General features: G+C 41.2%; 6 protein-coding genes across 6 annotated transcripts; 2 read left to right on the forward strand and 4 right to left on the reverse strand.

Moving 5' to 3' along the window:
- Window positions 1-18,965: 18,965 nt before the first annotated feature.
- Window positions 18,966-26,932, reverse strand: LOC136766895 (eukaryotic translation initiation factor 4E-1A). The gene is made up of 7 exons (XM_066720765.1): window positions 26,842-26,932; window positions 23,813-23,916; window positions 22,823-22,918; window positions 21,687-21,750; window positions 21,314-21,427; window positions 20,643-20,782; window positions 18,966-19,946 (listed from the first exon to the last, which is right to left on the reverse strand). Exons 1-7 carry the CDS (start codon window positions 26,857-26,859, stop codon window positions 19,832-19,834), a joined length of 651 nt encoding a protein of 216 aa, XP_066576862.1. The 5' UTR covers window positions 26,860-26,932; the 3' UTR covers window positions 18,966-19,831.
- A 1,592-nt stretch (window positions 26,933-28,524) lies between these two features.
- metap1 (methionyl aminopeptidase 1) lies at window positions 28,525-40,210 on the forward strand. The gene is made up of 11 exons (XM_066720766.1): window positions 28,525-28,682; window positions 32,086-32,137; window positions 33,083-33,192; window positions 33,750-33,810; window positions 36,272-36,363; window positions 36,682-36,765; window positions 36,861-36,999; window positions 37,818-37,949; window positions 38,164-38,307; window positions 38,617-38,682; window positions 38,816-40,210. Exons 1-11 carry the CDS (start codon window positions 28,569-28,571, stop codon window positions 38,980-38,982), a joined length of 1,161 nt encoding a protein of 386 aa, XP_066576863.1. The 5' UTR covers window positions 28,525-28,568; the 3' UTR covers window positions 38,983-40,210.
- A 1,542-nt stretch (window positions 40,211-41,752) lies between these two features.
- LOC136766897 (alcohol dehydrogenase class-3) lies at window positions 41,753-46,449 on the reverse strand. Its single transcript, XM_066720767.1, has 9 exons — window positions 46,362-46,449; window positions 45,085-45,186; window positions 44,738-44,879; window positions 44,362-44,449; window positions 43,790-44,009; window positions 43,428-43,688; window positions 42,713-42,848; window positions 42,254-42,392; window positions 41,753-42,002 (listed from the first exon to the last, which is right to left on the reverse strand). The coding sequence occupies exons 1-9, from the start codon at window positions 46,377-46,379 to the stop codon at window positions 41,978-41,980; spliced, it is 1,131 nt and encodes a 376-aa protein (XP_066576864.1). The 5' UTR covers window positions 46,380-46,449; the 3' UTR covers window positions 41,753-41,977.
- Window positions 46,450-47,911: 1,462 nt separating this feature from the next.
- On the reverse strand, window positions 47,912-55,314 carry LOC136766898 (alcohol dehydrogenase 1). Its single transcript, XM_066720768.1, has 9 exons — window positions 55,213-55,314; window positions 51,205-51,306; window positions 50,348-50,489; window positions 50,043-50,130; window positions 49,493-49,712; window positions 49,062-49,322; window positions 48,823-48,955; window positions 48,384-48,522; window positions 47,912-48,103 (listed from the first exon to the last, which is right to left on the reverse strand). The coding sequence occupies exons 1-9, from the start codon at window positions 55,228-55,230 to the stop codon at window positions 48,079-48,081; spliced, it is 1,128 nt and encodes a 375-aa protein (XP_066576865.1). The 5' UTR covers window positions 55,231-55,314; the 3' UTR covers window positions 47,912-48,078.
- Window positions 55,315-57,214: 1,900 nt separating this feature from the next.
- LOC136766899 (alcohol dehydrogenase class-3) lies at window positions 57,215-63,842 on the reverse strand. Its single transcript, XM_066720770.1, has 9 exons — window positions 63,767-63,842; window positions 62,973-63,074; window positions 62,432-62,570; window positions 61,862-61,949; window positions 61,512-61,731; window positions 60,703-60,963; window positions 60,236-60,368; window positions 59,688-59,826; window positions 57,215-57,347 (listed from the first exon to the last, which is right to left on the reverse strand). Exons 1-9 carry the CDS (start codon window positions 63,782-63,784, stop codon window positions 57,317-57,319), a joined length of 1,131 nt encoding a protein of 376 aa, XP_066576867.1. The 5' UTR covers window positions 63,785-63,842; the 3' UTR covers window positions 57,215-57,316.
- A 1,558-nt stretch (window positions 63,843-65,400) lies between these two features.
- LOC136766900 (kelch-like protein 10) lies at window positions 65,401-69,298 on the forward strand. The gene is made up of 5 exons (XM_066720771.1): window positions 65,401-65,576; window positions 66,250-66,739; window positions 67,344-67,961; window positions 68,481-68,630; window positions 68,872-69,298. The coding sequence occupies exons 1-5, from the start codon at window positions 65,452-65,454 to the stop codon at window positions 69,217-69,219; spliced, it is 1,731 nt and encodes a 576-aa protein (XP_066576868.1). The 5' UTR covers window positions 65,401-65,451; the 3' UTR covers window positions 69,220-69,298.
- The last annotated feature ends 1,688 nt before the right edge of the window (window positions 69,299-70,986 follow it).

Here is a 70,986-nt window from a genome sequence, read left to right on the forward strand (position 1 = left end):
TATTCCTTTGATACAATAGGCAGAGGGGACACTATAAAAGCTCTCTGTCACATTATGCTGGGGGAAGCATGTCTTCAGAACCTTTTCCTGGGACACCTTAATTTTTCAAAAGAACAATGCATTGTAACTGACATGCCAACTCTGACATTGCGTCACATCTGAGCCAGGTTCCAGCGGCTGCGCCCATGTGGGGGTCAAGCCTGTGCAGACCTTCAGAGCTCAAAGATTTGAAGAATTTAAATATGTCTGAGATGGCCTCTAGATCATGTAAAAATCTTAACATTTTCTGTCTCTCCTAGGGCCGGATTAAATCAAAACTTTGACCCACCTGCTAATAGCAAACCACAAACCTGTACATCATAGCGGTTACATTTATGATTAGAGGAAAGTGTCATCTTACTGAAAATGAAGCCGCAACTGAGTACAGTTCTGTAGTTTAGGTGGGTCAAAGTTTTGATTTAATCCGACCGCTAGTCTGTACACCGTTCTCCTACGAGGTAGACTCATATTTTTCTCTCACACTCAGCATTGCGTTGTGTACAGTTTAACTTTAGATGCAAAATAAATATAAAGGCCTGATTATAATTGATTGATTGATTAAACATATGTTGTTGATTTGCTTGCTTGCACTATTTTGAAAGTGTGCTACATATATGCTTATTTTTAGGCAATTAAAAAATATTTTAAGATCTGTGCGTAACATTTTATTATTATTTATTTATTATTATGTATTTCTTGGCCCATATCCAAGGAGACTTACAGGTTACATGAGCAATTAAAAAGTGCAATAATACAATACAAACTTCAAATCAAGCATACAGTTTTAAAATTACAGAAGTGCAGAAGTTCAGAAGAAGAAATGTAGATTATATATACAGTTAATATAAAATACAAAAATCCTAGTTCAAATATCTTAATATAAAGGTTCTGCTTAGTGATGTGCTATACATGTTTTAAAGATTTGTACTAATTAAGTTATCTATTAAAAATGTAATATACACTTTCAAATAAATTGGACATGACAAAGTAAAATATCTTTTAAAAAGAGTGAAACGTGAAAGGGATATTACTTAATTTTAATTATACATCTTTATGGCTTTATGAACACCTTATAACCACTTATTTAAGCATCTATAAGTAGTTAATAAAACGTCAGTAAGACAGCAGCACCTTCATATAAGTGTTACTGGTTTCATAACAGTCAAGGTGGCTGAGGTGCTAAATAGTCACTCCTTACAAAACAAATCAAAATGCTTTCGTTTTTTTGGATTTGTAGCAGCTCATTTTTTCCCTTTGGCTGTATTTCAGCTTGTTTATATATTCATTACTCAAAGAGATTTAAATTGAACAGAGCTTTCCTTTGAAGCCATTTGATTTCTCATCTGTTTAGAATCGCATTATTTATCTTCTGGAACGCCGTCTATTTTAGATCCTGTCGTCTCCCTTATTGTCAAGTGTGAGCATGGATGCAACAACAGCTGAAGAGGGGGGGAAGTATTATGGTGAGGTATCCACAATGCATAACTTAAAGATATATCTTTTCAGTGCTTCCAGGAAAACATTGTAAAATGCGGAAATGATCTCTCTGTTTTCACTTTGTGTGGATTGTGCCTTCGCCCCTTGGCCTCTGTGCACGGCTCCTCTCCCTTTGGGGGATGCCTTGCTGTCTGGGAGGCTATGCTGTCACTGACTCTCGTCAATCTGATGTTCAAACCCAGTGGGAGATTTTTTTTTTTTACAGTAGATGTTTTTGTCAAAATGTGACCTAAGTAAGTCAAGGCCTCCCAAACCTCCCAAGGCCTCTCAAACCCCAGTGTCTTTCTGGTTATTTGTGTATTAAAAGATATGCTTTCAACAGAGCAATCAATTCATGGATCGCTTCACTGTGCTATTGTTATTGTTCTCAACTCATTATAGATAAAGTCGGAAAATGATAAAATCCACAATGTTTTATAATCTGAAAATGTACACACGGATGATAACAATAGTTACATGTCTGGTTTATTTTTTTAAATAATACAGATATTGTATTTTGCTAAAAAATTAAAGCACATAGTTTTTTGCACAATTTTAAGTAATCAATTAGAGAACAAGTGAATACTATAAATTTAAGCCATATTAAATGGCAAGAGCATGCAATTGCATGCCTCAGATATGACTGGAAATACTTTTTTTTTAATCAGCTCTGGTTGGTTGGCAATTCATATGGTCTAGCAGCTTCAGGGTGACTTGACTTGAACGATTGAGTCATAAGGAACCTGAGAATTAGAAGCGCTAGTCTTTGCCCTTTCTACAATTGACTTTGTGCTACATTATCGGTCATAGAATTGTAGGGACCACATCTTGTGAAAAAAATAAAGCTGCATTACTACTTCACGGCAAAAGGGTTTATCCAGGTCCTCTCAAACTCACCTGAAAGTGCATTTTTCGAAGGGCTCCCCGCAGAGAGGAGTTTTAACACTCCTAGCAGAAATCCCCAAACCTGTGAAAAGTTCTAATAAAAGTAAGCTTTAGTGGATCCCGATGGGGCATCGAATGATCTGTTTGTTTCCCTTATTTCTCAAGAAATGACTGATATAAAACAAAAAAGAAACATATGCTTCAACTATTTAAATAGATAAAAGGCTCTACTTTTGGGCATTCATGAAACATAATAAATGTGTAGGTCCCCCCAAGCCAAATGTTTGAAAGTTTTCCAATTCGATGACATTGAAATGTCATTTTAGTTTTCATTATATGGCACAGAATATGCCATAATAGTCTTTGTTCTTTGCAGGGCTTTTGACTACAAAGGTAAGCAAGTTGACTGTGGGGGCTTTGATGAAGTACAGATAGAATCTGAGTATCTTTGTCTAAATTGCTGCTGGAGCTGATGAGATTACACGACACGAATAGCAAACACTATTTCCTGCACAGGCGGCTACTGTGGGACGAGAAATAATATAACATTTACTTTGTGGACACGAAGAATAGCAGTCGATTTCAGAAGTGTAAAATAAGCAGCGATATTCAAAGCCAGGAGCTTGTTTTTCAGCGGGGATACTTCTAGTTTCTCCCGCTGCCAAGACACTTGACGTTTCAGCATGGGGTTGTTCATGGGGTTGTTTTGGTACTCTCTCATCTAGTCTCAGTTTAGATACCCTGTATAATGAAACAATTGTTTGTAATCTGTTGTTTATTAATAGTGTAACAGTCAGTGGAAAAGATGTGGAACATTTTGGTTGATGACAGTCATCCTCTGGGAATCCTCTCCGGAAGGATGGGTGGCTCCCAGTGACAGTCTGATAATTTAGCATTAAAATAACTGCTACTCTTGGCAATTGCTCCCAATGATTATTTGCCACCATGACAAATCCTCATAGTAACAATTGTCCTACAAAACAACTAAGTACCATGAAAAAACATACAACTGCAACTGTACCGTATTGAGATGGCACTTTTGTCTCTGAACCAGGTCTTGACAACTTGTGATCAATGAAGATCCCTTCGGGATGATTTACATTAGTAGAAGTACTAACCTTTGCTAAATTCAAGCTTTTGTATTTGCGTACTTTTATTCCCTTAATATTGTTGCCTTGACTTCGGTTAAAAAATAATGTTCAGTGATTGCTTTGGGATCCTTTTTGCTATTTAAATGCAAATTATTAAGATTATTATTATTATTTGAGAAGTATTATTCCAGAATTTCAAAAGAACACCTACAAAATAAACTATTTTCTTCCAAATCATAATGGTTATATGAAGGGCTTGGAGATGTAAGCTTATTTTAAAGGAAAATGAAATCTTTGTATCAAGTAGAAAAGGAAAACATCTAATATTGTTCTGTTTTTTTATGCCAAAACAGTTTTATAAGGGCGGCATCCCTCAATGAAAGGTTATTTTCAAAGTCTTATAGATTGCTACTACAAAATATCAGCCGCATCTCAAGGTGAACGGCACCGGTTAGCAGTCATTCAGTTCATCACAACTGTAAAGGTGCCAACCTTGACAATGGAAAGCTGCGTCCTTAAAGACATCTGTGAAAACAAAAGAGGAAATGCATGTGATGTCTTGTTTCATGACAAAATGTCGTTTGGCATTCAACCTAACAAAATTGTTCCTTACAGGCATGACAGGGGAAGACTGAAAATATCTCTATATCTCCGTTTGTAAAGATCTCTGTCAGCGCTTCTAAAATCCTCGTTTTATAGGAGGAAAAATATATATTTCCTACTCGGTAGATAATAATATTAATGCTTGATAAAGGTTCTTAAAAAGATCTCTTTGAAATCCACGCAACTCAAAAACCATTGTAAGTTTTAAAGTAGTTTTAAAGTTTAAATAATTTGTCAGTATGAAGATATTTAGATTTACAACCTTGATAAAAAAAAATAAAAAAAATCAAACTAATTTGGTTTTGTTCAGTTCAGTTCTATATGAGTGGTATCATCCATAACAAAATACTTAGGAAAAAACAATAACACACAAAGACATGCACAAAAATGAAGTTTTAAACAAACAGTGACTGTTTCAGCAGCATAGCACCAGAGAAACCAAATGGGTAAGTTGTTTTCCATTTCCCTACCCAAACGAAATAGTAAATAAATGTCTCCCTGGTGCATCATTATCTATGTCTGCATACAAGTTACACAGAGCTTTATACTCAGGCCAGCTGTCTGACTGGGGTTCAGGAAACAGTTCTCTCTGCCTGACAGCTATGTCTCCCTGCACAGCTTTAAAGTCAGTAGAGACAAACTGCCCCAACTAAACAAACAAATAAGCATTAATACAAAACACATGTATATTAAACAGCAGTAGTATTTACACCCTTGACTGTTACTGGTTAGTTGTTTAGTTTAATAAATATTGTTTATTAAATCAGATCTATTTACCAATTTGCAGAGTGTGTGTTAACGCCCTTAGCCTCTCAATAGATTGACTATGCCACCCCTTTTACTTACGTGGGGGGGACCCTCACATCTAACTAAGGCTTCCCCCAAGAGGTTATCGGCAAGTTTATTATTTCATCTCCCGATCTTTTATGTTGTCTTTTGCAGGTCTTTTTTCATCTCTTGGGATCCACTTGATGGCTTCCTTTGCAGGCATGACATTGAAAAGGGAAGCTGTAGATCAAAGCAGGTGGAAACATCTTGGGGAGGCCTTCATCCAGCATTGGATCAATATGTATAAGTAGATATATACATATATATCTCTTTATGTATATAAATAAATAAACAGGTGTTTGCGCTACCTAGCTGGATTCACCGGTTACCAAAAACGCTCCTGCCATTCACTAAAAAAAGCATTTGATGGTTTGGAATCAATAATACACTATAAATAGCAATAAATAATTCATTTGGTTTTAGATGACAGCAAAACAAAAAGCCAAGGTTAAAACAACATCAACCGGCTACCTCATTGCAGTAGAAAGTGTCACTATTGTGGTTATTGAAAGCTACACAACGGAAAGATCATCTGCATCAAGGGGTTGGAGTATCCTATACTGAATATCATATCACCCTGAAAAGGTTATTGCCACTCCTTCATCCATTTGGAATAACACAATATAAATATATCAGGAATATGCAACTGATCCAATCAAAGATACAGATATTTCTGTATTTCAGAGAAGTGAAGAAAATGAATCTCCTTGTGTATGAAACGTAGCGGATAATTACAAAATCTGACAACTGTGAGCAGTGACAGATAGTACATCCTGTCTGCTGAATCTCAAAAGATCTGCTCTGTCCAAGCAAGCCACATATTTGCACTACTTTAATGGAGATAAATTAGCATCATGCTTATGTAGTGGTCTTTTTAACTTCCAGGAACAGCTACATGTTGAGTTACAACACTATAATTAAGGATGCTTAATCGTGGTGAACCCATCAAGGATTTATCTGGAGTTCTGTATTTCTTTTAGCAGAAATGTTTATAATACCAGATCAAATACAGGCTTAAACTCAAGTACTACATCAGATTCAACAGAGGCTGAATATATAACTACTGGGGAAAAAAAGATAATGCCTTCAAAAAAATGTAAGTGACATGTAATAGAAAAATAAGACATATCCCGCACGACACACAATATGAAAAAAGTGACCTTTTAAAAAATATCTTAGGGGCATATCATGATTCAAGCTGCAGCATCGGTGTAGTCAAAGGGTTAAGTATTCCCCGCCTGCCTAAGCTTTACAAAATGAATACACCGCAGAGTTGCATTCTTATATACACGTTATCCTGCATTTGAAACAATGGTATTTGTGAATTCACTTGAAGACACATGGATTTAATTGCACTTATTTATCACTTCTTAGGCAGTGCCATTACAGATAATGTTTATTCACTTTTTAACATGAATTTATTATTGGTACGAAAGCTAATATAAAAGGAGTACTGAATACATCACCTGGCTGTGTGGAAAGTGAAGTTTCTTGCAAATTAAAGTCCTATAGATATTGTATGTTCTCATATGAGTGGATGGAGCTGTCTATATTGATGGCAGTCCCTTGGTAGTGCTGCTGCCAAGATTGATGTTATTGGGCTTTTGTGACAATGAACAGTGCAATGATACATTCTGAAACCATCACAATCTGCGAAGCACTGCTGTGAAAGCAGGGCTGACGACATATTAAAAGCAATGCTAAGGATTAGCAGAAGGTGAAACTCCACCCTTGAGGAAATATTTCAGACTGAGGTGTTCCTTTGGGGGGGAAGACTGCAGAAATTGTAACAGAGAGTGAAAAGATAATGATTGATATTGTTCTTGCAACCGGGAATGTGACTTGCCTGGATCGAGGGTTTTCATGGCAAGATTAGGTGATTGTTTCTGAACATTATATTTATTTTCAGTCAATTTTCTGCAGTACCAAATGGCAGGGATTGGGGAGTAGTATTCTACAAAGTTCAGGAGGTTAGGTGATACATTTCTTCCAAAAAAAGGTCAAGGGACGGCAAAACGATGTCTTGGAAGTGATGCCGACATCAAGGTAAAAGCTGTTTCTGTGCCTTTTTTTAACAGGATATTTAAGTATCCTCAAATATTCCAGTGTTTACAACAGCCCAGAATTGGAGGCCCATACAACAGTCGGATGTAAGGAGGTTGTTGTGTTAAAATGATTTCTCAGGCTGTGCTAGACTAAAGACACAAGACTAAATAAACATCCTGAGGGATTATACGCACTGCAGGATCAGTAGACTCCATTCAGAGATTTATATTCTTAGAAAATAAATAATCATCATTACACAGTTTGCATAATCCACACACATTCCAAGGTGGTTGATCATTTGTCCTGGATTAAGCTTCAGTGGGCCAAGTGCTAAGGCAATGTCTATAGTAGAAGTTTATAGTTGTATGTCATCAAGTGCCTGAGAGATATATTACAAAGATATTGTGAAATATATTGCTTTCAACCCACACCTAGCGGGTTTACTCTGTTTAACATCTGAAATAAATACACTTGGTGCGATAGGGATTGAACCTGTATTGGCTCCAGCCTTTAACCTTGTACCTTTGCCTACAGGGGTAGTAAATATATGGTGTATCCAGACTCTACCGAACACACAGATAGCAGACCACTCTCAGAGATGCTATTTTATAACCTGCTGAGATCCCTTTCTACACAAGATAAGCCCGATAGACAGATAAACGGTTATAACACATAATCACATGTAGCCAAGATGATAACCAAACGCTCGTCCTTCTGTCGCTGATCACTCGTCTACTATTGCCAACCTATTTGTTTAAATGTCGAATAAGGATTCTAAATTTTCAGATAATGAATAGTCTGAGTGGTTACCGGTGACTTGACTAGCGCCTGGAAACATGAGGGGTGAAAGCGATGAACATTTATTCCTACGAAAACTTGAAAGGTCTCTTGTGCCAACACAATCAAAATCAATGAACAGCAAGACTGACTTCAAAGACTCTCTTAACTCTGCAAATGACAAAAAGAAAATGTGTGTAGGGATAAAAACCTCCTTAAAGTGAGTGCAGAAGTCACTAAAGACAATATTAGATTTATGTTTTTTGCCATCATCATCCATAATTCAATTTAGCAACTGTTTTACAATGCTAATTACAACTTTTCAGGTGAGTAGGGAGTTCTGAATCAACGCAAGCCCGTGGTCCTTTCATATGGAATATCTTCCCAAACGTGTGAGTCATCGCTATTTCAGATGTTCATTTTCTTTATTTCAACAATGTTAAAATAGACAAATGACAGATAACTAACATGTACGTAAATGTATGTGATCAATGTGATATCAGCAACAAAAATGTTAATATTAGATATTCTTCTCTCTAACAAAAACAAGCTCAATAAAAGAGTGCGCTCGAAGACGTGTTTTAAATGTTTGATCTTTGTAATGTGCCTCCTTAGCCAGAATGGAAAAAAAAGATGCTGAGAACTTTTTTTTATTTAAAACTACCTTTTTTCTTTACTAGTTTTCATGTCTATAAAGAAAAAAGGGTTTTAATCAGCTTCCAGGGTGTAATTTGCAGTCCTTTATCTAAGAGGATCAAAGAGCTGTGTTTTTTCAAGTAATATTTCTCTACCTTAGGACAGTTGATGAGATGGGTAACCCTTTGCAATCCAGCATGCTGCCTGTTTTAGTCAGAATTAAAAACTGCACTCACATTTTTTTCTCTTGCCTCCCAGCAGCATTCGATCCATGAAAGGTACCTCTAAACTAAATCAAAGACCGGTTGGTGCACTGAACATCTCAAGTCATTTTAGTTTTATTTTGGCCGCATGCAATTTCCATTAAAGCCTGTGTGGTTTCAGCTGTAACAGGGCTCAGTGTGTGCTCAAGTGATGTCACTCTCCCAGACATGGAAGAGGCATTGCAGGTTTGTTTTTTATTGGGGATTGTGCAGGGCGGGGGGGTGCCTGAGACTGTGGCTTCAATTCAAACATGCTGAAATGAGAGAATCCCCACCTTGGGCCACATACCATTCTCACCCAGGTATGTTAACAAGCTGTTTCTTCTCTGTGTCCTCTGCTTTCCCCTGCGTCTGTTAAATACCCCGTGCACTAGATTGTGGATCTGAATCTGAAATGAAGATGCTCCCAACATCAAAGACACGTCTCTGTTAGACCCCGTGTTCACAGAACTGTCTTCTGACTGCGCGAGGTCTCATGTGTCTTGTAAACACGAAACAGGCAAATAAATGATCTAATTTTCATACAGAACTACAGCTTACTGAACTTTAAACACATATTGTGAGGCAGAGAGTCAAATACTCTCCAGCTTTATTGATTACTTTCTGTATATATATTAAAAAACAAACAAACATAAAAATAAGGGCCTAATCAGGATTCTGAGGAGATGTTTTTTTATTTTTCAATTTGCTTTTTTACTCGAGGTCAATATAAATAATTTCAGCGACTTAACAATGACTTTCTACTTCTGTGAACGTATTAACTTATCTCTAGTCGTGAATTACCCCTCCAGCCCTTCTGTCTCAGACTCACCTTGCTGGCCTTCTCAGAGGGACCGATCAGTGATGTGTCTTCCCAGACATTTGCATTTCAACATTTTTAATATTTCTTTCTTCTCTGACATCTAGTTTGGGGATGTAATACTGTCTCCTCAGCTGGCCTTGTCATTGAATCATTTTTGGTATTGCATATAAAGAACATTTATTTCCCATTCACTTCAGACTACTTTTCAACTTTTTCAGAGGTACAATGTTGGTGAAAATTGTCTGACTCGCTCCACATGACTGCTTGATACTAAGGAAGAGGCACAAATTATATGTGTTGAGAGACTAAAATGGGCCGATAAACCCACTGCAGGTTTTTTGTTGTTGTTTTCTTTAGATGTGTTACCTTTACATGCAGTACAGTTAGGGTTTTCCATCTCAATGCCGTCTTAAAACTCAGCAGGAGTTAATTTGGAATCGGAAGACGTGAAGCAAAATTTGCATTGGTATGGAAATCTTTGAAAGGTTCTTACATCTGTGCCTATTAGTTTATACTGCCTAGGGCTTTAGGGTTTCCTCCTGTATCTTGCCTCAAGCTGCAGAGCTGTTACGAGGGTTAGTCTAGGTACAGAAGAGGGTGAAGTAAATCTGGAAGACCAGGATTCCAGGAAGTCACCAAGACTGGCACAAGACGCACAAAATCTGCAGCACTTTGTAAATTGTGAAGAGGAGCGTATGCATTTTGCAAAGTAAAAACGTTGATAAATGTTTTATTTAGTAGTCTCTGTTTGGTGCAACATCATTCATACAGACTTTGTACTCTGTTTAGGGAACAATAGTATATATTTTTCACTGCCCTGAAATATATACAGTATATTTGCTTATTTCAGAGTGCAGTTCATACAGTGTAGTGTGCAAATGCCACTTCTAATGCAGTCCATTCTTTGTAAATGCAGTGAGAAGTGTAATGTTTAAACTCCTCTGGATACAGAAGATGTTTAATAATAATAATAATAATAATAATAATAATAATAATAATAATATTGTCTCTTACCACGTCTCAGAGCCAGCGCCACTAGCTCACACACACAGTACGCAGCCGCCCAATATATTTGTCCTGGCATGGAGCTCCTCGCAGTTGGCAGGGCTACTGTGGATCTGCTGACCTGCCGCCGAGTCCCTCTCCATTATTATGAAGGGAGCAGCAGTGCTGGTGACATCATCTTACACAACTGGGGCAGAGATTCCTGTGGGCAAACCATGCATCAACTGCCCATAAATTGCCCATCTAATTCATTAACTATGGAGCGGGCAGTTTGCCCACAGCTAGCCCACAGGGAAGGTAATGACCCGTGAGGAGATGCTGATGCCGAGGCACGTATGCCCATATTTTCAGATCATTCATAATTGAGCTCCAAAATGTGAAAAGGTAAGCAAACGATGTGGGAACAAGTCACCACACGACTAGAAAGCAGGTGATCCTATTATAGTGACTAGACAACTACAGTATACATTCATTCTTACATAGACCTTGTTTTCAAAGAGTACATGCAACAATTTAAAGTGAAAATGTGTGTGTAGCCAGCAGAGGGAGAGGTCGGGAAGTCGTTGGGCTAGGAGCCTTGGACAAATAGTCAAATAGAAGTGGTGAGAGAAAGTAAGACAGTGTGCTAAAGTAAGTACGTGACCAAAGGTTTTGTTACAATATTTATATTTTGAAGGGTATATAAATAAAACCTGCAACTGATCAAACTGTGATGCTCTCAAGAGTGGGGTGCAAGAAAGGAGCATCTTTTTAACGGCACCTTTAAACATCCCTGTGCATAAGAGCCCCATTTAAGTAAGTGGTGTGACTAATGAGGTGTTTAGTAGTCCAAGGGTTGTCTCCTGCATAAATATTTTAAAAAGGAAATGTACTTACACAGGGCAAGATAAAAGGATTTGTACGGCTGTGTAAGTACAGAAGACGAGTAGAAAAACGATCAATAATTAATTTACTTTCAGCTGTTTGAACAATTAGCATGCATTCTCTCATTAGGAACCTAAAAGGCCCGGTGCCACGCATTCTCTACGTGTTTGTTGACCGTTGTCGCTGTTTGTGATCAGAAAATAATAATACAAAAATAAAAAATAATAATATTAAGAAACAATTCCCTAAGAACCCCAAATAAAAATAAAAATGTATAGATTTTACTTGCTGGAGCATCACAGTAAAGTCAGAAGAGACCTTTTTAATATTAACTTTCCACAAAGGCAATAAACAAAGAAATGATGTACACAAGAAGGTGAAGAATTAAAAGAGAAGGTATTGCAGCCACATGACTTAAATCCATCAGCAACTGGAAATTGTTTCAGTTTGAACAGTTTCCAGAGATTTTACTTTATGCTTTATCTTGTAGACAGTGACACACATATTTTAGTTTTGAAATATCCATTTAGATTGGGTTTACCACTTATAAAGCATATACGTGTTTGTGTTCACACATATGTATTTGTTTTAAGTTGAGGGAAAAGGGTTTTGGTGAAGGGTCATGATTGTCACAACTCACCTAGGGCTTACTCTATCTCATGATAATACAAATCATGTCATGTATCATTGTTTAAATATGTGTGTGTGTGTGTTCAATGCAAGAGCATTAATTGCAAGAAAAGGCAATTACATCCGAGCACAGTATTAGACCACGGGTTAATTAACATCTTCCAAGTAGGTAAACATACACGGTGCCTATGAAGTCTTCCAGTCTTCTGCAACGAATATCTGTAACCGTGCATCCAATTAACTTGAAACAAAGTACATGTATGGGATGGTTGGCACGTGAATGAAATGGTAGCGTAGTTGAAAGCCACTCAATGAATTTGAAGTAAATAGTAAACGGTTACAGGGGTGACTGTGAGACTGTATAACCCCCACATGCTTATCCTCTCTCAGTCTGGGCCTTTACTTTTAGGAGACCTCCTATATTTTACAGTTCTTCACTGACTTCCACTAATGTCCCATGCTTTTGTGTGTGATTGCCAGGGATATCCGAGCATAAGACAAAAAAAACAGAATTCAAGTTACAAATCAGAAGAGCCCGTTTGACCCGTCTTGCTCCATTACTTTAATGATCCAAGAATCTCATGTTTGAAGGATCTCAGTGATTGGAATCCAACAATGCAGTGTTTATATCAGATCCACAACAACTCCCTGTGTGAAGGAGTGTCTCCTTTCAGGTATCTGTCCGAGGTACAGGTCCACATCTCAGCATGTATTACTCTGCTAAGAAGACTTTGTATGCTTCAAACCCTTTAATCTCCAAACCCTCAGGTAGCGACTCCTGTGTAATACTCCATTAAGTAGGGTAGTAAATTGACTTGCCTTGATTCCTCCTTTGGTTGGGATCACCTGCTTACCACGTTTTACTCTCCCATTTTTTACTTGCAAACTCAACAGTTTTACAATATTTTCATTAAAATAAAGGAAACCAATACCATGAAGAAGAAAAACACCACCTGAATGGAAAGTTATACTATTGATTACCTATGGCATGAAGATTAAAACTGCTTTTACATCAACGACACTTCTAACTATAGTAACCCCCTCTGATACTACTCTGACTCATGATGATCTCTGTAATGACGTGAATATTTTTTATTTTTTCCTGTCCCTCAGTGTGCAACGTATGATTTTTGGTGCAGTAACCTGACAGACGCCTCAGGCATTTAAATTTTTAAACTCTTCGGAACATCTGCTATTTACAGATATTCTTAAAGATGTGAGGAGCCACAGAAGTTTAGATTTTTTTTTAATCTGCACACTGATCAAAGTTAACAGAACTTGACTATGCAGTGAAAATGAAATAAATAAACCTTAGCTCATTTTCTGCTGAAAGGTGGGCTTTCACTGCCACCTAGTGGAAGCCTAATATATATATGCAGCTACCAACTGCGTTAAAGAACACTAACAATTGTGTGCAATTCATCAATTCGTGTAAGTCACACTATAAACATTAAGGAAAAGGCTGCAGATATCCATTTGCAACACATTTTAAAAGGTTAGATATGTGTTGTTTTATAAGATGCTTAAAAGGGGGACAACTTGAAACAATATAAGGCAGTCAAGCTATACCTTGCAGAGCCCCAGGCCATCAATACAGGCTGTATATTTAATTGAATAGGTCAACTGAGTCCAGTGTGGAAAGCACTATTTATCCAATTAATACCGATGCAATTGTGGCTGCTGGTTGTGCATGGATTTGTCTGCTAAGAAATAAATAATAATAATAATAATAATAATCATCATAATATTATTATTATTATTATTATTATTAATAATAATAATAATAATAATAATAATAATAATAATAATAATAATGGATTTACAAGACCTACTTGTATCATGTGTGTAAACATTCGTATTGACGTGCGCAGTGGTTGAAAACCTGCAGTATCCATCATGATTTTTCATTGAATGTTACAAAAGAATCTTTGCACTACAATCAGCTACAATGGGTTGTGATTACATCATATAATGGAAATGCCCTAATACTCCGCTGCAGTGCTAGAACTGAGCGTCATGTGATTCCTGACCAGTTTGGTCCGTTACAGTCGGGACAGAACTGGCGTCTAGAGAAGATGCTCAGGCTAGTTCTATAGCAACCAGTTCACACTTCAGTTTGCACCTCCTGCACTAAATTCACACGTCCGTTGACCTAGACCCTTGTTCTTTTCCACAGCTTTCGGTTTTCTCTGACTGTTTCAGAGCTGCACTATATTTAACTGGTTACATGAAATGATTTCCAGTAGCTTGAGGAAATAAAATAAAAACTAATCAGAATATGTGTTTGTTACTTTCTAGTATAACAGATCATAACAATGAAAGCATGTTTTCATAAAACACTGTCCACCCTGCCACATTTATCACCTTTCTTAAGCACACAATAGCACACTTATTCGTTGTAAACATTGGTTATATATATATACAGTGAACTCACTGTCATGTTCAAGAAACCAATTTGAAATGATTCGACCTTTGTGACATGGTGCATTATCCTGCTGGAAGTAGCCATCAGAGGATGGGTACATGGTGGTCACAAAGGGATGGACATGGTCAGAAACAATGCTCAGGTAGGCCGTGGCATTTAAACGATGCCCAATTGGCACTAAGGGGCCTAAAGTGTGCCAAGAAAACATCCCCCACACCATTACACCACCACCACCAGCCTGCACAGTGGTAACAAGGCATGATGGATCCATGTTCTCATTCTGTTTACGCCAAATTCTGACTGAAATCAAGACTCATCAGACCAGGCAACATTTTTCCAGTCTTCAACTGTCCAATTTTGTTGAGCTTGTGCAAATTGTAGCCTCTTTTTCCTATTTGTAGTGGAGATGAGTGGTACCAGGTGGGGTTTTCTGCTGTTGTAGCCCATCCGCCTCAAGGTTGTACGTGTTGTGGCTTCACAAATGCTTTGCTGCATACCTCGGTTGTAACGAGTGGTTATTTCAGTCAAAGTTGCTCTTCTATCAGCTTGAATCAGTCGGCCCATTCTCCTCTGACCTCTAGCATCAACAAGGCATTTTCGCCCACAGGACTGCCGCATACTGGATGTTTTTCCCTTTTCACACCATTCTTTGTAAACCCTAGACATGGTTGTGCGTGAAAATCCCAGTAACTGAGCAGATTGTGAAATACTCAGACCGGCCCGTCTGGCACCAACAACCATGCCACGCTCAGAATTGCTTAAATCACCTTTCTTTCCCATTCAGACATTCAGTTTGGAGTTCAGGAGATTGTCTTGACCAGGACCACACCCCTAAATGCATTGAAGCAACTGCCATGTGATTGGTTGGTTAGATAATTGCATTAATGAGAAATTGAACAGGTGTTCCTAATAATCCTTTAGGTGAGTGTATATATATATAATTAACAGAGACCTATCTACTGCATTTCAGTGGGATTTATTCAGTAATTTGATTATTTAAATGAGGGAAAACTGTAACACAATATATGTAATTAGAAAAGCAAACTTACAGATTTATGAAGTATTTGCAGATTTTAAAATAAAGGCCATGCATATATTCTAGATTTTAACCTAGAACCTAAAGCGAGTTTATATTATTATATTTTCTACATTATACCATCAAGAATATATTAATTTAAATGTATTTCTTATACATTTCTTATACATATACTGTGTATAAACAGTTATCTACTTAAAGAGGATCAATAATTATTTCCATTTGATATTTAAACTCCATTTTCAGGAGGTTATGCTCTTTGTATGACTGTCTGACATTTCAGATGTCAGGGAAACCCAAAGTAAAAGATCAATACATGTCATTCTCCAGCTTTTATTCATCCAGCCTTTACGAAGTCAGAATTCAAAAATCCATTCTCCATTCCTGAGGGCAGATCGCCAGTGAAAACCATAATCCTGTCTGGTTTAAAAATGTATTTGAAAATCATAAAACGTTTGCCAGAGGTAAGTATTTTGTGTAACGGAATGAGTCCAACTTTCAAAAACAATTTTATATAGTTTGACAAAGTTATACTGTATAACTGCTGTGTGTCCATTGCTTACTGACAGCTTCTCAAATATTTCCTTTAAAATAGCTCGCAAAACTGTGATTGTATGTGCCAAAGGGTTATACAGCACATCTCATCTGGGAGACATTTTCTTGGGTGTCAACAAGTGTAAAATCAATGTGATGAATATTCACAATGGCTATTTTATCAGCACAATGTTTGCTTATAGCCTCCCTCTCTACATTACACAACAAGATATGAAACAGCCACTTGACTCTTCAAAGTCGCTGCTCTAGAGGCAGTTCAGAGGAGAGCAACCAGACTTATTCCAGGTCTGAAGGGAAAGTCCTACTGAGAGACTGAGGACCTGAACCTTTTCACCCTGGAACAGAGGAGACTACGTGGGGACTTGATCCAAGTCTTCAAAATCATGAAAGGCATCGACCACATCAAACCAGAGGAGCTTTTCCAGATCAGCAGGGACACACGCACCCAGGGACACAAATGGAAATTGGGCTTCAAGGCATTCAAGACAGAAAACAGGAGACACTTCTTCACACAGAGAGGCGTCACAATCTGAACAAACTCCCCAGCGATGTGGCTGAAGAGACAATTTGGGAACATTCAAAAACAGACTGGATAGGATCCTTGATCACTCGGTTATTAATGGACACCAAACGAGCACGATGGGGCGAATGGGTTCCTCAGGATTGGACACTTTCTTATGCTCTTATGAGTGTTACACTGAATTAAATTTTAAAAATCAGATTGATTTTCCATCCAGAGAAATAAGGGACGTTTTTTTTTCCTATTGGTGTTTTCAAAGGATCAGAATGAGTCTATAGAGTTAATTCAGCAGAAAATAGTCTAGTTGTGTCACAAGAAAGCATGTGCTTTACTTCACTATTTTCAATATCTTCTCTGGAGATTCCATTATCAAAATGTTGTTTTATCACCACACTGTCGCAGCAGTTAATTCAGAGAAGAGGAACCAACTCAAACACTGAAGGGTATGTCATTCATAGGCAGGGCACAAAAAGTACACATCAAAGACAGCTTCTAATGAGGACTTCAAAATCCAGCACGAAATGCATGATAAAAAGAATGAATGAAGACATTGCAAATTGTGGAGTGCAATCAGACAAAAACACCAGTGCTGTTGAAAATGATTTACTGGAATCATCCAATAAACTTGGTGTGGGTTTAGATCTACAGGCCACTAACACACACATGGAAAAAAATGGGACAAACAGAAATGCTTTGGCCTGTGAAACTACCCTGTTGTGTCCCTGGGAGCCTTAATAGTCTATTTAATTGTGACGAATTAGACTGATTAAACAAGACACTTCAACACTAGCAACACTGGACCCAGAGCTATTTTTAAAAAGGGGTGGGGAGTTAAGAAATATCAAATAACTTTTATAGATCTGTACTCTCTCACTCCCAACAGCTAACAGTTTGAATCATGGAAACAACAGCCCTGCATTACAGGATTCAGTAAGAGCTTACTTACTAGACACACGGTCATCATATTTATGCAGATAAAGCAGTTTGAAGGAAATGGAGGTTCTTCCTGTCAAACATCTCTGTTCTGGTTTCCTCTGGTGATGTAGAGCATTATGAGACAGAGCTGGAAAATAGGAGTTGCAGAACTGTGTTCGTTTTATACAGCTAACCAACTCAAGACGCACCTCTTTCCTTCCAGTGCAAGGTGCCGATTCTATTAACGCCCACTGGGGTGTTGATTTTGGACATTTATTTAGTCATGCAACTCTTTATTACGGACAGGACTTATTACATATTTTTTCTAAGAATGAGAACATAAATCATTGAAATGTCTAAACTGACACGTGTTCCTACAAGTACGGTGAAGTAAACATTTAGATATATTTACAGTCTTAATATTGACTATGATTAGAGAATTAGTAATAAAGCAATGCAAGACTAAATAAATATCCGTAGCTGCAGCCACTTAATTCCTTCAGATTAAAGGAATCAGGAGTTTGTTAATCAAGGAGTGGTTTACTTTAGTAGCCTATTATGAGCATCTTGGCCTGGGAGGAATGCAGCACAGCCTAGGACAGTTGGTTTCTAAATCGCATGGCCCTAACTGTGAGATTAAGGAATGGAGGATCAATTTCTTTCCACTGCTGGTCACGAGATGATCAATCCAAAAATCCAGACTTCTGGGACTCCAAGAGCAGTCTTTAGGCCAGGGAGCCGCGACTGACCAGCCCTCCGGGTAAGTTCACTGTAAGCTTCTGCTAACACAAATACTGAATTGGTCGAGGACATCAGCATACTGACTGCACTAAAAAATGCTGCACTGCAGTGGACAGGAAGGACTGGTCATTGGGAATCATTACTTTGAGAAACAAAACTGCATGCAGCTCAGAATTGTGAAGCAGAGCAGAGCCCATAAAACAACTGAATTGCAATGGACTTTAAGGTAGGACTTAAATGTACTTGAATTTGGAAAAGTGTAACCTTTCTATTGAAGAACAGCCAATTTAATTTGAATTGATAGACTTCTGTGGGACATTACTTGCCATTTTAAAATGAGCAACCCCAAATACTCAGCTGCCCAGTTACTCCAGTGTCTGTGGTCTGCAATACAAACATCAGCGTTGTGCGTGACATAGATCGAACGTCATACATGACTTGCAAGGCCAAGCTCTCCAGAAAGACGTGCATCTGCTTCTTCTCATGCTAGACATTAGGTTTTGCCACTGGCACATTATACACCTCTCTCATTTACAACTATGAAGAGACGGGTCATTTTAATACGGCAAAGTGAAAATAAGTATTGCAATTAAAAACCTAGCATTTGATTGGTTTTAAAATGTTTTCAATTGGCAATACATGATTCCCACAAGCTGATAAAGCATACACATCCAGAGAGCTGTTCCTCACCATGAGAGGCTACATCAACACATTAAGCACCTTCTTAAATCCAGGCCATCGTTTCATGCAGCTGCGCGAACAGTCTCTGCAATTAGATTTCCTGGGATTGCAAACTGAACTTGGTCAATAAGAGCTGCACTGCCTAAATAAAGATAATTCACTGTACACATTTATTTACAGTTTGTATTCTTTACACTGTATTGATATGAAAAGGGGCTGTGTTCTACTTGAGGCATCAATCAAAGCAAAGTATATCTTAAGGAATACAGGTCTTAAAATACAGCATAACATAAAACAAAAGGCATTTGTTATATCTTACTATTCTAGCAAGGAATGTAAAAATTACAGGTTACATAATAAAAAATAAAAATCACAAAAAACATAAAAAACTTTCTATTGAACCTCAAAAAACAAACGTTTAATTGTTAATACTTCAAGAAAATTAAAGAGAAAGCAAATCACAAACGTTTGATTTCACCCATTTTAAGTCCCAGCCCTTCTTAAAAAAAAAAAAATAAAGAACAAAAAAAGGAGCCGAGTTATAGAATTAAGAAAGCTATAACTCTTGGGGGAGAATAAATGAAATAAATTAAATGATAATATTACTAGGGATTACAGCAAGAGCACTCAGTTGTACATAAACAAAAGCACAAAGCAATATGAAAAGCTTGGACACGCTTCCTCCCAGGCCAACTCAAGCAGCACACAAAGCTTTAAAATATGAACACAGTTCTTCGATCTAATGTTTTGAACAGCAACATTTCTGAAGTAAAGGTGAAACTGCGCAGCCACGGGACTCTGGAGGTCCGATACAACCAAAAACTTGTTTATTTTTGCTTTTCTTTTCGTGATTTTCTTTTTAAATCAGTCAATAATGGAAGAGCCTCTGACCAATCTAAATCAATGTATTTATTGAAATCGATAGACTGCAGTCCATTCTTCTCAGAAGAAGCTTTGTTTTAACCCCGATCTCGATCGCTTGACGGCGCCTTCTCAGAGAGGGAATCAAATTCTTAAACAATAAACTTATTCTTGGTGGTGGAACCACTTTTGGTGGCAGTGTCAGCATGAGACTGGTATCCAATTACCACTTTTGCTGGGACTCCTAATCTTTCCTTGTAAACCCTCCTGTGGGAGAAAAAAAACATTTAAAAAAAAATTAAGATACAAAACAAGAAAACAAAATGATTGTTTCTCTGCTCAGAAATCCACAGTACTGATGTCTATTGCAATACAAATATCACAGATGAAAGGAACTTCTATGAAGAGAGTTAAATAACAAGCTGCTGAACTATTAAAGCACATTTTACAGCACAAGTCTACTAATAAAAGCAAGTTTAAAAAACACACCCACCCTGCAGACCCTCGCTAGTGTGTAAGTGTTTCACAAAGTAAATTAAGCATTTACACACAAATGTATGGCATGCAACTTGAACACATCACTCAAGCAATAGTAAGCATTTGGACAGTACTGGTCCAGTCACTGCTGAACCGGGCAGCAGAATCAAACCTCTGCAACATCCATATCACATCAAACAACAGCTCGTGTTATTTCACTCGGAGCCTCTCACATGTTGTGAAGTGGACTTGCTGCCAAAGTACTTCAGCTGTGTTTAATGATACTTTCACTAATTATTAGACAAAGTAAGCCGTGTTCCTGTTGGGGGGAAAAGAAGCTGGAAAAGAATCTGAATTGTGCATATATTGCTCATCAACATTTTGGGCTTCCACTGTGCATTTTGTGCTGCAGGCCTGTCTAGCAGACCACTGGGTTCTTCAAAAACAAACTAAATTAAATGAAGATATGGGGGAAAGACGACTCACCCTATATGTGTAACAGCGTCCTTGTTTTCATAATCAGCTGTCCATATTGCTATTTTATCCCCTTTTGTTCTGATATTAACTACTGCGCCACAGACTTCATCGCTGTAGTCATCAAACGCTTCTCCTATGAGGCACAGGAGCTGCAATGCATTCAGGACAGTAGTCAGCATACAAGAGCCATCTGTACAGGGCAGACTACATTTCTACTTGATGATAAAACTAGATCTTGGGAATTTGGACACATATGGGATTCTACTATTATGAAAATGTACTGGGGCTAATCAACTCTACTAGGTTAACCTTTTTCCCTACTGCATGTGCCAGTCGCAGGGAAACACAAATACACAGATCCGGCCTTCCAGGTGCTTTTATTCATTTACAAGCAGACATTTTGATGGAGAGCTTATCTCATCAGAGGCACAAATCCCAGTATCTTCTGCAGAAAGTCAATATTTCATTTGTTTATGAACACTCCTGCCTTGCAAGCAACTCATCTTCCTCGCTATACTTCTTTCTACAAAATAACACATTCAAATATTTTGAGAAACTACAACTGTTTCTAAGCTGTAGAAGTTTTTGCCGTCACACCAAAACATTCAACATTAGCACGGTTAAACGTTTGATGCACCCCGTCCAGCTCAAGTGGACATGGCGCTGGTTGCGATACTCACAGTTTCTAGCCAGAACCGATCCAAGTCACTTCTCCGCTGCTGTTTTGACAGAGTGATCAACCATCTTCCTCCCTTCTTGTTTCTCTCATCCTCCCACATGGGCTCAATGCCATCCTACACAACAACCAGTCTGTGCATTATTGCAGGAATAGGCTTGAAGCCCAAAGAACAGCAATAGAAAAACAAAACAACCTAGTGTTAAGAGAAAACTGCACAAAGACTACAAATGAAGCTGCCATGAATGTACACAAGAGGAAGACAGGGGTGAGACCCCAAAGAGACCCCAGCGAGACGACCAAACATGACTAAACTACTGTGGTCTATATCATGTCAATGCAAAGCCATCGCTTCATTGTAAAGAACAGGTTCCTACCTTGAAAAGCGAATAGTCGCAGCCCGACATCAAATTGCTTGACAGCTGAATATGATTATAAAGACTGTAAATACACAGAAATAATATTAGATTAAAGGTGTAGACGATCATTGCCCCTGACTGGTACTGATAAGTGTAGTTCAGAAAGAGGAACGTTTTGTTTTAATCCTACAAGTTCATTACATCTGTTCTTATGTAGTTTGTAGTAAAGGGATGAATAAAATACTGGCATCATAATTATTACTACTGACAGCACTTACTGTATAAACCTCTTTTTACTGTAATATTAAACAGGCTGTAAAAATCTATGTTCACAGATAGTTTCCTTCATATCCAACAAACAATATGATGGGGAAACCTACCCGAGAGACCAGATTTCCATCTGCTACATGGCAAAGTGCACCGCAAGTTAATTTGTAACTCTAATGGAAGCTGATTACAGCGGAGCGGCAGACAAACCACCGTTAAAGAGGCAGTGACAACAATGAGATGTCGAAAACAGGACACCGTTTGAAGACTGATGAGACACAGGTCTTAATTCAATTTCTCCTTCCTTTCAAGCAAAATGAACAGTTTTGTTTATGGAAGAGAAGGCCGGAAATAAATTTTTATTCTGAACGCCTTAACACACATTAGGAGTAATTACAGTTTTTTTCATAATTTCCCAATAAAGCAGACCTCAACATATTTATTTTATATTTTCTAATTATTTGAAGTTAGAGACTGCAAAGACTGAAGATAAGTTACAAAAAGCAATATTTTTAATGAACATTACATTTTCAATAATAAAACAGCAGCAGATTTTAAAGGTCCTGTATAATAGTTATCGGTTTTAAATTTGTACATTTTAAATTCGTCAGCTCATTAATTACTTCAAATAGTGTATTGCAAACCCCAAATACGTCTGAGGACTAGATCTTAAAAACACGGCCATAAGAAGAATTCAGATTCTTAAATTTCCTTCTAAAAAGGGAAGTTTTTTTGCTGCTGCATAAGTAATTTAAAATCCAACAAGCCTCCAATTTTCAAATAGAAATATGGTCTCTATGGATTCTATGCATCTAAATACTTTAATTCCATTTAGTTACATTTAAAACAAATATTGAAAAGCAACATATGAATAATAAATTACTTACGCCCAGAAATCTTCAACTGTATCAAATTTGGAGATGAGACGTAAGTTTGCTTGCCAAGTTTTGCTTTTGTCATTTTTAAAGAACCAAAGAGCCCATCTGCAATAATGGAAAACACACACAATAAATACAGTACACCCATCTGCCTTTAATAAAGTTCACAGGAATTCACAGAGCATGAAACATCTGTGATAAATCAAGTTTGTTGAAAGTAGTTACCAATTGCTAATGGAAAACATATTAGAATACAAAATTTATACCACTTTGACATTAAGTTGCTTTTTTTTTTTTTTTTCCCTCTTTGCATACTTACTTTGGCAAATCTACATGTGATGTAAAGGAAAGCATTGACAATGTCTTGGACAGAAGACCGGATTCAGCAGATTTAGAGGCTGTATATTTGTAAGTGGCTCAGTTTAAATATTTACAGAAGGGTGTCATTTCATGCAGGTTTATGATAAGTAGTAAACTGTCACCTCGGGACACTTTACAGAGTTACCAAGACAACAAAAACAAACCGTGATAAAAGCGGAAATTTATACTATGGATAAAAAAGTATATGTTGAAAATAGCAAGACAATTCCAACATTTTGGTGTTACTTATTTAAATTGTCTGTCCCTCATACACGTTTCCTCAAGACAGTATGGAAAATGGGCTTCAAGGCATTCAAGACAGAAAACAGGAGACGCTTCTTCACACAGAGAGGCGTCACAATCTGAACAAACTCCCCAGCGATGTGGCTGAAGAGACAATTTGGGAACATTCAGAAACAGACTGGATAGGATCCTTGATCACTTAGTTATTAATGGACACCAAACGAGCACGATGGGGTGAATGGGCTCCTCTTGATTATTTGGAAATGTTCTTAAAAACCTGTCACTTGCACATAGTGTGATCATTCATTAAGGGTGTAATCATGTTAAAATATAGGTTTCAGTAATACATATGGAAATAAAAAAAGGGGGAAGAAATAACACAAAAGGTAAATCTACCTGTTCTGTAGTGGATGTTTAATGTAGTGTTCAGGACTCACGACCTCCTGTCCCGTTACTTCTGTTTTTTCTTCTTCGGAATTTGCAGGATTTGAAGTGGTTTCCTGAAAAAAAAAACAAGTGTGAAATAGGCCTACATGTTTGAGAAATGTATCCTGCATACATGTAAAGATATAATGATGTTTACTATATAATACATTGTTCTAACAAACTGCAAACTCAATACAAGCATGCCCAACAAAGAGTTATGTTTACTTTGTTTAGCATTCCCCAGACCCCATTTTGTATGTTCACCTGCTCCCCTACACTAAGATAAGGGTCTACACCCTCAAACATTACAAAGATCCTGAAACTAAACTACAAATACCTGGTTTCTGGAGGCCAGGCTGTAGCTATAAAGGGTTTCACTTCTTTGGGAGCTCTGTGACAGCCATTCAAATCTGGCATCAGACATGTGCTCAACTAGCCTAACAAACAGATTAAATGTCAAGATACATTTATGATGGTATACCAATGTAATACTTGTAGTACTTAGCAGTACAGCGTTAATATTCTAAAACAGAGGTTCAAGAATAAGTTTTAGGCTAAATACAGTCACAGCATGCAGAAGACTCAAAACCAGGTAAAAACTAGCCTGCTTACTAGTTTTAACTTGTCTGAACACAGACATTACATGATATGATAAGCCCAGGATGTAAACAGAAACAATGCATGTCTACATATATGGAAAAAAATCTAAACAATTTCATATGGCAACACAAAAGATCTCTGCCAGTTATTTTTAAAGTAACCGAGTAGCAGGTATGCAGCACTGTTAGACACTGCAGTTCATTTATCACAAGCTCTGACACAAAACTCATACAGGACTACAACAGCAACTGAGATCAGCGGTGACGGATTCTACACGGCACAGCACAGGCTTGTGTGCATTTTACATGTAGCGTAAATCTTAATATGATGTTCGATTACACCAGTGTGCAGCTAACAAATGCTTATACAGATCAGTTTTTGAAAATGACCGTAGACCACATAACAACTTTTACCTACTTGTGAATGGAAAATTTACAAAACTGTACCCAATTGCATTTTTATTTTGAATTGTTCTTATCTACTTTATGAAGTGGCCCCTGAGCATGAAATAAACTGTGATTGGGTAAAATTAAACCGGTCATTCATAATAAACTGCATTATAACTCATATAACATAACATAAGGGGAAAAGTACTCAATTAGAACATGTGCATCTTGTGCATAATTGAAAAAACGTTTGGTTAATGGAAGAACAAATACAGAACTAAATTATTAGAACAGCATTAGGCTTACATAGTGAAATAGTGATAGTGAGACAATCTGGCAGAAGCTGAAAACTGCAGGCTTGGCAGGACGTCTGGCAACACAATTGCACTGTCAGCAGCAACAGGCTGTGTTGGGCAGAGTTAGGGACTGAGACTCCTACACCGAGTAGGAGTCTATGTACCTAAATCCATACTGTGTGGGCCATGTACAATAAGGAACATATAAAAAGCTATAATATTGTGAATAGGTTTGCTTTTTCCTTCATACATGGTTTCTGTTGTAGTTTTGTCTTCAGAATAGTAGTGACCAATAAAAACAACAAAAGGTTCAATAGCGTGTGGGAGTTGTCACTGTGCCCCAAAACATTGTGATGTTGTAAAAGCTAAAAAAGAAACTCACTCCTTCAAAATAATTCTGCTCTTTTAAAACGTCTTCGTGGCTTAAGCAGGTACTTTAAGACACCTTATCAAATACCATCACTAGCATTGCTGATCTAATTCAAAACACATTTGAGGTTGCATATGTCTGTCTAATTTCAGGGTTTAAAAAACGTCAACATAAATTGTTGGAGTTGTGGGTGTAATACAGGATTAGATTTGTTCTCTTGCTTCACTGGTACACTTTTGCAGTGTCCATAACTGGAAATGGGTCAAACCATGGGATTCCCGTTTTCATTAATGTTAAAACAACTTGTTGCAACATACACATTGTATGTGCAACACCTACATTTACTCAAACATAATACAAATGGATGAACTGGATACCTTCCCAGAGCTATGGAGACGTACAAAAGCCAGAATAACTTGTTTTATTTGGCTCACAACCTGGCACACTACAACGTCGGCTCAATCTACACGTGTGTTGGCACTCATTGGCACAAAGATCAACAGCTTGAGTAATGGAATATTACAACTGAAGGGTTCTATATTACATTCTAAATTCTATATTCTAATAGAAAACGCCGAGGCATGTATGTTTGTATTATACACCTGGCGAGGAGTATTCTGAATGAAAAACACATACAATAGAAATTAGCTCTGAAGTTTAATTTAAAATAAATATTTTGACATTCTAATGCCAGGTTCTGCAGTGTTGGTTGGTACTAGTGGGGTAAAAAGGTGCAGTCAATAGATGATTATCTCGTATGTAAACACATCGACAACATGTATGTGCAGAGAAGGGAGATAAGCGTTCCTGCAACTGTCATGAAGCGGAGAGGTGTCTACATTGCGTGCCCAAGACAACTCCTCCAGACCAGATCAATCGAGCCCCGCAGACGTGCGGAGTCAGCCCGGCGCCAGGACGCGACCAGCGGGCTTCACCTCGGTCCACCTGACAGGACGCGAGAGCCGAGCGGACGAGAAGGCCTTGGCCTTGACACAGACAGGCACAGGGGTGGTGGTGGTAATTGTAATGGTGGTGACGGTGGTGGTGGTGGTGGTGACGGTGGTGGTGGTGGTAGTAGTAGTGGTGGTAGTGGTGGTGGTGGTGGTGGTAGTAGTAGTACAGTGCGCGGTGACTCACGCCGTGCTGTTGGCGCCGCGGCTCAGCGCACAACACACTCTCCCGCCACCGCCGCCGGGCTCAGACCCGACCCGTCTACACCTTCAGCCGCTCGTCCGCCATCTTTATCGATTTATTGCGTCTTAATTAGACTCTGAGTGTCTATGGGCGCCACTGCTTCCCGACCCCGGGCCACAAAAACAAACGTTTCGGCGCAATGCACTCACTCACCGGTTCCGCGGTCGCCATCTTACTCGGTCTGATGCTCGGGCTGCGGAGACATAAGAGCCGATTGGCTCAGCTGTGTCACATGACGCCGCCAAGTAGCCTCTGGCAGCTGCGCATGCGCCTTTCAGAAAGCGCCTAGGAGGATTGTGGGGTATGTAGTCTCCCGTAAAATCTACCTATTTGCAAAGGTAACACCGCAATGCAAATCAGCTTTGGCATTGCCACACCCTCCTTGGACATGTGAATAAATGAACGTTTGCCATTTAACTACTTAAATATTGTGGTGTTATTATTATTGTTTTTGTTGTATACAATTACATTCTTTCCACTCAGGCCCTCTTAAACCAAGTAGTAATGAATGTAAAAGTAACCTGTTTCCAGTTTTAAGTTATAACCTAACCTGCATGACAATAACAGGACTGACGTCTTTATATGGATGAATGTGGACGGGCTTTAAAAGAGTATATCAATCTATGAAAGATTCGATAAATGTTGCACGAACCCCGAATAGACTGCTTTCTTTTATTGTTTTGTAAAGAAAGCATCGAGTTAAGTAAGCTTGTAATCAGAAGGAAATAATAGTTGGTGTGGTTCCCTAAGATCACTGCGTCCCACTGTGTTTTTTTTCTTGCAGAGTTTCAGTGGAGAAACATGAGACGCTACAATGCATTACAGCATTATATTAAATAGCCATTGTGTTCTTGCCTATTAACCCCTGGACCAGTTACAATCCCTTTTTGTTACCATGATTAAAGTAACTTCATCCAAATCAGGTTAGGAATAATAATATGCATCAGTGACAGTGTGTGATAGTACAGCACTGCACTACACTACATTACAAAACACTATAACCTAACGCAATGTAGTGTACAGATAGTGTTAGCTACATGCATACTGCTATATTATCCCTGCTTCTGCCATCCACAAACTGTCGAGGATACAAACACATATCTGTTTTTATACTACCATAAGCACCGCTGTCACATCCTGTATCACTTAATTATGCATAACTCTTTCTACTAGTAACCTACTCCACACTATCACTGATAGCAGCCTGCAAACCTGGAACATTGGAAGAGAACGCACACCCAAACGTGATGAATTCATTTGACCAGTGTTGTTAAATAAGCTTAAAATAATTATTAATGCATGGAAACCGCCGTACAAAACAATACATCACTAATACCAGTGTCAAAACTAGTCATATGTAGTAATTTCAGACACTTTAAATTTAAATGGAGTCTCATTTGAAATATAAACTCTTGATACATTGTCTCGTACTTCTCGATTCTTTTCTGAATAAGTTATATCCCTTCTTTGTTGGATAAAAGCCAAAGCATTACGTCCAATATCTAACCACCATGCTTTATAAAAGTCTCCAGATTTATTGGTCAGGCAGTCCACTGGCGCCCCCTGTAAAACGACTGCCACCACATCTATATTGATTATTTTGCTCGCCAGTGGTTGTTAGTTTAGTTGTTTTTGTTTTGTTTTGTGTTTTGCGTTGTAACTGAGGAAATCCAGTATTAGCACATTGGGGGGGAAAGATGAATGAAAGCCAGCCGAAACAGTGTCGGGGGAAATCAGGCAGTGCTGTAGACGGCCGCACGCATCCCCGCTCCTCCCTATTCGGGGTCCTCCGCGACGCTCCAAGCCCCGCCCTCCCTGCGCCGTGACGCTGCCGGCCACGCCCCTCTCCCCGCTGCTCTCTCCTGCATCCGAGCGGCAGCATGGCGGCTCCAGAAACCAGGGAGTGCGAGACGGAGGGCTGTGTCAGCGAGGCCAAGCTGCAGTGTCCAACCTGCATCAAGCTGGGGATCCAGGGCTCCTACTTCTGCTCGCAGGTAACTGGTTCTTGCTCTGCTGCCCTGCCGCCGGTGTGAAACACATGTGGCTCACAGGGCAAGCACTACAGCCTGGGCGCTCACTTCAGGTGCTCCTCACACCTGATTTCAATAAAAAGTGCCTCTGGAAACATCCGAAACGTCATTCTTCTCACACTGGGAGATTTCCCGATTATCCGACAAGTTGCCCCATTCATTGCTGGCGTTTCTCTGTAGTCTACTGAGGTCTGTGGATGTCGCTTTAGTCTAGGCCTGTTGTTGTGCACAACTTTCGTGTCCCTGTAAACTAGGACTCATTTTTATAGGCTGGGAATTACGATGTGCGTTTTGCAAGACTGCTCACGTCTGCGTATTTAATAACTCGTCTGCGAGTCCTGTGTGTGGACGGCGGTGGACGTGGCCGCTGTGCTCGCTCGTCAGTCATTCATTGAGCCGAGGAGCTGCAAGGGTCGCCCAAAGCCCTTCATCTGCACAGCCCTGGCCCCGCACAGCCCTGCTCCCGCACAGCCCTGGCCCCGCACAGCCCTTCATCTGCACAGCTCTGGCCCCGCACAGCCCTGGCCCCGCACAGCCCTGGCCCCGCACAGCCCTTCATCTGCACAGCTCTGGCCCCGCACAGCCCTGGCCCCGCACAGCCCTGGCCCCGCACAGCCCTTCATCTGCACAGCTCTGGCCCCGCACAGCCCTGGCCCCGCACAGCCCTTCATCTGCACAGCTCTGGCCCCGCACAGCCCTGCTCCCGCACATGCATGCAGATGTGGGTGTTTTCACTACAGCATGGCTGTGGAAACTGTCCTTCTGGATCATCCACTGCCGTCCAGCCAACTACTCCAGCTCGATTCGTTTTCCTGACAGGTAGATTGCGATGAAGTGCACCAGTTGTAGAGATACTGTGCTACAATTGAAGCATGGACTAATAACTACTGGCACCTGTTTTAAAACGTGTTCAAAACAAAACTGAACTGCAAATTAATCTTCATCTCTGAAGAAATGAGAGGCATGTAAGCAGGCAGATTTATCGTGATGATTCCATTGAAATAATAACCACGTTATTAATGTGTAACAGTTAAGGTAACAATTTTGATGTTATCATAAAGAGACCAAACCAATAATTACCAATACAATCCCTTTATTAAACGAGTATAAATCACATACAAGATTTATTATGCGTTATGTAACGTATGATTTGTGTAAACAAATGACTGCACTTTTAATTTGTTCTCTAACAGTAGTGCTGTTTAAACTATTAGGATTTTTTTCATTTGACATTATATTCAGTTTCCTTATTTCTTTTTTAATGATGAATGCCTGTTTATAACTGACAGTGGCAGTCAATGAATGGGCTTTGATCTCCTCATCTGCTCCTGTCCTGCAAAGAGCCAGCAGGATTGAGACTCATCCTGCATTGTACTGGATGCGATTTTGCCCGTCATCTTACAATATAAAACCAAGAACGCCTGTTTTTATTAAGTGGAAGAATCCAAACAAATGATGCAAATGCAATCCCTGTATCGCCACACAAGTTCTTTAAAATGTTAGGCTCGTGTGATGTCGCTCAGTAGCTGATCGATTTCACAAAATGCTCCCTGAGCGCCTTGATCTGGAGCTGTTGACCTAAGAAGAATTTAATGCCTGTTCTTGCTTAAGCAACCCACTTGACTACATGTATGGTGGCACTGTCCTAATGTAGTCTGACATTGCTTTCCCTCACCCTCACCATAGCTGTGATAGTGTGTGGCATGGACTCCAGTACATGGTTTTGAAGGATGCACATTTTTAAGCCATTTGCTGTAGATGGGGAGGAGAAGTTTCTGATGATGAAACCATTAGAGTTTTTCTTGTTGCTCCAAACTCCAGATTGAGTTTAATGGGCTATGAAAAGATGCCTGGAGTTTTACGTAAGCCTAGAGAAACGATTCATACACATTTCTGAATAGGCAATATTGTCTTGCAGCATTGCCACTACAGATGAAGTATCAGTGTTATTGGATTGATTGTTTGCAAAAAAGCTTAATAAACCACATACCCTGTTCACCGTTGTAGTGGATTCTCTGGGGTAAACCAAAAGAGTATCGTTGCCAAACATAATTTTAGGGTAAAGCCACAGGCTGTCAGACAAGTCTCTGCGATTGTGCTACCACGAGACGTACGCAGATCAAACATTTAACGTTCAGTCTTCGAGTGTCTCTGCTTGACATTTGCTTGGGAAGAGCAGCTGTTGGGAGTAGGTTCCAGCTGAGGCCGTGCTTATTCTGCACAACTCGCCCGGTGACGCTGCACAGAGGGGGGGCAGGGCAACTTGATAACATCAGCTGAAGTTATTTTTAAGTTGCCTACTACTGTTTAACAGAAGTACTGTGGCATTTTAGAAATGGATACATATTCCATCAGAAATCGTGGAAAATATCACACCTGTTATGTTACTAATAAACATTCAATTCAGTTTGACATTTAATGAAATACATTATTATTAAGGATTGCCTTTATTGCTTTTGTAACATTGTCAATATATAGATGCATAATTTCCTCCTTGTTCTCAATCCGGTTCATCAGTATCTCATGCAGTAATTGCTGCCCTGTGTAAAATGTGAGGCCACTAAATTCACATGTACTGTGCAGCTTTACTGGTGTCAGTAGGTTTCTGAAGAGTCCTGTAATAGTGTCTGAAGGTGTAGCTGTAACAAGTCATGTATTTATTTTTTAATCTATTAGTTCAACAGTCATGGCTCACTAATATTGGTCCCTCACTGGTATATTGAATGTAAAAATGGCACATTTTGTTTTGTTGTAAGAGGTGCTGTATGTTGTGCCATTTATGTGTTGCTCATTCTGCAAGACACCGATATTAAGATGAGCTTTTCTAAGCTGAAAGGAGCGAGTGCTCCAGCTAAACTCTGAATCCACAAACCATTATAAGGAGTCTGTCAGTTTAAGGTAAACTGTAATTCAGTCCAAACTCCAGGGTGAGTTCCTTATAACTTTTATTGATTTTTTTTTTTTTTTTTTTTAGTTCCCTTTTAAAGTGATTATTTGGCACTTTTTCCTAGTTGATGCTATCCTTATACATTTGGGTTGACAGACATGATAACATAATTAAATTATGATTGAGCTTTTCTCTCTGGGAGGTGTCTTGGGAAAATGCTGAATGTTATCTTGCTTGACTGTATATTGAATTTCTTATCTTTCTGAAGCACATTTCATTTAAGATAGTCACTTTGTACTGGAAAGTCCAGAAGGTAATCCAAGAGAGCAGATACAAAACACACTATTTGGCTGCTGTTTGGTCTAATTTGTTTTCCTGTACTCTGTGTTTGTGTGTGTGGACAAAGTCAAGAGTTAAAACCTCACCAGGTGGCACCTTGAGAACAATTGGTTAAGGACCTGTTTATTTTCCTTCTTACAGGAGTGCTTTAAAGGGAGCTGGGCTACACACAAGTTGCTACACAAAAAAGCAAGTATGTTTTTTTTTTTTTAATCAATTACTTTAATTATATACACATCATTATATAACACCAATGAGCATGTTTAAGTGCATGACATTGTGGTGGGGGGAAAAGTTTTGGAGTCGGCAGTTCTAGTCAGGATTTTAGGCCAGCATGACACTGTTCCCCAAAAGTTTTGAGGTAGATCAAAGCTTTTATACCCCCTCTGGGACATACCCTCAAGGGGCCTTAACATATTATAATCAGTGTCTGATCATTTCTAATAACTATAGCAGTGATTTCACTGGCTTTCTAAACTAAGCCTCATCAATATTATAATCATTACTCGTGAATAATAGTCATTAACCTCTACATTGCCAGTTGCATTGGAAGGTAATTTGCAGATAATATGTTGCAAGAAAGGAATGTGAGCTGCTGATAACCAAGTTAGGAGTAACAGCACACCAAGGACAAAGGCAGGATAGGATTTTAATATTTTTCCCCCACAACATTTTACAGTTTTATAACACACCTGAGAGTAACTGATAATTTGCCTAGGGGGGTAAGAAAAATGGATGCCACATTTCAGGAAGGTCTAATTAATCCAGCTGTTTAAATTGCCTTCGTTTAACACTGTACTGTAACATTGCTTGATTAATATGGCCCTCGTATGAGATTACCACTGTGATATTTCAGTATTTCTCTACAAGTTATGTTTTAATTTTCTTTAGTTTACCAAAATAAAAATGCTACTGCTCTTTCCCATAATTGTCACGGCAAACATTCTTGCGTTGTTTTGTTCTTGCCCGATTTAAAATATAATTTATCTGGTGTTTCTCAGCCCCTTGCTGACAAATATACGAAAACAAATACTGCTGAATCACCAAGTCGAAGTCAAAAGAAGTTAATTTGAAAGTACAATAAAACATGTAAGTATAATGGAACCAGATTCTGTATATTGTCTTGTTTCTGTTGCAGAAGAAGAGAAAACCAAGGATGAATCGAAGAAAAATGTGGATAACGACACCAATACAGACCCCTGGCCTGGCTACCGATTTACTGGCAAACTTCGGCCGCACTACCCTCTGGTATGTACATCAGTGTCTTACTATGTGAATATCTCACAAAATAAATAGTGCGTTGTCGAATTCAATTACTAATATATGCTTGGCTTCCGAACTCTCCACAGTTGGAAACTGATTTGAATTCAATACAGAGAGCAGTACTAACACTGTATGCAATATGGTCTGCTTTACTGTCCTGAGGGATTGATTTCTGCTCCTGGGTGACTCCTTAATTAAATAATTGAATAAACACAAAACCTAATATGAAAGCAGTTTAGCGGATTAGCGAAGGAAATTGTGATGGATTACGAGGCATAGAACCATGTTATTGCGTAGTTCGGTGTACCACAGAATGAACAACTGATTACCTTGTTGAAAACGAATGACGGCCAATTAAATTCTGCTGTATCCTTTTATCCCGCTGATGGGACTGTGCTGTAATGAATAAAGCCTTTTTGCAGACGGGACCTTGGAATGTTCCCCATTTTAAAGTTCTTCGATTTCGCTGGCCAATGCTGTGTGCTGTAATGGCTTGCTGTGCTCAGTGTGATGTATTCAGTGTGCCTTTTTTGTTTGTGTAGACTCCAATGAGACCTGTGCCAAGTTATATCCAGAGACCAGATTATGCTGATCACCCATTAGGTAATTTTCTATTTTGCTTTAAATGTGTATTTCTGTCTGTGTGGATTTTTGTGCAAGATACATTTTTAACAGGATAGAGTGTGATGTACGTCTTTTGTCTCGTAAATAACGAATACTTTTTTCTGACACAATGCTTCTTTGGAAACCTACGCTAAATCCCATCCACCAGCGATATGTGCTCTTGGTCCTGGTCAAACAGAGCCTGCTGTGTTTCTCATTCGACCCTGAGCTGCTGATGAGTTAGGCCTAGATTAAGTCGAAACCTGCAACCAGCAAATTCCAAGCCATTTACTTGGTTTATGACTTTCCGTTGGGCAGACAGAGAGCCACCCTCAGGTTTTCAGAGTTTGTAAGCCACTGTAACCCCATCTTGATTTCTTTAGTCATCTTCTCATTCGTAAGCAAATGCCAATTTAAAGTATTAAAACTGCTGGGCTGTGGCTCATCACTTCAGACTTTAATTTGGGTATAAATTGTCTAAATCATAGTTCAATTATTCAGATATGTAAGACTTTAATTACTCAAGCCATGTCTTCTGCTGGTGATTGGACTTAACTAAATCACTTAAACGTAAAATGATCACTAGTACTCTTCATGTTCCAGTGGTTTGTAGTAGTGAGGTGACATGAAATCCTCTGCGTGGGATTGTAATCTTAATGTAAATCTGTAGGGTGGGCATAGCGAAGATATTTGGACCAAGTGTAATACAATACAATAATACTTTATTGTCCACACAAGGTGGAAATATGTAATGTGCATTCATTTCTTGTCAACAGCTGCAGAACTGTTGCGTAAGTATGTGTCCTACATAACCGATCTAAGACCATCCTAAAGGTCCTATAGTAGAGCGTCTTTACCCGCAAAGTGCATATCAACTGATTTGAAAGGGCGGATTAATCTGAAAACCAGCCCGTCCCGTGTTTCAGCCTCAGTCTTCATTTTCATTATTCGTGTCCTACGCAGGCCCATCACAAGAACGGTGACTGTGACGGTAATGCTTTGCTTTTTTTAACGGAATAGTGCAAAGTAACTTCCAAACACCGGTAATTCATCCCAGAGAACGTCGCTGCTGCTTGAAGCTAATGCCAAACACTGTAGAAGCCTTAACTTAATATTGCATCCATTCTCCAAACAAATACAAGCATAATAGTGTAAATATTTTGTCTTAAACCAGTTTGTATGAAGAGTGGGGATTAACCCTGAGCCGACAAGCTGAATTTAGTGCATATTCTGGTTAAAAATGACAAGGATACATTTAAATTTGACACCGTGAAGAAATTATTTGCACAGGCATAGTTAATAAGCATGTCTAAACAGGTTTGCTTTGTTCCTGTTTTGGCACCAGCACTTCAGGAGGATATTCATGTCGTTTTCCATACCATTCAATAGTTTTCATGTTTTCAAAGTCTGTTCTGGACAAAATTTCTGAACTAGTCCCTGATGAAAATCCTTAAATTTGAAGTGCTGTGCTGGTGTAGCTGCCAAAGATGTATGTAACCTGGTCGACACTCGTGGATTTATCCTCGCATTGCCTTAGTTTGACCTTCGTAAAAGTAAGGAAGCAAACCGATATTCTTACTCCATACAATAACCGTCCGTAATAGAGGAGGTTGAAGAACCTTCTGCAACTGTTGCGCAGCCTTCTGTGTAAATGTTATTTTATTGGAGGTACTTGCAGGCTCATGATGAACAACCAGCCGTTTCTCAGAATTAATGCAAGCAGATCTAGTGGCTTCTAGGCTAGACTTGCCCCCTCTTTAGTGGAGCTTCACATTTGTCAAAGCTTGACCTTCCGTCCTAGAATGTAGGTAGTGATGTTCTAGAATGTTGGCGAGGAGTGGTGGTGGTCCGTGTGAGAAGGGTTGGTGTTTTATCTAAGTTGAGTAACCCTCCTCGCACCCCCCCGCCCACACAAGCGTTATTCACAGGACTCTACATGCTGATTATTTATAAAAGCTCTTTTCTTGCCTTGCTTATGCAGCAGCAGAAGTTGGGCTCCTAGCAGGTATGTTTTTAATGCTAATCATGAACGTAAACCTAGGGGCCAGACCTCTAGCCATTTCACTTGGGGTTTCTCATTGTTGTTGATCAGATGAGTGTGGTCTTGTGCAATCAGTGGCTTTTATTTATGTATGTATGTATGTATTTGCTGTTTTTGTTCGTTTAAGAGGAAGCTAACTCTCAACCGTTCCTAAAAGGAGGTGGTTTATTCCAGTCTTATGTGTTTTCTTTTCCTATACCATCATTTCCTGCTGTAACTGAGTAGGAGTTCCCCAGCACTTCGATCTTCCCTGCAATTGAAAATATCAGTTATTTTTCTAAGGGTGTTAATTCAGTGGACTCTTATTTGAAGTTTGAGAGTTAGCTGACTCTTGAGCCCAACTCATCCATTTACAGTAACTATCTGTGCTCTTTTACTGGTTCCATAAATTAATAAATACAACTTGTTTTCTTTTTTTAGGAATGTCTGAATCTGAACAGGCCTTAAAGGGAACCTCTCAAATTAAGATCCTTTCACCAGAAGATATAGAAGGAATGAGGGTTGTGTGTAAGGTAAGGATTCGTGTGAGAAACCCCAGTTAGGAGCACATGTGCATGACACTTAAGGTCATAAAAGCATCAAGTTCAAACTGCAGTCACAACTGGTCTCGTGTGCTTTCCCAGAACCGTACTGCAGTATTATAAAGGTTGACAATCCTGCATGCGTAATCTATACACACTGATTTAGTTGATTTGTCGTTGATCAAACCTGTAACATTAAAGACTTGAAGTTTTGCGCATCTGCCATTGGGTTCTTTCTCTGAGGTTAGGCTTGTCTAAGACCCAGCTGAGTGGCGATGGAACTAATTAGACATTGCACCTTGTTCACAGCTTGCCAGGGAAGTCTTAGACATCGCTTCGTTGATGGTGAAGCCTGGAGTTACGACCGAGGAAATCGACCATGCCGTGCATCTGGTGAGGAGCTGGCTCTGTCTCTCTGCACCGTACTCTTCTGCTCCTTTCTTTCAGTTCAGGCCTCTCACTGTCTGTCTGCCCCTTTCACGCTCCAGGCTTGCACGGCTCGAAACTGTTATCCGTCTCCGCTGAACTACTACAACTTCCCCAAGTCCTGCTGCACATCGGTGAACGAGGTGATCTGCCACGGGATCCCAGACAGGAGATCCCTGCAGGACGGAGACATTTTAAACGGTGCGACTCTCTGCCTGTTGCTGTTGTAGAAAACCGAACCTTTGACCGTTTGCAAGGTTTTTGGGGGTGTGGAGGAAATGCGGTTTTATTTTATTTTGACAGAAGCTGAACACAGTTCTCAGCCGTTTCCCAGCACTGATCTTTATATGCATTTTATTTATGAATTACTAACGGTTCAGAGCATATCTGTAACACAAACATTGTAAAGCCTAGACCAAATAAGATCTTTGACCGAGATGTGATTCACATTATAGGTGTGTAATTTGCCATTGGCGGGTAGGGCAAACTTTATTTTAAATCTAGGCCATAATCTTAATGCAAACAAGGATATAGCTGTATTTGCTTTATTTTGTCCCATTTATCTTTAAGTCTTGAGTGTTTGACACTGGAGAGCAGGTACCACCATTGGCAACCCAATAGTTGCCCATTAGTAACTGCCACCTCTAATAACGTGCCAAGGCCACTCCAGGCCTCTCTAATCCCATCAGTCTTCCTTTCTCGTTCACGATGAGGTGTTACGTTTGACTTGGCAGGTCCAATAAAATAAACCTCTGAGGCAAATGTCGTTAAAAGGTGTCGTATGATTCTGTTCCACTTTTGAACTTGATTACCAGTACATGTGATTTCCCCCCGGGGTGTTTAATTCACAAAATATTTTCTTGATCTTCGAAAGAGAGCAGGTCTGAAAGGTCTCGTCTGACGAAAGTGCGGTCTTCATTTGTGAGCCTGTACCGCACAAGTGGAAGTATTCCTTCTTGGCCGCAGTGCACGCTCTAGGTACTAATGCGGTCGTCCGTGTACCCCTCTCTCTCTCTCAGTGGATATAACTGTGTATCGGAACGGCTACCACGGGGATCTCAATGAAACCTTCTTCGTTGGAGAGTCTGATGAAGCTGCCAAAAAGCTGGTGCAGACGACCTATGAATGCCTTATGCAAGCCATTGACTCAGGTACTCGACGGCATTTGTTTGATTCAATCAAGCAAAATACTGAAATGTTTTGGTTTTTTTGGTTTGTTTACAAGCTTGATTTATCAAAATATATGTAGAGAAGTTTTGTCACTGAATGCTTTTCTCTCAACTTGTGCTGGAATTGAAACATCAGGCTGAAGTGTTGCAAAGTCCAAGCCGCTGTCTTATCTTGTCAATGTCGCCTGTGTCGCAGTGAAGCCGGGTGTCCGTTATCGGGAGCTGGGCAATATCATCCAGAAACACGCGCAGGCCAACGGGTTCTCTGTGGTGCGGAGCTACTGTGGACACGGCATCCATAAGCTCTTCCACACCGCCCCCAATGTGCCACATTATGCCAGTGAGTAACACTGCAGCCTGGGAAGCGCAGTAAGCTTTGTGTGTCTTTCATACCTCGGCTTTGTGGAATTGGAATTGTGTGTATATTGTGTAAATATGATTTGTGCTAGTTAGAGCAATGTTAATATTTCCAGAACCAGTTTTTCTTTCTCTCACTGTAATAAAGGGAGTGTGTTCTGATTCCAGCCCGAAGGTCTCATTCTTGAAGTAGCCTTACCGTTAGTTAGGTTTAATTGATTTTGTTGATTTGGAAAGGATTTAATTTCATACTTTATAAGCCTTCCTAATATTTTATGTTTCCCCTTTTAAGAAAACAAAGCAGTCGGAGTGATGAAGCCAGGTCATGTATTCACCATCGAGCCAATGATCTGTGAAGGTAAGAGACGTCTGGCCAACTGTGATTTGGAATTCATAAAATATTAACATCAAGCCCTTGTTTGTGCGAGTGCAAGGCTCCCTTCAGGAGAGTCCCGCTCTGATGTTGCCTTCTCTCCCTGGGGCTCGGTCAGGAGGCTGGCAGGATGAGACGTGGCCAGACGGCTGGACTGCGGTGACCCGGGACGGGAAGCGCTCCGCCCAGTTCGAGCACACCCTGCTGGTGACCGAGACGGGCTGCGAGATCCTCACCCGGCGCCTGGAGGACAGCGGGCGCCCGCACTATATGTCCCAGATGTAGGGCAGACGTACGAGGGATGGCTCTTCCGACTTGACCCCTGACGGAACTGTGCAGAGCGCTGCCACACCCCTGCCCCCGCCGGCAGCGCTCCTGGGGTCTCGGAGATTTCCCCGCACTCGTCTGCGTTCGTTCGCTTTGTTTTCTGTTGTTTTATGCAAGTACTTGAATACATCTGGATGGGATTTCTTGTTGTGGGCTGTTTTAGAGTGAAGAGTCGCCCGTTTTTAATGTCCTCGGAATTCATTGAGTCGTGAGAGTCGAAGTATGACCAAGATAAATATTTAAATAAAGGTTTATTTATGATGAGTGCTGTTCGGCACAGTCGTATCTGGTCTATTACACTTTTATACGTGAGTAAGCTGGGGTTCAGTTTAACCATGCGCAGGTGCGTTACTGTCGGAAATGCTGTAACAATGTACACTGAGCGGCGAAATTCTGTCTTCCCCCCCCCCACACTGGGTCAGCCACCACAGTGATGTATTTGAGTCGGGCGTATGACTGGAAAAGTCCCTGTGTTTCCTTGTTCTACATTCCTGCACAGCTATGAACCCCAGTGAATTTGGTGGGAAGTTATTTGCAGTTGATTAAATTGTTCACTCTTTATGGTAGAATTGCTGAAATGGTAATGAGCTCATTGTTATATTTGGTTTTAATCTAGTCTAGAAAAACAAAAGCATATTGGTGCAGAAAACGAATCATGAGTGGAACAAAACAAAGGTAAAATATACATTTTAATCAAAAAATGACCATATCGTCTTCATAGTTAGCATTTACTGCAAGATAACTGACTCTCACTTTTGAAATTATAGATGCTGGATATCCAGTCTTATCTGTTTTGTGGTAGTTATAGATTTTATTTTGGAAATCAAGAAATAAAACCTTAAGGTTTTCGTGTTGTGAGAAAATTACAGTGTTACTCCCAAAGACAGCGATGGGGATTAGTCTACAGTCGTCTCACTTCTGCGGTCGCCTCACAGCTTCACTACATTGCAGTAGAGCACGTGTGTCAGAATTGTATCGTTTATATTTTATTGTCCAGTTACGATGTTCTACGCAAAACATTTTTTAACACAGAGTATATGTGATTCCGCCAAGGATCCATGGTGTCCGTGCTATTTCACAGGTACTTGTGTAAGAGAACTGTGTGAATTGCGCAGTCGGCTCGTTTTCCTACACTGGTGCTGGGGAGCTCGTTAAGTGCGTCATTAAAATGAAAGATTTGTTCAAATGGTGAAAGAGTGTGGTTCATTTTGTTAAATGTGTTAAAGACTTCAACTAGGTTTTAAAGTGGTGGTAAATACAAGGGTTTTTCCCATTCCTTCTGTTTGTATCTTATAAACACAATCCAGAAGGTTTATTGAAGAAGTAATTTCATCCATGACTTTCTAATATGAAAATGTTTACCATTGTACTTAAAATGAAATATTCTAAGGGGTTTCTATTAAAGATATAGTGCAGTTTATTTAATTTTAATAATGAGATGTCCATAAACCGGTAAATCTAAATGGTGTTATTGGGAAGTCTCATCGTGGAAACTCACAAACATGTTTTCATCCCCGCAGGCACTTTAATTACAGCCTTAAGAACCAGCTATTTACATGTAAACACTAATTTCAGGAGAGAGGTTCTTCATGGTGCCACTACTTGTGCGCACAAAAGCTATACTTTTCAGTTCACCCTCAAATTATTTTTTCCACACCCCTAATGTGTACACGGAAACCTGTGAAACTAATTGTGTACTTTCCAGATTAGTTTCAGTGTATACTTCGATTCAGCCGTTCTCCCTAGTGCAGGGTTGTTAGAAACCAGACATTAACTCCTCAAAACTTCACACATATTACCTATACATGTCCACACTGGTTTCAGAAATATATTCTTTCACCAAAAAAAGGATACAAAGAATATCTTCCGCTCCTTGTTAATGTTGGTTAGTTTTAATTTTCCAGACAATTTGCAGAGAACCTGGTTTTAGTGTTGAAGTCCTGCCAGAAGTCTGGAAAACCAATTCAAATACTCCAGTACATAAAAGTAGTCTACCACTTTTTACTGACATTAGTATCCAGAGCACTGTTACAGTATTGGCAAACAGCTGAGTTTTAAATCTGGGCAGTTAATCTTCCATAGAACTGGCACTTCCAGCACTCGATTGCACACGAACGGCCAATTCCTGGCAGTTCAGGGTGTGCTGCCCTCTGCTGGCAGATTTAAAAAAAATTAACAACTGAATTGCCATTCCAGAGCTTGTAAATATCTGAAGCATTGCAACATAACTACTGGAGGTAACAAAGGAATAGGATTGATCTTCAAAAAGTTATTTTGCATAAACCAATTACATTCATACCTTTGCAAATATATTGTGTTCATTTTAACTACATTACCTTTATGTGATCTAGACCAGTAACTTCCATAATACTTATGAGGGGGGAAAAAAACCTGCACAGGCGGATTAATATAGAACAGTGCAGTGTGTGTGCAGGGGTCTAGCTAAGCCAAATCATTTCTGCATCTCTGCACAAGCTACAAATTAAATTAAAGCTAATAAGGACTTATTTTTCTTGTGCAATGAGCATTTAAACTGCTTGATGAAATCTACACAAGCATCAGCTTAAATGTTAACTTTAATAAATCAGAAACCAAAGAACCCTATTTGTAGTTTTCTGAAGCAGAAGACCGCGTTTGTGGCCGAAGCTGCCGTTTCAATTGTTCCATTATCAAACCTCTTAGTTTTATACAAGGGTGACAGGTGTGAATAGTCAAGACTTCGACCACATTTAGGTTTATAAATGCATTTACTTTCACAAAAAATAAATGGAACTAACCCCACAATGGTAAAAAACATCCACTGCAGTAAAATGTTAGTTACATTGCAAGTGACAGGAATTTATGCAGGTGCTTGTGCGAGTGTCGCCTAGTTTAGCAGGAATCTGAACGCTCTATCCAGATGTTAAGTGCTGGGGCAGGATAAGGCAGATGTGGCTGGCCCTCTCCAGAGGCTTCAGATGGTCAGAACAGTCCGAATGCTGAATTAAAAGCAAAATAAGATTAAAATAAGTGCATACAGTTAGTCAATTTATATAGCCTGACATGATTATAGGCTGTAGGCTCAAAAACTAAAGAAACCATGTTAAATAAAAACTAGGAAAAATCAGAATTCACCTATAGATCAATATTTTTTTTTTTTTTCTAAATCGAATGGACAGCACTATTTTGGGGACTGCAGGGCTGCTCAATTCTGCAGCTATTAAAAAGCATCTCACAGGTTGTGGTTTACCTTTTTCCAGCGTGCATGAGGTCGAAAGCCTCATTGACTTGGTCAAGCTGTAGGGTGTGGGTGACAAACTCATCCACCTTCAGTTTCTTTGCCATGTAATCATTCACCAGCTTGGGCACGCTCTCCACACTCTTCCAGCCTGCGGAAGACAACGCCACCACGTTCGGCCAAGGGTTTCACTTTTCAAACTACAATGCATCCACAGTACTGAATATTCCTCCTACATAGACCTTAACAGTTTAAGTACATACAATTTGTATTCAACCTTTGCAAAGTAGTATGGAACTCCAAGCCCGTACATGTATAGCCTATATACATTTCTAATGTAAAAAAAGTCTGATTATAAACAGTTAAGCAAAGCAAGAGAAATGTTGGTTTTGGGGCAGTTGATTTACTTTAACTGTTACAGACCCTAAAAAAGTTTAAACAATACCTGGGATTTAGCCGACAGCCACTCACCTCCAAAGGCAGTTCCCTTCCACGTCCGTCCTGTCACCAGCTGAAACGGGCGTGTGGAAATCTCTTGTCCCGACGCCGCCACTCCGATAATGACGCTGGTTCCCCAGCCCTTGTGGCACGCCTCCAGAGCCGACCTCTGAAACACAAGGGTCAGTAGAGGAGGAGATCTGAAAGCTTTCCCCTACCCTCCTCCCCCAGAATTGAAATTAGACCTTATTACCATCTCAGTTTCCACATTGCTTGGTTCTAGATTGAATGATTTATTACATTGGTATGGAGAGAGCTACACATTGAGCATTATTACTACCAAACACCGCAGTCGTACTCAATTGGAATAATACCAAAATTGCTCATTCAGCTCTAACGAAGCACTTGAGACAGTCGGGAAGTTCTCATCTAAAGAGCAGAGAAGATTACTCTGTTTGTCAGGCAAATACAGAAGGTTCCCCAAACTTTAAATCTCACTCTCCTGTTCTCTGCTCTGTTCTGTTCTGGCCTCGAACGAAGAGGTTTTTCTAAAAATCTGCATCTGCACCTGGCCTCTCGAGGGAAATACACAAAGCTTAAATTCATACACAGGTAACGCAATCTTGCTGCATCTATGATGACAGCTCTTGAACTACTCTAGCCAGAGAAACAGAAGTGCTTTCATTTCAAGTAAACATTTATCTCACAGACCAGGGCAAATCTGACTGTGGCGATTAAACAAACGCACCATGATGGCCACATTGCCAATGCACTCGAAGGAGTAGTCCACCCCTCCATCGGTCATCTCCACCAGCACCTCCTGGATGGGCCTGCTGTGGTCCTTGGGGTTGAAAAACTCGGTGGCGCCAAATTCCTTGGCCTTCTCAAACTTGTCTTTGTTGATGTCCACCCCGATGATTCGAGTGGCTCCGGCAGCCTTGCAGCCCATCACCACGGCCAGACCCACGGCACCGAGCCCAAACACGGCGCAGGTGGAGCCGGGCTCGACCTGAGTGTCAAGCAAGAGGCATCAGACATCTCCCAGAAGCAGGGTAGTACAAACACACTGCAGCTTTGTTTTCAGTACACTCATAAAACGGCAAACATTACCTTGGCAGTGTTGAGCGCCGCGCCATACCCAGTGGAAATGCCACAGCCCAGCAGGCACACCTTGTCCAAAGGGGCAGAGTCGTCCACCTTGGCCACAGAGATATCGGCAACAACGGTGTACTCGGAGAAGGTGCTGGTGCCCATGAAGTGGAACAGCTGCTTGCCTTTGCAGGTGAATCTGGAGGTTTTGTCGGGCATCAAACCCTGACCCTGAGTGATCCTGGAGAGACCAAGGGGAATGGTGGTTACACACGACACACTACATACTGAACACACTCCCTGCAGCTGGAGATGGAAGTCTCCCAACAGATTAGTTTGTACGACGGATGGGTTGTTCTGTGGCTTTGATCTACCCTATTAAAATAACATGCATTTGAGAATTGTATTATTTATTCGGTATGATACCAATTTAATTGAAGAATTTTGGCATGTAATCCTGCTTTAATCTGTACAATAGCAAACAGTTAGAGTACACTATAAAATGACCTGTGTGGCACAAACATGGTGCACACTAAACCATTTAATTAGCTTCCGACTGGCCTTTGCAATTAAATTACAGCAAACCTCTTTACCTGATCTTCTGACACAGATTGGTCTTGGGGTTTTTACAGAACTTGCATTCTCCACACTGGGGAATGTACAGAGGGATGACCTTGTCTCCTAAAATAAAAAGGGGGGATTGATATAAGACATTGACATTAAGAAATAAAATAAATTGGGCACTTTACAGGAAAATGATTACAATTAGGATTTTTCCCACATTATTCAACTATATTTGTATTCAAATATGCATTTCAGATTTTGTTTGTACATCATACTAAAAATGTGAGCTTGCATTACAAATACATGTTGTAGTGGCACAGTGAACGCACCGATGCCAGGGTTGTGCCCTTTATTCTTAGCACTGGTTAGTGTTTTGGTTTAGGGGAGCATCCTGGCCTGTCCCACCTGGTTTGAACTTGGTCACTCCTTCTCCAACGCTCTCCACAACGCCGGCACCCTCATGCCCCAGAATCACAGGGAAGAGCCCTTCAGGATCCGCTCCACTCAGAGTGTAGGCATCGGTGTGACACACTCCGGTGGCTGACAGCTGCAAGACAGACATTTAACACGGGCCAATAGCATCTGCAGACACCAAAGCATTCACATCATGCAACCGTGCAGGACAGCGGACGCGCTTGTGAACGCTAGACAATTTGGCAGCGCTTCTGTACTTGCAGCCCACCGCAGTGCTTCCATTATTTTGTAAACACCAGAAACCCAAAGAAAATGCATCCATGGATGTAAAGAGTTACCTTAATGCGGATTTCATTAGCCTTGGGTGGAGCCACCTCCACCTCCTCGATGGACAAGGGTTTGCCAGCCTCCCAGGCAACAGCTGCCTTGCATTTAATCACCTGCAAAGCAATTAAGAGTATGCAATTATGTCACAAGCAAATTATAATTCTGAATATACTGCTTACATTAGTCATATATATATATATATATATATATATATATATATATATATATATATATACAAACAGCTTCCCTTTCTTACTAGACAAAACGCACACACATACCTGCATAGTATTGTTTAAAACCAAATGAACCATTGCAAAATCAGTCATTTATTGTTTCGCACATTTAATGAATAAGGTCAGTTCTGACCAGACCACTGCAACACACACACCCTTCTGCTAAACCAGTTATACATAACCTAGCTGAAAGAGTTTATCCAACTCTCACCTTTCAAATCATAATCTGTGCATGGCTGCTTTGTGCCAGGTGTAACGGAGATAACAGCTGCCATGCAGGCCTGTAACTGCAACACAGCAGCGACGCTGCACTTTGCACCGTTAATTAGTCAGAACTAAAATGCAACATTTACCACCATTCAATCTAGCAGAAGAGCATGACTAAGATTGTTTTTAAAAATGCATATAAACCTGTAAATTAAAGTCACAAAAACTTGGCTATTAGACTCATTGTAGCTACGCTGCAATACCGTATCGCGTTTTTTTATTTTAAAAAAAGAATGCATTTAATTAAACAATTGCAATGTCTTATTTATTGATTGTACATGTGGCATGTCTTTTTAAATAAATAAATGCATGCATGGAAAAAGCAGGGCTTTGGCTTTTGGTAGATCAAACCAAAATAACTTGAGAGGGTCTGCTGTACCAGGGGACGGAGCCAGCGGAGCCCCTCTCCCAATCACAGCAGAACAGCTCACACCACTGCCTGCAATAGGTATGTATGCGTTAACCGTTTAAAGATACATAGTAAATAATAAAGCAACTCAACTGCAGTGCACTGATCACAAACATAGGCCATCCAAAGAAAATATTCTTCAAGTTCAAATACAATTACTTCTGTTGAGCCATTTCCACCAGATTAAACCCTAGAAAAGCCTTTACATAAATTAATAACCGCACATCATTGCAGCGACTGCTCGCTTTAGAAATCAAATTAATGGCCGTGCTGCCCCGCAGAAAGCATGCACCGAGCTGTAAAACTGAGAACAACCCGCAATCTAGTGCATTTGTTTAATTTTAATAACTACAAACCCTAAAGTCCAGTCCGCACTTACTTGACCAGCTGTGTCCATTTTCACCCCAGGAAAGAGACGGCGCGTCCCGGGAACCTGAATAAACCAATGAGCCAATCAGAGCAGCGCTGGTGCGTCTGCGCGGTAATAAACCAGAAATCCGTGCCGTGGAAGCGGCTGCGTGCGTGCAAATACAAGACAACGACCTCGGAGTAGTGATTGTGCAGATGCATGGGCTGCCCTGCTCAAGAGACACTTCAGAGGGACATAAACAGGGTTTGAGTCTGTTATGTTAGCTGTCAAGCGCCGTGCAGCGACCATTTGAAATGTTTACTGGACGTGTCGTTTCCTGTTCACTACACACGTCCATGCTGGAAGAGTTCAGCGTGCAAACCTTGTTTTAGTGGCGAAGAACAGCTTTGCAAACCCTGAAGCATCAGAGGCGGAAAAGCACAGAGCAAACTCACTGAAAGTGCACAGACTCCCTCCCATCTCTAAGCTGTCAGCAAAAGCCCTGGCTAGGTTTAAGGGACGGTGGGGATCATTATTGCAATAGTGTGAGGGTGTTGGGGAGTGTGGCTGTAGTGTCCTGTGTCCCCTGTCCTCTCCTGCGTCTGTCCCAACCTGGTAGTGGCCGGGGGAGACTGTTTTCCTGCCTCCCCCCGTCTGTCTTGGGTCACAGCATGTATTGAACTGTGCAGGAGCAGCAGCGCCTGTTTTTACCATAGTGTGCTGCTATCTGTGTCTGCAACCCCCCCCAGTTTGAAAGTACAGCATTTTGAAAAGGTCAGACTGGTGTCTTTAGTGTGCCTTATTATTTTCAGACTTAACCCTTTTCATTCCTCTTTTCACCTCCAAGAGAAGAAAGGTAAAAGGGGGGGATCAGTCACAAATAATGAAAATTAAAACATGTATGGAACTTTCAGATGTTTAATTAATGTGATGTCACATGTTCACAGCCTTCTTAATCGTCTTAAGTCTTATTCCTTTTAGTATTGTGTATTCCTGGTTGGATTAACACAGCTTTATATATTTTAATTGATTTTACCTGGGCCACTTGTTTAATCTTATTCAGTTACCCTCCTGTTTGATAAGTGATGTTAGTAAAGGTGCACGTGTTTGTCATCTCCTGCTCTATTCACATCAGACCGTTAGATGGGGATTGCACTACTTTGGTTCTTTTGTCAATTTTCTGTTTCGTTAATGTTTCACATACATGTTCTGTTTAATTTTGCTTTTCCAGACCCATTGTGTAGTTCTTCAGTTCAGGGTTTCTATATACCCGTCCCACCCTTTTCGAAAGTGATAATCATTTAAGAAATGGTAACAGTTTTATGATTATCACTGATATACCTTCATATTACATTATGTAATGCTCGATTTTTACGACAACGAGCTGTGTATCATATCCTTTAAAGGTATCATCATATTTGTATCATATTCTTTAAATGTGTCCATTGTGCAATCTAGTTTGTTGTTCACATAATCTGTACTGTGGGAACTACACTCAAACTACTGAAAACATGTATATGGTAATACCCTCAAATAGTTTGTTTAGGGATTAATTTGACAGTCAAGAACAAAGCTGGACAGATTCTTTCTTTTTCTTTATTTTGTCTGGCAGACATCTGGGCATACATTTTGGCATCGATTCCACACGAGGAGGACTCCTGTCATGCATGCAAAGCCATCTCACAGTCACTACCGATCAATCAGATGGAAACATGAAGGAACTTCTGTGAGATTCTTCTTCCGTTTCTTACATGTTCAAAACGGTTCGAATGCTGAAATACAAGACAGATTAAAAAGAGATCAATGATAGAAAAGAAAAATCCGTATTGCAGTGAGTGTACAATATTGATACAACCAACCAAAGGAAAGATAATTCGTAACGGTGCAGTTTATACAAGTCCCAGCAGAAGATACGGAACCGCAGCTGTTTTCAAGAACTGGAATCTATTGTTCTTCGATACCGCTGGTCCTAGTATGGATCTAGAAGAGTGTGGACCACCTTACAGTAACGTTTTCACAGATGTGTACCTTTTGAAAATAGTAATATGTTACCTTTTCCCATTGGTCATGAGATCGAAAGCCTCATTCACTCTGTCCAAGGGCATTGTGTGGGTCACAAACTCATCCAGCATGATCTTCTTTTGCATGTAGTCGTTCACCAGCTTGGGCACACTGTCCACACCCTTCCAGCCTGGGCCAAAAAGAAATATTTGTCTGCCCTAGAAAGTCCTTTCCTCAAGCTGTGTTTTGAAGTCCAAGAAGAAACAGAGAACACAGGCGAGCAGGAAAGGAACAGAAATAACTGCAACCCAAATTTATCCTGATGCCTAAATTCAAATCTCCCTTTTGGATTGATCACCTGGTGTAAAATGTATGATTTATTAATAATACATTTCTATTACATTTTAAGCTTAATAAGAGAATGGGGGTGTGTAGCTCCAGTGAATATATTACATATAACATTAACTTTTGTAAGAATAAGACTGCGCACCTCCAAAAAAAGTTCCCTTCCAAGTGCGCCCAGAAATCAGCTGAATTGGCCGGGCAGAGAAGTCATGAAGGTCGGTCCATCCCACCAGGACACTGACTCCCCAGCCTTTAATACATGACTCAAGGGCGCTCCTCTGCAAGTCAAGGAAAAAGACACGTTCAGGAAATTGAACAGCTTGGTTCTCACTGTTCTCACATCATGTAGTACTGACTTCACAAGAAAACTAAACTGGGACTCACCATGACAGCCACGTTGCCCACGCACTCAAAGGAGAAGTCCACCCCTCCCTTAGTCATCTCAATCAGCACCTCCTGGATGGGTCTGCTGTGGTCCTTCGGGTTGACGAAGTCGGTGGCTCCGAACACCTTGGCCTTCTCGAACTTGTCTTTGTTGATGTCCACCGCAATGATCCGAGAGGCTCCGGCTGTTTTGCAGCCCATCACGGTGGCCAGACCCACGGCACCGAGCCCAAACACCGCACAGGTGGAGCCGGGCTCGACCTAAGGGCAGGGGCAGTAGACCTTGATCAAGCTAGGTAGCTTTAGGTAGTAAGAAATGTGAAGAACAGGAGCTTAAGTGTCCTTTTACACACAGATATTCCCTCTGTGGTTACGCTTTACATACATTCATCTAATGAAACTATTACCGCTTGTTCCCGACTGAAGCTCACCTTGGCCGTGTTAATTGCAGCTCCGTAGCCCGTGGAGATGCCACAGCCCAACAAGCAGACCTTGTCGAGTGGGGCGGCGTCGCTGATCTTGGTCACAGCGATTTCTTTAACCACGGTGTACTCGGAGAAGGTGCTGGTGCCCATGAACTGCAGGATCGGTTTGCCTTTGCAGGTGAATCTAGTGGTGAGATCAGACATCTCACGGTACCGCTCAGCAGACCTGTGAAGGACACGCGCCCGGTGTTACCTTTCACACGTCCTGCTTTGCGTGATCCTGTTTCTGTCAAAACTGAGTTATATGTTCTCATTCTTAATTAATAGAAATCAAAGGAAGAGCAGTTATCAAATGTTTCCACATCTCCCGTATTAACTCATTTCAATCAAATCGTTTTTTCTAGTCTAAATCAGTGTTAAACAAGCGTTGTAAACAGTTTATGTTTTTTTTTTTTTTTTCAATCTGACTTCAATTACTCTTGCAACCACAAATGCCATGATGGTATTTGGCATCTGCTGATCCCAGATGATTCATTCAAATGTCTAAAATGTTTACCAGCTCTTCTCACACAGATTGGTTTTGGGACTGAGGCAGAACTTGCATTCTCTGCACTGGGAGACAAACAGAGGGATGACCTTGTCTCCTGGAGAAGGGGAAAGAAAGCACAATTAGGCCCAGCAGGCGCCCGCTGTGAGCTGCTGTGAACGTCAGGGCCTTCGGTGCCATGTCGAAACACACGTGTTCGTTCTCAAACCGTCCGAGTCCGTAACATGAGCCGCGTTGAAAGCAGCTTGTGCAAACTGAGCAGTTTCCATGGATAACCGATTACATGCAAGATGTCTAATCAGAACGGTCTTCACCTGGCTTGAATTTGGTCACTCCTGCCCCCACGCTCTCCACAATCCCAGCTCCTTCGTGTCCCAGAACTGCTGGGAACCCCTCCTTTTTCTTTCCCTCATACAGGAAGTACAGGTCAGTGTGACACACTCCAGTTGCAATGATCTAGAGCAAATCAGATTGATCATAGTCAACAAAACCAGTCTGCACCTCCACCTGAGACACGGAGACTTTGCTGGTGTAAGACTCACTCATGTCCTGGATAAATCTGTACTAGAGCAGCACAGATGTGTTCTGGGGAAGCTGAAGATAGCTGAGAAGATGCTCTTCCAATGTTATGTAAATGTTAAGTACATCACTGGTCTACTGGCAGGGAGATATATCTAATTATAGTATTTTAAATGATTTGAAGATTTTTTTTAAGACAAGGAAATCAATTTTCACTCCTCACTCCTGTTCATCCATGTAGCCACACTATGCACCACGTGATCTACAAGATGTGTGGGTTTTGTTTTGGATACTCAGTCTTGAGTCATATCAGAAATGATTGCTCTTATTATTTGTGTTAACTGTCCCTTTATAGGATCGGCTAAAGAATGTTAAAATCTTGTTAATGCACTTTTAAAAAGAACACTGCGTATGCATTTTATTCAACATATTTCAGGAAAACAGTTCATGTTTATTTAATAATGAAACTCAAATATAATAAACTGAGTGACAATTCAAATAGACTATAGTTTAAATGTATTATTTTCTAAAGCAGTAATCCATTGACTATATGGATAACATAATGTTATAATATCTTTTAATGCCCAGTTTAAATTTGTTTTGCTCCGTGATGACTTTAATCATTGATGTGATGTGAGGAGGGGGATGTCACCTTAATGCGAACTTCATGAGCTTCTGGTGGTGCCACCTCAATCTCTTCGATGGTTAAAGGCTTGTTAGCTTCCCAGGCTACGGCAGCCTTGCACTTAATAACCTGCAAAGAGGATCTGGTTACACCTTGCAATCCACCACATGAGCAGGAAGATCATTTACCTTTTTCCCTCGAACCGGAATCAAACTGCAGTTGTATATTCATGTTGCTTTACATACAGGGTGAGATTTTGTTTTAGGCAGCTTGAGCTCACATTTGTGTGTTTGCCTCATTTACAGCAGTTCCAGATATAGCACAATGCTTTGCAGGGCTTTTCATATTCAGTTACATTAAAAAATATAAATAAGCAAAAAAGCAGAAACTGGTATCTGGTGATTAAGGCATAAGTCATGTTTATGTATTTATGAATGGAATATGATAGGTTTTTATTCATTACAAACACGGTGAGCATTTAACTTTTTTTATTTTGTTTTTACTTTGTTTCTGACAACTAATTTCAATAGTGAAATGTATGATACATTCAGGAGAAATGTAACCAAAAAGCTATGTAATAATACATTTAAACTTTAGCATATATAATACATATGCAATTCAATGCCTTGTTTTTGCAGCAATACATGTATTATGTTAATTCAACTACAAAAATAGTTTTTTCAAAGACCTATAACATTATTTAATATAGGTTCAGTCTATTATTGGAGGAAAAAATGATCATAAAGAAACTAGTACCAGTACAATCTTTTGATATACATTCATAATACTTGGAAGTTCTTTGAAGATGCTCGCAACACCATTCTGCAAGAGTTTCTCTAAATTATTTGAAAGTGTCCCTGGAAGAATTCCAGTTGTTTTGAAATAAATTATTTGAATACTCTATTAGTTTATAAGATCAATTGTGAATCAATTTGGTTAATGCAAGTTTTTTTTTTTTTTTTTTGCATAAAGATATATTCATATTGAATACAAAGTGTTACTGTTAAGATTTCTAAATATTTTATTTTATATAAAGATAGTGCAACATTTGCAGGTGTAAATCTAATGACAAGACGCCTGGCAATGGTTTAAGTTGGTTAAATTAACTGGTTCTGGTTTCAGCTTTCACTGCAGAACAAATATTGCCAAATTAAAATCATGTAAGCCTTTGTAAATATCGCTTTGATTTCAGATATGATTAACATTACAACTTTCAAAGTTTTCTTGATAGATTTTTTTTTTAAGGACAATTGTAGCTGAAGGGTACACATTCATGCATTTATATATATATATATATATATATATATATATATATATATATATATATATATATATATATATATTTCTATTCATACTGAAACAATATTGGCAATTTTGCTCATGTTTATTTGGAGTTAAATATTTGACAGCCATCTTGTGAATGGATCAGCACAGTAAAGTGTACGGAGACATTTAGCATGGCTTAAAATACAAACTATTACTAATCTTATTTTATTGCACTTATAGTTGCAGCTTCAGTTATCACACCCACAACTCTACAATTTTAAATTTGTTGCATATGAACCATAACAGTTTATTGTCTAAAATAAGTGCTTGAGGCGGATCAAGTCAAACTAAATGTTTATTCTCACAAGCAATTAATCTTGATCTGCAATCTGGGGCCGGTTGCATAAAACTATATTAGACTGGTCTTAATTTGACAGTTAGACTAGTCTATGCAAGTTAGTCAGTTTCATAAAATGAAGACTAAGACTGAACCTGAAAAGTCAGCCTCCTCCCCCCCAGGCTAACTTGGATCTGAAGTATTTCTTTCAATTGAAACCGCTGGCCGAGTCTACAGACTCACTGCTGCTCACAGGCAGGCGGAGCCCCCGCTGCCCCGCACAGCCGGCAATCACACACGCCGCTGCCCCGCACAGCCCGCACACCCCACTGTCACACACCCCGCTGCCCCGCACACCCCACTGTCACACTCCCCGCACAGCCCGCACACCCCGCTGCCCCGCACACCCCACTGTCACACTCCCCGCACAGTCCGCACACCCCGCTGTCACACTCCCCGCACAGCCCGCACACCCCACTGTCACACTCCCCGCACAGCCCGCACACCCCGCTGCCCCGCACACCCCACTGTCACACTCCCCGCACAGCCCGCACACCCCGCACACCCCACTGTCACACTCCCCGCACAGCCCGCACACCCCGCTGCCCCGCACACCCCACTGTCACACTCCCCGCACAGTCCGCACACCCCACTGTCACACTCCCCGCACAGCCCGCACACCCCACTGTCACACTCCCCGCACAGCCCGCACACCCCACTGTCACACTCCCCGCACACCCCGCACACCCCACTGTCACACTCCCCGCACAGCCCGCACACCCCGCTGCCCCGCACACCCCACTGTCACACTCCCCGCACAGTCCGCACACCCCACTGTCACACTCCCCGCACAGCCCGCACACCCCACTGTCACACTCCCCGCACAGCCCGCACACCCCACTGTCACACTCCCCGCACAGCCCGCACACCCCGCTGCCCCGCACACCCCACTGTCACACTCCCCGCACAGTCCGCACACCCCACTGTCACACTCCCCGCACACCCCACTGTCACACTCCCCGCACAGCCCGCACACCCCACTGTCACACTCCCCGCACAGTCCGCACACCCCACTGTCACACTCCCCGCACAGTCCGCACACCCCACTGTCACACACCCCGCTGCCCCGCACACCCCACTGTCACACACCCCGCACACCCCACTGTCACACTCCCCGCACAGCCCGCACACCCCACTGTCACACTCCCCGCACAGCCCGCACACCCCGCTGTCACACACCCCGCTGTCACACACCCCGCTGCCCCGCACACCCCGCTGCCCCACACACCCCACTGTCACACTCCCCGCACAGCCCGCACACCCCACTGTCACACACCCCGCTGTCACACACCCCGCTGCCCCGCACACCCCGCTGCCCCGCACACCCCGCTGTCACACACCCCGCTGCCCCGCACACCCCGCTGTCACACACCCCGCTGTCACACACCCCGCTGCCCCGCACACCCCGCTGCCCCGCACACCCCGCTGTCACACACCCCGCTGCCCCGCACACCCCGCTGTCACACACCCCGCTGCCCCGCACACCCCCCTGTCACACACCCCGCTGCCCCGCACACCCCACTGTCACACACCCCGCTGCCCCGCACACCCCGCTGTCACACACCCCGCTGCCCCGCACACCCCGCTGCCCCGCACACCCCGCTGCCCCGCACACCCCGCTGTCACACACCCCGCACACTTCTATAACCAGCTCTATAATTGACCTGCACTGCTGTCAGTTGGAAACTTTAATTTATGGCTGATTAGTACATTTGTGCTGTATTTATCGCTTGTATCACCCTAGACAAGGGTGTCTGGCAAAGGAATAAATAATCATAAACTGCGCTGAGTTCAGTGCGCAGATGTTTCCTCTTAAATTAGCACATTGTTGAATAGTCTCTCCTGTCTCTTAGACAGCACACAGCGCAGTTAACTTTCTCATTTTATCCCATGGCTTGTGTTTGAATGCGTTATTGAAAGTTTCCGAAAATTATACATTTGCGACCAAACTATACATTTTTGTGCATTATAATTATATTTCAATAAATGTTCAGTTAACTGGGATCATCGCTGTTAGAGAAACATCCGCCATTATTTTTTAAGTGTCTTAACATTTCCAGAGTGCAGTGCGCGATTGACTCGGTAAGACCAGTCTGAGACCAGTCTGAGACCAGTCTGACACCAGTCTGAGGGACAGACTGGTTTATGCAGCGGTCCTACCTGACTGTCTGTCGTTAGTAGGACTTATGATTATACTAAGACAAAGTCTATGTTTATGCAACTGGCCCCTGTTTCAGGTCGTCTTTCCTCATCTAACATGCATTTAAATTGTATTGCACAACAATCTAAAGCACTGCTGTTTATACATTGGTAATTATATCAGTTACACATTTAGACTATGCTATAAAGTAATTAAAATCAAAATCAAATACCTTTCCAGTAGTATCCATGACTCACAGTAGGCTGCCCGCAAAAGCCACAAAAAAGAGACCAGGACGCTGCAGCACTTTCTATATGATTTTCAGTGCAGAGAGATGGGCGGTCTTTATTTGCAGAAGGCTGGCTTTGGATTTAACTTGTCAATGTTTCACTCATTTACAGGATTCAAATAGTTAAAAAAAAAAAAAAAAAAACACATTCCTGACCATCTGGGATCCAGCTCATATACCAAGAAAGGCATGATTCAGTCTGGTAGACAGCCTTCTGCATATCAATATATAACTACACGTTTAATGCTAATTCTGTACTGTAAGGGTTCATAAAAAACCTTTGGAAAAGACAAATGCATTTTCATGCACGTTTTATAGATAACACACTCAAAGATGTATTATTAACCAGGTATGCCTAACCAACACACCTTGCCAATATTTAACAAGTCTGTTGCAGAAAAGGAGAGTCTTGTGTGCAGTTACTGTAATCTGGTTGCCTTCCCACTATAGTCACATTATGTCCAGTACTCGATGCACTGTTGGATTTTTTATTACTTGATTTGCACCACCTCTTGTCTCCTTGTTTTGGAGTCTTTGTTTTGCCTACATGTACATTTGAAGCACTAAATTAGCCTCAAATGAAGTCTCACGAACACTAATCTGAGCATGCACACTAAAAGTGGAGCCTATTATAAGGTAACTGGATCTAGACAATGAATGTAAAAGTAACTTAATACCCAAATTTTGTTCAGAAAATAGAACAATAAAAAGTTTACTCTATATCTTAAATGACCTATTTAAAGATACACCTGGTTCTCAACCTGTTAAAGAACAGGTGCGTGTGTGTGTGTGTATCTTAATGGATGCAGGGTTTAGAAATGCTGTGTGTTTGGGGATTAGGGAGAAATCGCACGGCCAGAACACGTCTAATGATTAACCCCAACATCTACAGCTGATTGAACGATTATTTCGCTGTGTGCCAAGTTGATTAGCAGAACAATGAGAATACGCACTGCAGACGGGTAGATCTGGATCCAAGGCCCATACGAGAACCATCAAAGGCTGCAGCGGCTCCATCTGGTGATTAAGGCTTAAATCATGTTTGAATGGAATATTCGCCGCTGGTAGGTTTTTATTCATTACAAACATTTTGAGCATTTAACTCATTTTACACACAACGTTTACATATTGTTCTTACTTGAATATACTTTGTTTCTGACTTCAGTTGTGACATGTACAATACATTGAGGGGAAATGTAATCAAAAAGCTGTGTACGTGGGGACTTGTCTTCAAAATCATGAAGGGCATCGACCACATCAAACCAGAGGAGCTTTTCCAGATCAGCAGGGACACACGCACCCGGGACACAAATGGAAATTGAGCTTCAAGGCATTCAAGACAGAAAACAGGAGACACTTCTTCACACAGAGAGGCGTCACAATCTGAACAAACTCCCCAGCGATGTGGCTGAAGAGACAATGTGGGAACATTCAAAAACAGACTGGATAGGATCCTTGATCACTTAGTTATTAATGGACAGCAAACGAGCAGGATGAGGTGGATGGGCCACTGTCTTATGTTCTTATGTAATAAACCTTATAAATCAATGTGTATTATTGAACAATGATGAAAGACTGAAAGTAGAAAATTGATACAATACCTTGTGTTTGCTGCCATATTTGGATTATGTTAATGAAACTACAAAAAGTTTTCGCACACCTAGAACAAGTTTAATCTAGGTACAGTCTCATCGCTGAATAATTGTCCTCATAATTAACAGATGGGTGTCATGAACAAAACATGTACAGAGCACACGAGCACTCAGACTCTGGGCTTTACAATCGACAGCACTCAGAGCAAGAGCCGCCGCCGAAGCAACAACTGAAATCTATGTTATGCACGTTCAGCAAAAAAACGATTTTATAGTAAGTATGCCTTTCTCCTTGCAGTGTCAGAAGCAGCATCTGATCAATTTGTTAAAATAAAGGTCTGAAGAATCTCAGATTTCTTATTATATTTTTATTTTGTGCGCTTTATTTCCTCACCACCAGTAGCGGAGGTTCACACGCCACGCCGGCAGGCCGTCTCTCTGGCAAGCAGCTGCTTCTACTCCGATATTGTAATGATGGTTCTAAGGCTAGAAGACAGAGAGGGGGGGAATTATATAACATTACACATCAGCACTCTGCATTACAAACTGTACATGCATTAGTATTTCTAAAGGCCGAGAAACTGAAACTCCCCTTACTCAGAGCTGCTCCTTCTCATTCCTGGTGGTGGAACGACCTGCCTACCGAGTCCTTGACCTCCTTCCAGCGCTTACTCAAGACATATCTTTTCAGACTGTACTTTTAATATCAGTCATTTTAATCCCCGTAAGATAGCACTTCACAGCATTTTATCATGCTTCTTACTAATACTTGTATTATTTTGTTTTCCTCCTTGCTCCCTTTCCCGTAGCCCTTGACTGTGACCCTACATCTTGACAGCACTTAGCTTTTACCGTCCAGGATATATGACCTCACTTACTGTACTTGCCAGTATAAATTGGAAGTTGTAAAATGTATTATATTTTTAATTGCTCTGTTTAAATGTAAATTTGAATTTGTAATGATTGATGTCTTGTACTTCACTGTATTTTTTCACTTTGTTTTGCACTTCTGTTGTAAGTCGCCCTAGATAAGGGCGTCTGCCAAGAAATAAAAATAATAATAATAAAATACTAATTTCTCAGACAGTACTTGTAATGTAGTAATTTACTCTCCTGCACTTATTCAACACTTTGTCATACTGCTTGCCTTTGCATTACTAGTACTTGTATTATTTCTTTTGATTTCCCCTTTGCTCCCTTTCCCTCGGCCATTGACTGTGACCTAACATCTTGTCTGCACTCAGCGTTTACAATCTAGGATGTAAGACCCCATATATTGTTTACTGTATACAGTATCTCATACACACTTGTGTAAATTGGAATCTGTAAAATGTATTATTGCACTTTGTATTGTTCTTATGTTTTGTAAGTTGCCCTGGACAAGGGCGTCTGCTAAGAAATAAATAATTTCTGGCTTTGAAATTTCCCACAACCCCAGCGTCCCACTTGACCACAGTTTGTAAACATCTGTAGAGGAACACCATGGTTTAGGTTTTAATTGGATCATATGAAAGTTAAGAATAAGGTGTAACAGTTTATTTTTCATTTCTTCCACTTTTTAGGAGGAAAAAAATGAGAAGCTTTTAACTGGCCATTGGGACTCTTAAATTCACATCTCTACCCCGATGTCCAGCTGTTCAGAAACATCGTCTGTGTTTGCGCTGCTATGTGGGACAGTAGAGGTGCTATTACTTATGACTGCTGACAGCTTTACATAGTTTTGAGGACAAATTAAACAAAAAAGCAAAAGTCTCCAAGCAGAACATTTTAAATAGAGTTTGAACCACAAGATTGTCGTCCAGCTGTACCACCTCAAGAAGTCATGGTCCTTCCTCCACTGCCACGACTTTTCACCAACAAACATTTTTTACAACCGCTGTGCACGGTACCCTGTGGTCATTCACCTTGCAATTCATTTGATTTGGACAGACTCAAGTATAGATCAATAGCCATGGAGAAAAATAAATGCGATAAGTAAAGTTTGTTGACCCACTTTAGTAAAAAGGGAAAAGGCAAAATTAAATAAAAGGAAAATGTACTTGGAGTTTGATCTCCTTTCAACAGTTGCATAATTTAAAAATGTAGACCTGCCAGAACTCCTGCAAGTCTTCCAAGCACAGTGTCACATAAAAATGTTCGGTATTTATTTTATTGCACGCAGAGACATAATCCATATAGTTTATGATGTAGAGTAGTTTTTTTTTTTCTCGAAACATTATCTATACATCAGCAAGATAACTGATCAGATGACACATTCCTGATCCAGGTCTGCGCGCCTACAGCCAGTACGGGCCGTACGGAGGGTAATTCTTTCCAGGTTCTTACATTCCTCTTCTAACCTGCACATATGCCTCCTGTTTCTGCATTTCTGCTTTCCTTATAAACAGCCTCATAAAGAGTTGTTTCCAGCTATGCATCGATCCTAACTGTAGCACAGACAGAGGCTTGCGTTGAGGGGAACTTCAGGGTTTGAGGTGTTGCGTAAGGACAGTCTTCTGTTGGATTTTGTCCCTCTGCAGATCTACATATGTGACTCCAGACGCCAACTTCTGCTTTTTGGATGTGATTATGCAAACAATTACATTAGCAGGCTAAGTCCTAACTGTACTCGTGTTTGTCAAGCTTTCCTGTAGTGCAGTTGTGGATCGAAATAAGAACGAATGATCACAATTAATGTACTCGACTTTCCAGTGTCGGCAAAAACAAACAAGGTCAGGTTTATGCATTACTTTATACGCATAAGGGTCAAACTGTTCAGTTCAGCACAGGAGATATCAAGCAGTTCTGAAAATATTTACAATAGTAATCTGACCATATGCAAGTTACCTTTTCCCACTGGTCATGAGATCGAAAGCCTCATTCACTCTGTCCAAGGGCAGTGTGTGGCTCACAAACTCATCCAGCATGATCTTCTTTTCCATATAGTCGTTCACCAGCTTGGGCACACTGTCCACACTCTTCCAGCCTGGGCCAAAAACAGAGAGACTTCATTATACACCTTGGGGGTATAATATGCAAATGAAATGAAATGAAATGAAATGAAATGAAAGAGTTAACTATTTTCAACTAACAAAATAGACAAGTACATTCTTGTGCAAGGTCTGAGGCCCTGAGAAAAGATAGCAAGAAGAAAAACATAAGGGGTTGTAGATGACTGTAGTAGAAATGTGTTACACCCTTCTTTTAAAACAATTATGTTCAGGGTTTGGATTAATAGTGTTCATTGTTAATCAGTTATATCTTTTCTGACATTATTAAACACCCAATCTAAAGAAGCAGCCTGAAGCCAGACTTGAATTTTGTAAACTGTTACACACACACACAAACACTCATTTTAAGGCCTTAAAACCAAATAGCCCATGTACAAATCTCACCTCCAAAATAAGTGCCCTTCCAGGTCCGGCCGAGTAAAAGCTGAAGAGACGGGGCAGAGATCTCGTGGTGCTCATTCCAGCCGATAATCACACTGGTTCCCCAGCCTTTACGACAAGACTCCAGCGCAGATCTCTAAACGTTAAATACAAACACAATCTGGATATAGAGAGACCCCTTCCTGAATTTATGAATACGAGATCTGTGTATTGTCTTTAATAACAGCAAATATATTGGTTGTGATAAACAAAATACAGTTTTCGCTATAGATCACTTAATTCTAAATGGAGGTTTCTGGGTTTACCACCTTAACACTGACTGGATAATTATCTACTTATTCACTTAATTGAGAATCAGTTCCCAGTTTTAAGGTGGTAATACAAAGCTTCAGAAACGTGACCCTCAAGAATCAGTACATTTTGGGTATTAAACATGATGGTTGATAATCTAAAACAAAGACAGGACTCACCATGACAGCCACGCTGCCCACGCACTCAAAGGAGAAGTCCACCCCTCCCTTAGTCATCTCAATCAGCACCTCCTGGATGGGTCTGCTGTGGTCCTTCGGGTTGACGAAGTCGGTGGCTCCGAACACCTTGGCCTTCTCGAACTTGTCTTTGTTGATGTCCACCGCAATGATCCGAGAGGCTCCGGCTGTTTTGCAGCCCATCACGGTGGCCAGACCCACGGCACCGAGCCCAAACACCGCACAGGTGGAGCCGGGCTCGACCTAAGGGCAGGGGCAGCTCGGTCACATGAAACATCGCAGGAGTGGCAGGGAAAACAGTCTGAATTAGAAGCATTAGATGTGTGTTTGCTGGTATAAGCTGGTTCTGTGCCAGGCGTGTGTGTGCTTGCAACATGGTCTGAGGCCACCGGTTCCCAACTCTGAATCTAATTTCTAATAATTTCCTGAATCACAGCTTTTTAAGTATTTTAAACAGTAGGGGGTTTAAGTTAAGTATAGAATTTTTTTAGAATATATCAAATTGAATAATAAAACAAATTAAGTAACCAAGGATTGTAGGAAAGCAAAGCAGGATACACACGGCCCTCTGGGAACTGAGTTTGAGACCCCCGCACTACACGCTTCCACTCATGACAAACATCTGTTCTTTAATTCACCAGGACATAAACCACGCACAAATCAATAAATCAATTCAGTTTAGTGCTTTTTGGGAGCCATGATATCTGTTTTAAAGGGTTGACATGACGGCACCAAAGGGCCGCAGCACACCACTGCTTAATGGACCAGCTGATGAGAAGAGCAGCAGTCACCTTGGCAGTGTTGAGCGCAGCGCCATACCCGGTGGGAATGCCGCAGCCCAGCAGGCACACCTTATCCAGCGGGGCATCGCTCCGAATCTTGGTCACCGAGACGTCGCCAACAACCGTGTACTCTGAGAAAGTGCTAACGCCAAGAAACTGGTAGATCTGTTTCCCTTTACAGGTTATCCTGCTGGTACCATCTGCCAACACACCTCGCTGGGTCTTTTCCCTTCCGGTGGAAGAGTGGGCAAAAATGTATTAGATAGGGGGGCAGCAATGACATACACAACCACTATGCCAACCACTAACCAGCTTGTCTGATGGTATGATATGCTAGGGCAAATAAAAAGCAAAATTACCAATTTTTTTCACATAAATTGGTCTTGGGACTCAGGCAGTATTCACATTCTCCACACTGGGGCAGAAAGAGGGGAATAACTGCGTCTCCTGGAAAGGAAAATAGGTTTTGCAAATCTGAAATTTTAAAATAATTCCATTATACAGCACAATTGTTTTATCATAATACTGTCCACAATCCACAAAACTACCATTCCTATGTCTGCTGTGCTATTTCAATGAATGTCAAGTTTTAGTCACGTATAAAACATTGAGACTGCCAACACAAACAATCTGCCAAACGCAAACGGCTGTAGTGCAATAGATTTGTTTCTTATTTTACGAGAGCTGTCCACCTGGAATGTGATGTGCGTTCCTCTGGGTCTTGCCTTTGTTGCAATGCAACTGACTAGAATATTCCTTAAAAGGATTTTGTGTCTGTGTATTTTACAATGTATCCCCCAGGCAAGAAGAATTTTAAATAACATTTAAACACAGAAACACAAACCATTGTGGTCAACAAAAATCACTCCCTGTGCCCAAGGAGCAATGTTAATAGAAAAAGATAAATCACGAATGTTTGCGTCACTCACCGGGTGCAAACCTGGTCACTCCGGGTCCGACGCTCTCCACGGTTCCTGCTCCTTCGTGTCCCAGAATCAGAGGGAAAGGTTTGGTGCTTCTCTCATAAAGGTAGGTTAAGTCACTGTGACAAACTCCAGTGGCTGCCACCTGTCATATTAATAAAAATCAAATGAAGGACTTAAAAAATAATGTACAACTCCTAGTATTAACTCAAACGGAGTATAGCACTGACAAATCCCCTGCACTACTCCTTTTACAATCCAGAATGATAACATACCATAAGATACCATGGACACTGTGCAGCACCGACTGGTAAGTGGTAGACGTTTACACAGGTTTAAGAAAACAAAAGTTTATTTAAAAAGTTGATGATCTAAATAAACCTTAATTGTTCGAGGGTAGGTCAGTTTTTGTGATACAGGCCGGTCAGAGTACGATGCGTGGAGAATCGAGGTACAATTCTTCCTTTGTTGGCAGTTCTCAATATTCTTAGTTTGAATTATTCTATCAAATGGGGTGTCCGTGCACCTGCAGTGGAAGGGGTTTTACCTTAATGCGGACTTCGTTGTCCTTCGGGGGAGCCACTTCCACCTCCTCGATGGACAATGGCTTCCCAATCTCCCAAGCCACAGCAGCCTTGCATTTTATCACCTGCAAAAAACCTTCTAGTTATGTTATGGGTTGAGGCATGGTTGTGTGCGGCAAAGCAGGAGTCCATTCGCTGGGTCTTTCCTAGATTGGTTACCAACCTGCAAGTTGCAATACTAGGCTTTTAACAGTCACTTGTGTGGGGGAAGAGGCTGGGCAGTCTGCATCCATTTTGTTTGCTTTAAATAATAAAAGTTAAGACTTAAGGTCTCCACCCAGATTATACAGAGGTTTAAACTTAACCAAGTTAAGCCTTTGCATGTCTACTGTTCTTGGTTACAAACTTTTCAGAAACTATGTATTCTTGACCCATTTTCTGTCTAACGTTTCTCCACAATATAATTCTCATTTAACAGTTGCAATGAAACAACATGTATTAACCAATATGAAATTGCTATTTGATAATAATAATAATAATAATAATAATAATAATAATAATAATAATAATAATAATAATAAAGTCTGACAATAGTTGAGAATGTCATGTGCAAGAAAAGCAGCATTTAAGCAGGATTAGTATTTTAACTGTATTGACACTGACACTACTACTACATAACGTTTCGGATCCTGCCAGCATGCATCAGCCCTGCACTCCATCTGAAGTCAAGTTAAAATGATGTAATTTAATTACTACTTCGTGAAATAACTAATTCAAATTGTTTTTCAGAGGACGGGGACAAGTCTCAGGCCTGTACCTCCCCCGCCGCTCGCATGGCCTCCGCTCCGCCTGCAGGGCCGAGATTTGACACAACGCCGCGTCGCAGACGAGATTTGACACAGCGCCGCGTCGCAGACGAGATTTGACAGGATCTGCGCAAACGCACCGTTTCTATTGGCGGAGCTGCGCAGGCACAATGCAAACGCACACAAACTTTAAACTGTACACTAAAAACATGGTATCAGTGTAAGAAAGGGAATGAGACAGATGCAGCAGCCACCAGCCCAGCCTAAACCGAAAAGAGACGTTTATATGCAAGCAACTGTGACACTGTTTTAAAGGTTCAGAGTTAATGCTTAGGATAACTTAATTATAATAAAAACCTTGATACATTTATGTATATAGCTGTCCCAGAATAGCACGTTTTAGGAATAATAAATTGTAGTTTAAACAGTACGTAATGCCTTGACAAATATGTCTTTGAGACTTTTCAAATTGGGCCTTTCAGTCAGGTTGTTAATTACCTCCTATTTTGTGCCACCTGCTGGCCACATTATAGAAATGGCTTGGATATGATATCGCATGAACCAATGTGTGTTGTGTTGTTTGTATCAAGACAATTGTGTATTATGTGGAATGTAATTAAGAGGACATTGCACAGGTGTTCATTTGATGTGTATTTTGAATAAATTACAAATGATGTATTATTTTTCAAAATACGAAAGTGGCAGAAACACTCTCCGTTGTTGTTTTCACTACTGTTGCAAAATTTCTCACATCCCCAAATCTCAGACTAATGACTAATGTCACCAATTATCTGCTTATAAAAGACTTCTACCAAATGTGTGCCATGTAGAGGACAAATGGGCAAGACAAAAGATTTAAGTGTCAGGGCGCACCGATTTGAGTGCGTCAGTATCAATGCTGCTGGGTTTTTCACGCTCAACTGCATCAGGTGTATCACGCAGTAACGTGCAGGACATTAATGGGGGGATGCTGAACAAATTGTAGACCGGAGGGGGGGGAGGGGTTGTGCTAGGAGTATCTCAATTGGAGGGGTCTAATGTTGTCGTCAAATACATCGGGGTCGTCAGTGGTATCATGAGTACATGCATCCATCACGCCACATGTCAACATTGCAGGCTGGTGGTGGTATGATGGTGTGGGGCGTGTTTCATGCCACACGTTGGGCTCCTTCATGAAAGTGTCAAGGATTGATTTATTAAGGCAACAGTCTGTCCATTTCTGCAGTTAAAATGTTAGTTAGTCTGAAAAATTGAATACCTAGTTGTTTCTCCAGGACCAGGGCTAGAGATCCTTTTTTAAAGACAGAAAACAGAAACCAGTATTGTGAAGACTAGAACATTTTTAGGGGATAATGATTTTATTCCTGCCAGTAAGAAACGTGGCCACACTGCGTCATGTATTACTGATCCTTGTTGAATGTGATTCCCCCTCCAAAGGATCAATTCAAATTAATATAATGGTGATGATGGTGATAATGGAGAGGTCTGTGAAGTTCAGATCTAAGATGAAGAAATGCAGTGGGCTTCTTCTGACCTCATCTGGTTATGATGATGTCATAATCCTGCCTGCGAGTTCTAGAACTCTGACTGCACTAGAAAAACAAGTGACCAGCAAACGTTCCGCAGTAGTGAAACAGTCAATACGGAAGAACCATCCACTTCAACAAGCGTTCAGAGTTGCACCATAGTGAACACCATGAGTGCCTCATTATATTACGAGCTGATGCTGGAGGGGCAGCTGTGCGATGTGGTGATAATGGTGGAAGGCACCGCATTCAATGCCCACAAGATAATCTTGTGTGGCTGCAGTGAGTATTTCCGGTGAGCAGTTAAAATATATACAGTATACAGTTATTAGTGTTCATCTTGTTACTGAAGAACCTTGACACACATTATACTTAAACATCAGTCAAGTCATTATTAATTTTCTTTTAAACTCACACAGCAGATGTCAATTCAATCAACAGTAGCATGTCTAGTTTGCCGACCCCAAAACTAAGTTTTGCATTCGGCAATTACAAAGTGAAATCCAAAACTAATGAAAAGCAAATAGTGTAAGGTAAAAAAGCAAATAGTGTAAGGTAAAGCTTTGATATGCTTAGCCCCCCCGAGACTTCAGCTGGAATGAAATCCAGATACAAAGGCTGATTCATAAGGAGCCCTGCCCTACCCTGCCTTGGTACCCTGCTGTCATATAAATGGTATTATTTGTTCACATTACATTGAAAGGAAGAGAAAGTAAAGACTCTGTGTATGGCAGTGGGATCCATTTTTGTACAATCCTAATACTACAGAATTTGTATAGATGAAGCTGAATTGAATATATTAAAACGTCTTATTAAGGGTATAAATGGAAAGCCGAAGATCTATGACTCTGCTGCACAAGGGGACCTCACATGCTGTGCTGCGCAGTTCATGGAGTCCCAGGATTCCCCCGGCCCACCTCAAACATAGAGGAGGACTGAGGAAGAAGTTGTTTTTCTTGCCTCCACAGAGTCCTGTTCACCAGCGATGGCTGGAACACAGAGAGAAGGGAGGTCAACATCCTCGGCATCTCCCCAGAGATGATGAAACTCATCATCCAGTACGCCTACACCCTTACCGTACCCATCTCCCCCAACAACGTGCAGGAGTTACTGGTAGCGGCCGACCAGTTGGCGGTGCTGGACCTAATGCAAACCTGCTGCAACTTCCTGGAGGCCCAGCTCTGCATTGAGAACTGCATCGGCATTTCCCAGATTGCCGAATTGCACTTCTGCTTCAAGCTGCATCGGGTGGCCCACCGCTACGTCCGGCACCACTTTGGGCTCGTGGCCAAGGCCTCTGAGGAGTTCCTGGAGCTCTCTCTGGACCAGCTAACCAACATCATCGAAAAGGACGACCTCAACGTCAACCAGGAGGATGTGGTCTTTGAGGCCATCCTGCGCTGGATCGACCACGCTCCCAACGAGCGACGCGGCCACATATCCGTCCTGCTGCCCAAGGTCAGAGTCTGCGAAGGACACAGTAGTACCCAGGGCACAGAACTTCCCAGACTGACTACAGAAAAAAACCTGAACACATATACAATATACAAATGATACAGAGTCAAGTCACATTAATGCAGCTGCAACAGAGACGTCATACACAAGCACCTGGGACGTGTTGCATTTATGTGAGAAACAAACGAGATAAGAACACACTTAGAATAATTAAAACACCTTTAACACTTTCATTTAACATTATGGTACCCAAACTTGATGGAATCTAAGCATAAAATGATAACAATTAATTAAAGAATCACAGTAGGCAAACCTTCGTTAATCCCTGTAGAGGTCAAATTTAAAGTGAAGATGGCTTAAGGGTTAAGGTTAGGATAATTTGATTTACTACTTACTTATGGTCACCGTCATGATCCTGTCATCACGTCCTAAGCTGAAATGTGCAGAACACTGTGTCTTTGATAGTGCTTGGCCTCCTCCTCTGCACTAGACGTTGGCTGTTTAGACACGGCACCCAGTTTATCCTGTTGTGTCTGCTGTGCACATTAGGTGCGCGTTCACTGTAGAGGAGCAGAACCAATCGGCCAACTTCTTCCTTGTCCTACAGGTGCGGATGGCACTCATGGAGCCAGAATACTTCATGACCAAAGTGAAGAACAACGAGCTGGTGAAACAGACCGACGAGTGCAAGCCTATTGTCATTGATGCGCTCACGGTCATGTACGACCTCAATATCAATGCCCTGTCTGACTCGGACTTATGCAACCCCATGACCCGGCCGCGGCTTCCCTATGCCATCCTGTTGTCAATCGGGGGCTGGAGTGGGGACAGCCCCACCAATGACATGGAGGCCTACGACAGCAGGGCTAACCGCTGGGTGGACGTCACCATGCCGGAGGAGTACCCTCGGGCCTACCACGGGGTCGCCTACCTCAAGGGCTGGGTGTACTGCGTGGGCGGCTTTGACAGCATGGATTACTTCAGCAGCGTGCGCAAGTTCAATCCTGTGGAACTCACTTGGCACGAAGTGGCACCCATGCACTCCCAGCGTTGCTACGTCAGTGTAGTTGTGCTGGACGGCTTCATCTATGCCATGGGTGGCTTTGACGGTGAACTCCGGCACAACACAGCTGAGCGCTACGAGCCCGAGACCAACCAGTGGACCCTGATCGCACCCATGAATGAGCAGAGGAGCGACGCTAGCGCCACCACCCTGCACGGCAAGGTGGGTGACCTCCCTGCAGTGCTCTGCCATCAGACAGCGTTCACAGGACAGAAGGCCCTGGTCTAGTCCCAGTCATGGGAGAGCCACCGTGTTTCAGAGCAGGGATGACAAGAAAGGAAAGAAAGAAACATAAAATTGGTGTAATTAAGGAAATAATTTGTCTAATGAGCTCAAAATGGGTGAATGCTAAAGCAGCAGCTTAGGCTCACTGTCTGTGTTTACATGCTGGTAAAACACACAGGTCCAAAGCAGGAATTATTAAATGAATACAGTATGAACCCAAAAAAAACACTGAAATTGTAATCCAGCTGTACCACCTTAACAGAAGTCACCACCACCTTGACTCTCATGACTTATTTACCAGCGTGTAAAGACAGCTGCTGTCTACTCCAGCAGTTTGGAAACCGTTTGCTCAACCGTCTCCAGATCCATACAGCCACAGCACAGATCCTTTTTCTGTGCTTCATGCAACCGAATCCTGCGTGGGTTAAAGACTTCTCTTGCTTTCTCCCTGGCTAGGTGTACATCTGCGGGGGATTCAACGGAAACGAGTGTCTCTGGACATCGGAAACGTACAGCCCAGAGACCAACCAGTGGACCGCCATCGCCCCCATGTCAAGCAGGCGCAGCGGGGTGGGCGTCATCGCCTATGAGAACCACGTGTATGCGGTGAGGACTCCCAGCAAGAATGCCGTGTTTTAGGATACCTGATCTGAGCTCTGCTATTGCGGGGGGGCTTATTTCAATGTCTTGTTTGACTGTTACCATCATTATAATGATAATCAAAATGCATGCCAAATGGAGCCCTCACATATTGACCCACTCTTAAAGTTGTGTTCCAAATCTTAAAATCCCAAAGCCTGTTCAGTATTGTTTGACCTCTGACCTCTACCCTCCGACCCCTGGGCAGGTGGGCGGCTTTGACGGGACAAACCGCCTGCAGACCGTAGAGGCCTACAACCCGCTGACCAACAGCTGGCACCTGATACCCAGCATGTGCTCCGCTCGCAGCAACTTCGGCATTGAGGTGGTGGAAGACTGCTTGTTCGTGGTGGGCGGCTTCAATGGCATCACCACCACCGCCTCTGTGGAGTGCTATCATAAAGAGGCAAATGAGTGGTACGATGCTTGTGACATGAGCTTCTCCCGCAGCGCACTCAGTTGCTGTGTGCTGCCAGGGCTGCCCAACGTGGCCGACTACGCCGCCCATCGAGATCCCCTGCTGCCCGACTCTCTGCAAGAGGACACATCTTCCTGAACCTTCAGCCTTCCCTCCTCAACTCTTGACCTCTGGTAATTCTCAGACTATCATTAACCTGCAATAAATGCATTTCATCATTACCTGACAAGGAAGTGTGCTTTTTTTGTTGACCATTTTCTGTCTTTCTTTTTATATACATTCATACAAACGGGTGACAAATTAAAAGAAAAGCCTGAATAAATGAGTGGAGGAATATAACAAATGCAGATGCCTTCAAATAGGTGTACTGCATGATATAATTAAGCAATTAACATCCTATCATGCTCTGTGGCATGTATAAGAATGCTGAGCAGCCCAGCTGACCTCGATTTTGGATCAAGATGGCGAGAGGAAAGGATCTCAGTGACTGTGAAAGAGGGGGCATTATTGGGGCACGAATGGCAGGAGCTTCAGTCACAGACACTCAACTGGCTCGTGTTCTGGACAAGTGGGCGAGTGCATGAGTGGGACACCAAGAGAACGGGACAGGCCTGACTGCTGGACCCCTACAGTGAGGGGGTCCGGAGGCTCTGTTATGCTGTGGGGGGCATTTTCCTTGCATGGTTTGTGTCCATTTGTCCCTTTTAGAGGGAAGGGTCACTGCAAATCATGACACAGTTATTCTGAGTGATCACCTTTATCCTATGGTGACACATTTCTCTCCTGATGGGAGTGGTCTCTTCCAGGATGACAATGCCCATCCACAGGGCACGAGGGTCACTGAATGGTGTGATGAGTATGAAAATGATGTGACTCATATACTATGGCCTTCACAGTCGCAGATCTCAACCCAATTGAACACCTATGGGAGATTTTAGACCGCTCTCCACCATCATCATCAAAAAACATCAAATCAGGGAATATCTTTTGGAAGAATGGTGTTCATCTCTCCAGTAGAGTCCAGAGACTCGTAAAATCTGTGCCAAGAGCATTGAAGCTGTTCTGGCGACTTGTGGTGCCCAACACCTCATTGAGACACTTTAATTTGTCACCCAAATATACATATACAGTACTGTGCAAATGTTTTAGGCAGGTGTGAAAAAATGCTGTAAAGTAAGAATGCTTTCAACAATAGACATGTTAATAGATTATATTTATCAATTAACTAAATGCAAAGTGACTGAACAGAAGAAAAATCTACATCAAATCCATATTTGGTGTGACCACCCTTTGCCTTCAAAACAGCATCAATTCTTCTAGGTGTCAGGGATTTTGTAGGCATATAGTCAGGTTTATGATTAAACAAATATACCAAACAGGTGCTAATGATCATCAATTCAATATGTAGGTTGAAACACAATCATTAACTGAAACAGAAACGGCTGTGTAGGAGGAATATAACTGGGTGAGGAACAGCTAAGAAGGTGAGGTTGCCGAAGACAGTTTACTGTCAAAAGTCAGACACCATGGCAAGGCTGAGCACAGCAACAAGACACAAGGTAGTTATACTGCATCAGCAAGGTCTCTCCCAGGCAGACATTTCAAGGCAGACAGGGGTTTCCAGATGTGCTGTCCAAGCTCTTTTGAAGAAGCACAAAGAAACGGGCAACGTTGAGGACCGTAGATGCAGTGATCGGCCAAGGAAACTTACTGCAGCAGATGAAAGACGCATCATGCTTACTTCCCTTTGCAATCGGAAGATGTCCAGCAGTGCCATCAGCTCAGAATTGGCAGAAAACAGAGGGACCCTGGTACACCCATCTACTGTCCGGAGAAGTCTGGTCAGAAGTGGCCTTCATGGAAGACTTGCAGCCAAAAAGCCATACCTCTTAGGTGGCAACAAGG

Source organism: Amia ocellicauda, chromosome 13 (assembly GCF_036373705.1).
Source record: "Amia ocellicauda isolate fAmiCal2 chromosome 13, fAmiCal2.hap1, whole genome shotgun sequence".
Taxonomy (NCBI): domain Eukaryota; kingdom Metazoa; phylum Chordata; class Actinopteri; order Amiiformes; family Amiidae; genus Amia; species Amia ocellicauda.

Coding starts and splice junctions, on each gene's coding strand:
- LOC136766900 (XM_066720771.1), top strand. CDS start 65,452: ATGAGTGCCTCATTATATTACGAGCTGATGCTGGAGGGGCAGCTGTGC. Junction 66,740..67,343: donor TATCCGTCCTGCTGCCCAAG/GTCAGAGTCTGC, acceptor CTTGTCCTACAG/GTGCGGATGGCACTCATGGA. Junction 67,962..68,480: donor CCACCACCCTGCACGGCAAG/GTGGGTGACCTC, acceptor CTCCCTGGCTAG/GTGTACATCTGCGGGGGATT.
- metap1 (XM_066720766.1), top strand. CDS start 28,569: ATGGCGGCTCCAGAAACCAGGGAGTGCGAGACGGAGGGCTGTGTCAGC. Junction 33,193..33,749: donor TTCGGCCGCACTACCCTCTG/GTATGTACATCA, acceptor TTGTTTGTGTAG/ACTCCAATGAGACCTGTGCC. Junction 38,683..38,815: donor CGAGCCAATGATCTGTGAAG/GTAAGAGACGTC, acceptor GGGCTCGGTCAG/GAGGCTGGCAGGATGAGACG.
- LOC136766895 (XM_066720765.1), bottom strand. Junction 22,919..23,812: donor AAACATCCACTACAGAACAG/GTAGATTTACCT, acceptor CCATTATTGCAG/ATGGGCTCTTTGGTTCTTTA. Junction 20,783..21,313: donor ATCGGTTCTGGCTAGAAACT/GTGAGTATCGCA, acceptor AATGCATTGCAG/CTCCTGTGCCTCATAGGAGA.
- LOC136766899 (XM_066720770.1), bottom strand. Junction 62,571..62,972: donor ACAACGAAGTCCGCATTAAG/GTAAAACCCCTT, acceptor TTAATATGACAG/GTGGCAGCCACTGGAGTTTG. Junction 61,732..61,861: donor AATTTATGTGAAAAAAATTG/GTAATTTTGCTT, acceptor TTCCACCGGAAG/GGAAAAGACCCAGCGAGGTG.
- LOC136766897 (XM_066720767.1), bottom strand. Junction 44,450..44,737: donor AGTGACCAAGTTCAAACCAG/GTGGGACAGGCC, acceptor TTTTTATTTTAG/GAGACAAGGTCATCCCTCTG. Junction 44,010..44,361: donor AATCTGTGTCAGAAGATCAG/GTAAAGAGGTTT, acceptor TGGTCTCTCCAG/GATCACTCAGGGTCAGGGTT.
- LOC136766898 (XM_066720768.1), bottom strand. Junction 50,490..51,204: donor CTCATGAAGTTCGCATTAAG/GTGACATCCCCC, acceptor GATTTGCTCTAG/ATCATTGCAACTGGAGTGTG. Junction 49,323..49,492: donor CTGCAATTAACACGGCCAAG/GTGAGCTTCAGT, acceptor CCCTGCCCTTAG/GTCGAGCCCGGCTCCACCTG.